Source organism: Castor canadensis, chromosome 14 (genome assembly GCF_047511655.1).
Source record: "Castor canadensis chromosome 14, mCasCan1.hap1v2, whole genome shotgun sequence".
In the NCBI taxonomy this organism is placed as follows: Eukaryota; Metazoa; Chordata; class Mammalia; order Rodentia; family Castoridae; genus Castor; species Castor canadensis.
This window is the reverse complement of record NC_133399.1, coordinates 7,399,514-7,471,602: the sequence shown is the minus strand read 5'-3', so window position 1 is coordinate 7,471,602 and position 72,089 is coordinate 7,399,514. Positions and strand designations below refer to the sequence as shown.

The following is a 72,089-nucleotide window of genomic DNA, read 5'->3' as shown; positions in this document are numbered from 1 at the left end:
TTCTTCTTTTGATTTTTCAAATTCTCTATTTTTGTTGTCTTGGAATTTCTTGAGTGTCTCCTGTACATTTTGGTTGACCCTATCCAGTATCATCTCTATAAAATTCTCATTGAGTACCTGTAGTATGTCTTCTTTTAAATTATTCTTGTGGGCTTCATTGGGTTCTTTAGCATAGTTTATCTTCATTTTGTTGGAGTCTGGATCTGAGTATCTGTTTTCTTCATTCCCCTCTGGTTCCTGTATTCCCTGTTTTTTCTGTTTTCCCGTCATTGTTCTTGTCCCTGTACTGTGTGCAATTAAGTATTTTCTAGCTTGTAATGATGACAACAGTAATATTTAGAATGGAAGGGTGAGAGGAGATGGAAAGCAAGAAGTTAAAGAAAAGGGACAAACAAACAGACAGGTAGGAAAAAACAAAACAAGAAAGTTTCAAAGGTATAAACATGGAGCTTTAGTGTACTAATCGACAGTAAGCTGAACAGGCCTTAGAGAGACAGAGAGAGGATTGAAAATAAAAAATAAAAAGAATAAAGATAAGAATAAAAATAAAAAATAAGTAAATGAAAGAAATATATATATATATAAATAAAATAAAACAAAATGAAAAATAGAAAATAAAAAATAAAAACAATAATAAAAAAAACCTCCAAGTTCAAATGCAATGAAGTTTCAGTCTTAATAATTTTGGTGTCCGTCTCAGTCTCCAATCCTGGAGATGGTGCCTCAGATGTTGTTGTGTAGTTGTCTCATCAAAGGGGATGCATAAAGTAGAAAAAAACTGCACACACACAAAAAAACCCCACAAAGTGTCCCAAGTTCAAATGCAATACAGTTTCAGTAATTTTTCAGCATGCAGGTGCAGTTGGGTTGTTTTCTCATCAAAGGTAGGGAGAGAGAAAAAAAAAAGAGTCAAGAGACAGTTCTGTGAATGGTATCTGTGGCTGTGGCTTGCCTGCCCACTGCTGTCAGCCTGCTCTTGCTGGAGGCGTTATTTATGCAGATCTCAGGGGTGAGCTTAGCACTCACCTGGCCCTGCAGTCTTTGTTTACTCAGAGTTCTCCTGTGAGCAAGCCTCTGCTACAAGCTTTCTCCTTTCCAAGCACACTGGGGGAGGTGACACTGCACCTGCTTTCTCAGGCCTGCATGTTTATTTACAGTTCGCATTGGAAGTGGGTCTTCCCTCCTCTCCTGTGGAGTTTTCCTCCCTCCACCACTCTCACAAACTTTCCTGCTCCTGGTTGCTGGATGCACACCCCTGCTCCTCCCAGAGCCTCTCCAGCCCGCCCTTCTTGTTTATTTACAGTCCCAGGAAGGATTCCCTTCCTCCAATCTTTGGTGCTCAGTGCGCCCCACCCTCTTTCCTGTGTGTCTTTATTGTTCTTATTGCTTATTACTCAGTTTCTCTTTTTTCTCTGGGTGGAGGTTTGTCTGTCCAGGGGGCTATGCTGCTCTGGCCTAGGGTTGTCTGTGGGAGTACTGCGGTACCACTAAGCTCACCTTGTCCACGTCTTCCCAAGCTATTTGTCGTGGATGGCTGGTGGCTGGCGGCCTGTGGCTGGCGGCCTGGGTGCCCTACAGATTTTTCCGTTTAACGTGAAGTGGAGATGCTTTGCGCTGGCTGGAGTTGTGGAGGGGTCAAAGTTTTGCCTCTTCTCTGTGGTTTTGCCTGCAAGGTGTGTCTCCAGCGTCTCTCCAAGATTTCACTATAGGAGGCATGCTATCTGCTGCCTCCCTCTAGCTTCCTTCTTGGAATCTCAGTATTGGACTTCTTGATCAGAATTGCTGTGGCTATTTGAGATCTTTTGTGTTTTCATATGTATTTCAGGATTGATGTTTTTTCTATTTCTGTGTAGGATGCTATTGAAGTTTCATAGGGATTACACTGAACATGTAGATTGCTTTTTGTAGTATGACCATTTTTACAATGTTGATTCTAACAATCCATGGACATGGGAGATCTTTCCATCTGCTGATGTCTTCTTTGATTTCTCTCTTCAGCCGTTTATAGTTTTCATAAAAAGGTCTTTGGGTTAATTCATTACATTTTCCCCAAGTTCTTTATTGTTTTTGAGGCTATTGGAATGGAATTGTTTTCCTGATTTCTTTCTCAGTCTCTTTGTTGTTGGTATATAGGAAGGCTACTGATTTATATATGTTAATTTTGTATCCTGCTATTTTGTCCAAAGACTTTATAATTTCTAATAGTTTTTTTAAATTAATTAATTAATTAATTTTTTTTAGTTTTTATTTTTATTTTTTATTTTTTATTTTTTTTCATTTTTCTTTTATTATTCATATGTGCATACAAGGCTTGGTTCATTTCTCCCCCCTGCCCCCACCCCCTCCCTTACCACCCACTCCACCCCCTCCCGCTCCCCCCCTCAATACCCAGCAGAAACTATTTTGCCCTTATCTCTAATTTTGTTGTAGAGAGAGTATAAGCAATAATAGGAAGGAACAAGGGGTTTTGCTGGTTGAGATAAGGATAGCTATACAGGGCATTGACTCACATTGATTTCCTGTGAGTGTGTGTTACCTTCTAGGTTAATTCTTTTTGATCTAACCTTTTCTCTAGTTCCTGGTCCCCTTTTCCTATTGGCCTCAGTTGCTTTAAGGTATCTGCTTTAGTTTCTCTGCATTAAGGGCAACAAATGCTAGCTAGTTTTTTAGGTGTCTTACCTATCCTCACCCCTCCCTTGTGTGCTCTCGCTTTTATCATGTGCTCATAGTCCAATCCCCTTGTTGTGTTTGCCCTTGATCTAATGTCCACATATGAGGGAGAACATATGATTTTTGGTCTTTTGAGCCAGGCTAACCTCACTCAGAATGATGTTCTCCAATTCCATCCATTTACCAGCGAATGATAACATTTCGTTCTTCTTCATGGCTGCATAAAATTCCATTGTGTATAGATACCACATTTTCTTAATCCATTCGTCAGTGCTGGGCATCTTGGCTGTTTCCATAACTTGGCTATTGTGAATAGTGCCGCAATAAACATGGATGTGCAGGGGCCTCTGGAGTAACAGTCTTTTGGGTATATCCCCAAGAGTGGTATTGCTGGATCAAATGGTAGATCGATGTCCAGCTTTTTAAGTAGCCTCCAAATTTTTTTCCAGAGTGGTTGTACTAGTCTACATTCCCACCAACAGTGTAAGAGGGTTCCTTTTTCCCCGCATCCTCGCCAACACCTGTTGTTGGTGGTGTTGCTGATGATGGCTATTCTAACAGGGGTGAGGTGGAATCTTAGCGTGGTTTTAATTTGCATTTCCTTTATTGCTAGAGATGGTGAGCATTTTTTCATGTGTTTTCTGGCCATTTGTATTTCTTCTTTTGAGAAAGTTCTGTTTAGTTCACATGCCCATTTCTTTATTGGTTCATTAGTTTTGGGAGAATTTAGTTTTTTAAGTTCCCTGTATATTCTGGTTATTAGTCCTTTGTCTGATGTATAGTTAGCAAATATTTTCTCCCACTCTGTGGGTGTTCTCTTCAGTTTAGAGACCATTTCTTTTGATGAACAGAAGTTTTTTAGTTTTATGAGGTCCCATTTATCTATGCTATCTCTTAGTTGCTGTGCTGCTGGGGTTTCATTGAGAAAGTTCTTACCTATACCTACTAACTCCAGAGAATTTCCTACTCTTTCTTGTATCAACTTAAGAGTTTGGGGTCTGATATTAAGATCCTTGATCCATTTTGAATTAATCTTGGTATAGGGTGATATACATGGATCTAGTTTCAGTTTTTTGCAGACTGCTAACTAGTTTTCCCAGCAGTTTTTGTTGAACAGGCTGCTATTTTTCCATCGTATATTTTTAGCTCCTTTGTCAAAGATAAGTTGTTTATAGTTGTGTGGCTTCATATCTGGATCTTCTATTCTGTTCCACTGGTCTTCATGTCTGTTTTTGTGCCAGTACCATGCTGTTTTTATTGTTATTGCTTTGTAATATAGTTTGAAGTCAGGTATTGTGATACCTCCTGCATAGTTCTTTTGACTGAGTATTTCCTTGGCTATTCGTGGCCTCTTGTGTTTCCATATAAATTTAACAGTAGATTTTTCAATCTCTTTAATGAATGTCATTGGAATTTTGATGGGAATTGCATTAAACATGTAGATTACTTTGGGGAGTATCGACATTTTTACTATGTTAATTCTACCAATCCATGAGCATGGGAGATCTCTCCACTTTCTATAGTCTTCCTCAATCTCTTTCTTCAGAAGTGTATAGTTTTCCTTATAGAGGTCTTTCACATCTTTTGTTAGGTTTACACCTAGGTATTTGATTTTGTTTGAGGCTATTGTAAATGGAATTGTTTTCATACATTCTTTTTCAGTTTGCTCATTGTTAGTGTATTGAAATGCTAATGATTTTTCTATGTTGATTTTATATCCTGCTACCTTGCTATAGCTATTGATGATGTCTAGAAGCTTCTGAGTAGAGTTTTTTGGGTCTTTAAGGTATAGGATCATGTCGTCTGCAAATAGGGATATTTTGACAGTTTCTGTACCTATTTGTATTCCTTTTATTCCTTCTTCTTGCCTAATTGCTCTGGCTAGGAATTCCAGTACTATGTTGAATAGGAGTGGAGATAGTGGGCATCCTTGTCTGGTTCCTGATTTTAGAGGGAATGGTTTTAATTTTTCTCCATTAAGTATAATGCTGGCTGTAGGTTTGTCATATATAGCTTTTATAATGTTGAGGAACTTTCCTTCTATTCTTAGTTTTCTTAGAGCTTTTATCATGAAATGATGTTGGATCTTATCAAAGGCATTTCTGCATCTATTGAGATGATCAAGTGGTTTTTGTCTTTGCATCTGTTAATGTGGTTTATTACGTTTATTGATTTTCATATGTTGAACCACCCTGCATCCCTGGGATGAAGCCTACTTGGTCGTGGTGAATAATCTTTTTGATGTGTTGCTGAATTCGGTTTGCCATTATTTTGTTGAGGATTTTTGCATCAATGTGCATTAAGGAGATTGGCCTATAGTTCTCCTTTTTGGAGGTGTCTTTGCCTGGTTTTGGGATAAGTGTAATACTGGCTTCATAAAATGTGTTTGGCAGTTTTCCTTCCCTTTCTATTTCATGGAATAGTTTAAGGAGGGTTGGTATCAGTTCTTCTTTAAAGGTCTGATAGAATTCAGCAGAGAATCCATCAGGTCCTGGACTTTTCTTTTTGGGGAGACTCTTGATTGCTGCTTCAATTTCATTTTGTGTTATAGGTCTATTCAGGTGATTAATTTCCTCTTGGTTCAGTTTTGGATGATCATATGTATCTAGAAATCTGTCCATTTCTTTTAGATTTTCAAATTTATTTGAATATAGGTTCTCAAAGTAGTCTCTGAGGATTTCCTGGACTTCCATGGTGTTTGTTATTATCTCCCCTTTTGCATTCCTAATTCTACTAATTTGGGTTTTTTCTCTCCTCATTTTAGTCAGGTTTGCCAGGGGTCTATCGATCTTGTTTATTTTTTCAAAGAACCAACTTTTTGTTTCATTAATTCTTTGTATGTTTTTTTTGGTTTCTATTTCGTTGATTTCAGCTCTTATTTTTATTATTTCTCTCCTTCTATTTGTTTTGGGATTTGCTTTGTTTTTCTAGGAGTTTGAGATGTATCATTAGGTCATTGATTTGGGATCTTTCAGTCATTTTAATATATGCACTCATGGCTATAAACTTTCCTCTCAAGACTGCCTTACCTGTGTCCCACAGGTTCCGGTAGGTTGTGTTTTCATTTTCATTGACTTCCAGGAACTTTTTAATTTCCTCTTTTATTGCATCGATGATCCACTGTTCATTAAGTAATGAGTTATTTAGTTTCCAGCTGTTTGCATGTTTTTTGTCTTTACTTTTGTTGTTGAGTTCTACTTTTACTGCATTGTGGTCAGATAGCATGCACGGTATAGTTTCTATTTTCTTATATTTGCTGAGGCTTGCTTTGTGCCCTAGGATATGATCTATTTTGGAGAAGGTTCCATGGGCTGCTGAGAAGAATGTATATTGTGTAGAGGTTGGATGAAATGTTCTGTAGACATCTACTAGGTCCACTTGATCTATTGCATATTTTAGACCTTGGATTTCTTTATTGAGTTTTTGTTTGGATTACCTATCTATTGATGATAATGGAGTTGGAGTGTTAAAGTCTCCCACAACCACTGTGTTGGCGTTTATATATGCTTTTAGGTCTTTCAGGGTATGTTTGATGATATTGTGTGCGTTGACATTGGGTGTGTACAGATTGATGATTATTATTTCCTTTTGGTCTATTTCCCCTTTTATTTTATGGAATGTCCTTCTTTATCTCGTTTGATCAATGTAGGTTTGAAGTCTACTTTGTCAGAGATAAGTATTGCTACTCCTGCTTGTTTTCGGGGGCCATTGGCTTGGTAAATCTTCTTCCAGCCTTTCATCGTAAGCATATGCTTATTTCTGTCGGTGAGATGAGTCTCCTGTAAGCAACAAATTGTTGGATCTTCTTTTTTAATCCATTTTGTCAAATGGTGTCTTTTGATGGGTGAATTGAGTCCATTAACATTAAACGTTAGTACTGATAGGTATGTGGTGATTCCTGCCATTTACTTGTCTTAGTTATTTGAAGGTTTGATTGTGTGTACCTAACTTGAGGTTACTCTCTACTGTCTTGCTTTTTCTTATCCTGTGGTTTGGTGCTGCCTGCCTTTTCACGGTTAAGTTGGGTGTCACTTTCTGTGTGCAGGATCCCTTGCAGAATCTTTTGTAGTGGTGGCTTTGTGGTCACATATTGTTTTAGTTTCTGCTTATCATGGAAGACTTTTATTGCTCCATCTATTTTGAATGATAGCTTTGCTGGGTAGAGTATCCTGGGGTTGAAGTTATTTTCATTCAGTGCCCGGAAGATCTCACCCCACGCTCTTCTTGCTTTCAATGTTTCTGTTGAGAAGTCTGCTGTGATTTTGATGGGTTTACCTTTGTATGTTACTTGTTTTTTCTCTTTTGCAGCCTTCAATATTCTTTCCTTAGTTTCTGAACTTGTTGTTTTAATGATGATATGTCGTGGAGTAGTTCTATTTTGATCTGGTCTGTTTGGTGTCCTGGAGGCCTGTTGCATTTCTATGGGAATATCTTTCTCTAGATTTGGGAAATTTTCTGTTACTATTTTGTTGAATATATTACGCATTCCCTTCACTTGCACCTCTTCTCCTTCTTCGATGCCCATGATTCTCAAGTTTGGTCTTTTGATGGAGTCAGTGAGTTCTTGCATTTTCTTTTCACAGGTCTTGAGTTGTTTAATTAATAGTTCTTCTGTTTTTCCTTTAATTACCATTTCATCTTCAAGTTCTGAGATTCTGTCTTCTGTTTGTTCTATTCTGCTGGATTGGCTTTCCATTTTGTTTTGCAGTTCTGTTTTGTTCTTTTTTCTGAGGTTTTCCATATCCTGGCAGTTTTCTTCTTTATTGTTGTCTATTTTTGTCCTGAGTTCATTTATCCATTTATTCATTGTGTTCTCTCTTTCACTTTGGTGTTTATACAGTGCTTCTATGGTTTCCTTTATTTCTTCTTTTGCTTTTTCAAATTCTCTATTTTTATTGTCTTGGAATTTCTTGAGTGTCTCCTGTACATTTTGGTTGACCCTATCCAGTATCATCTCTATAAAATTCTCATTGAGTACTTGTAGTATGTCTTCTTTTAAATTATTCTTGTGGGCTTCATTGGGTCCTTTGGCATAGTTTATCTTCATTTTGTTGGAGTCTGGATCAGAGTTTCTTTTCTCTTCATTCCCCTCTGGTTCCTGTACTAATTTTTTGCTGTGGGGAAACTGGTTTCCCTGTTTTTTCTGTCTTCCCGTCATTGTCCTTGGTGTTGTTACTGTCCCTGTACTGTGTGTAATTAAGTATTTTCTAGCTTGTAATAATAACAATGGTAATATTGAGAATGGAAGAGTGAGCTGAGATGGAAAGCAAGAAGTTAAAGAAAAGGTTAAAACAAATATACAGACAGGAGGGAGAAAGCTGAACAAGGTATCAGACAAGAGAGTTTCAAAGGTATAAACAGGGAGTGTTAGTGTACTAATCGACAGTAAGCTGAACAGACATTAGAGAGACAGAGAGAGGATTGAAAATCAAAGAGAAAAAAATAAAAAATAAGTAAATGAAAGTAAAATCTATATATAAAAATAAATTAAAATAAAATTGAAAATAGAAAATTAAAAAAAAAACCCAAAAAACTTCCAAGTTTATATGCAATGCAGTTTCAGTCTTAATAATTTGGGTGTCTGTCTCAATCTCCAGTCCTGGAGTTGGTGCCTCAGATGTTGTTCTGTAGTTGTCTCATCAAAGGGGATGCATAAAGTAGAACAAAACTACACACTCACACACACACACATACACACACACACAAAGCCCCACCAAGTGTCCCCAGTTCAAATGCAATACAGTTTCAGTAAGTTTTTCGGCTTGCAGGTGTAATTCGGTTGTTCTCTCATCAAAGGTAGGTAGAAAAAGAAAAAAAACGTCTGGAGACAGTTCTGAGAGTGGTATCTGCAACTGTGGCTTGCCTGCCTGCTGCTCTCAGCCTGTAGCTGGTGGCATTATTTATGCAGATCTCTGGGGTGAGCTTAGCACTCACCTGGTCCCACAGGCTTTGTTTGCTCAGAGTTCTCCTGTGCGGGAGCATCTGCTACAAGCTTTCCCCTTTCCCAGCACTGGGAAAGGTGACACTGCCCCGCATTGTCAGGCCTGCGTGTTTATTTACAGTTCATGTGGGAGCCCCTCTCCTCTGAAGTTTTCCTCCCACTGCCACTTTCAGCAGCTTTCCTGCTCCTGCTTACTGGGCGGTGCTGCTGCTCCTGCCAGCCACCATGTTTGTTTACAGTTCACGTGGGAAGTGGGTCTTCCCTCCTCTCACAAGCTTCCCCACTCCTGGTTGCTGGGCGCACGCCCCGCTCCTGCCAGAGGCTCTCTGGCCCGCCCGGCTTGTTTATTTACAGTCCCGGGAAGGATTCCCTTCCCCCAATCTTCAGCGCTCAGGGTGCCCCACCCTCTTTCCAGCGTGTCTTAACTGTTCTTATTGCTTATTACTCAGTTTCTCTTTTTTTTTTCCCAGGTGGAGGTCAGTCTGTCCAGGGGGCTATGCTGCTCTGGCCCAGGCTTGTCTGTGGGGCTACCGCGGTACCATGAAGCTCACCTGATCCGCGTCTTCCCAAGCCGTATGGGCGCCGGCCACTGGTGGCCCCAGGGGCCCTCTTCGTTTCTCTGTTTAACGTGAAGTGGAGATTCTCTGCACCGGCTGGAGATGTGGAGGGGTCAAAGTTATGCCTTTTCTCAGTGATTATGCCTGCAAAGTGTGTCTCCAGCGTCTCTCCAAGATTTCACTATAGGAGGGTCGCTTTCTGCTTCCTGCCTCTAGCAGCCATCTTGGAATCCTTTCGGCACTGGGGTTTGAAGACAGGACTTCGTAATGGCTAGGCAGGCACTCTACCGCTTGAGCCATTCTGCCAGCACATATGGTCTATTTAGGGCAAAGTTCTGTGGGCTGATGAGAAGAATTTCTGTTCTTTCTTGGGTGAAATATTCTTTAGATGTCTGAGAAGTTAATTTGATCTGCAGTGTCATCTACTTCTGATGGTTCCTTATTGATTGTCTTTGTGAATGATCTGTCTATTGGCAAAAGTGTGTTATTATCTACTTGTGTTTTTATGTCTAGTAGTTTTTGGTTTATAAAATTGCATTTGTGAATATTTTGTGTGTATCTGTTTACAATTTTTATTTCCTCCTGCTGAATTGTTTGATTTATCCATATTGAATGACTTTGTTTCTCTTCTAATTTTGATTTGATTTCTCTCTGTTTGATGTGGGTGTAGCTACTCCTGCTTGTTTTCAGGATCTATTTGCATTGGAAAATCTAAATATTTATCCTCCCTTTTACTGTAAGCCTATACTTATCTTTGTCACTATGGTTGGCTTCATGTGCATCAAAAATGTAGGATCAGTTTTCGTCCAATCTGCCAGATTGGGTCATTTGATTGTAGAATTGAGACCATTGACATTCACAGTTTTTATGGAAAGGTGTGTAGTTATTCCTGCCATTTTATTGGTTTGGTAGTGTATGATTCTTCTTTACTTGTCATTTGCTTGTCTAATTGTGTAGTGAGACTTATTCTTTCCCAAATTCATGGTTTAATTTATCTTTCTCCTCTGCCTGTAGGATTCCATGTATTGTCTCTTGTAGCACTGGTTTACTGTCATGAACTCCTTTAGTTCTTGTTTATCATTCAAAGTTTTTATTTCTCCTTCAATTATGAAGCATAGCTTTGTCAGATACAGTAATATAAATTGTCAAGTATTTTCTTTCAGGCTTGAAATAGATCATTCCACTAACTTTGCATTTAAAAGTTTCTCTTGATAAATCTATTATTCTGAAAAGTTTGTCATTATAGGTGATTTGGCATTTCTGTTTTGCATCTTTCAGTTTTCTTTCATTTCTCTGTGTGGCTAATGTTTTACTATAATATGAGATGGGGGGTTATTTTCTTATCTTTTTGGAGTCTTACCAGTTCCTGTGCCTGGGTAGCCATCTCTTTCTTGAGATTTCAGAAATTTTCCATTATCATTTTATTTCATACACTTTCTATGAATTATCCATGATTTATAAATTTTGGCTTTCAATGATGTCCCAGAGGTCTTGTATGTTTTGTTAATAATTCTTAGTTTTGTGTTCTATTTTAAATGCATGCAGGATTATCATATGAATATGTATTATCAGAACCAAAAGAGTGGGTCTGTCTCTAGAAAGCTTCCACATAAAATGGGGAAGTGCTAACCAATTGTGAAATGAGATTCTGCCTGGATGAGAAGTAGACAGGAAAGAATTTCATACTTCTGCTGACAGCAAAAGTTTATGAATTACATGCTATAGATTTGCAAGAGGGAGGAAAATGGGAGGAATAATTTGATAAATCAAGAAACATCATCTTTATAGGTATTCCCAAGACTGTAACATAGAAAACAACTAAAAAGAGTTGGAAATTATTTATTTGCCTAGTTGGAAACTGCGTTAGGTTTCTGACACAAGCATAGAATTATGGATGCCCAGGTACTGTGCTACCAAACTGGTCCAGGAGGATGACCCTATCCTCATAATCATTGCCATCTCCCAGGAGCAGGGCAATGCCAGACTCACTCCCTGTCCCAAGAAATCTTTGTTGTCTCACATTAAGCATACTACATAAGGAACAATGGGTTAGTCACCATTACTACTATCTACTGAACATTCACTGCATGCCATGTAATTTACTGTGAACTTTTAAGTATGTTTAGTTCACACATAAACTCCATTAAGTAGGTGGAATTTCCCAAGGGTACATTTAATGAGGAAAGGGCAATAAGTATGATTTCCTATCACAAAGTATGTGCAGAGAGGCAACTATAAGCTTGTTTGGGCAGAAACTGAGCTACCAAGTCAAACATTTGACATCATAGAATCAGAACTGAGGTGAGTGGAAGCATTCTTGATGAAGTTGGCTTCAAAAAGTCCACACATGACTCTAATACAGGACCAGAGAATAAATCCTCAAAGAGTTGTTCATAGACCAGAACTGGTTGAGATAAGGATTGCTATACAGAGATATTCCTAGCATTGCTTCCATGCACAAGTGTATTACAACCTGAATTGATTCATCTCTACCTGACCTTTTCACTAGTTCCTGATCCTCTTCCCATATTGACCTCTGTCACTTTAAGATTTCTGTATTAGGTCTTCTGCAGTGGAGACATCAGACACTTTCAAGTTTTGGGTTTCCTACCTATCCCCATACCTCCTGAATGTGCTTTCACCTTAGCATGTGACCCAAGTCCAACAACATTGCTGTATTTGCCCTAGATCAAAAGTGCACATATGAGGGAGAATATGCGATTTTTGGTCTTCTGAGCCTGGGTTACCTTGCTCAGAATGATGTTCTCCAGTTCCATCCATTTACTTGAGAAATGGAACAAGAGTTTCTTTTTCCCCACGTCCTTGCCAAAACCTATTGTTGTTGATGAAACATTCAGTTTAACTTGGATAATTGGGTTTTTTATTTCTTACAGCATTTTAAATTAACACATGACAATTTTACCAACACATGGAATGTAATGGAAGTTTCAATACATGTGGACTTTGTATAATGGTCAAATCAGGGAAATTATCCTATCTGTACCTCACACTTTGATCTTTTTTTTTTGGTGCTTGGCATATTCAAATTCTCCCTTCTAGTTACCTTAAAGCATGTAATTCATTAGTGTTAACTACAGTCACTCTGCTCTGCAGTTGAAAGGCAAAATTGATTCCTCATATCTAACTGTGACTTTGTACCCATTGAATAACTTCTCCCCGGTCTTCCTCTCTCTCTCATCCATATTCTCTGTTAACCAATATTCTACTCTCTACATCAGTAATATCAACTTTTTAGATTCCACAGGCAAAACATGTGGAATTTCTCATTGTGTTGAACTAGCAAGGCACAGCAAGACAAATAACAACTGTTTACTATAGACAATAACAGATCATCCCTTCTTTTTTATTGCCATATTTTCAGATTTGACCTCTTTGGACAAATCCAATGAATACACTCACATCCCACATGTGCTGTTATCTAAAGTACCTCTCCACAATAAACTCTATAAGTTCTTCATATACCATTACAATTCCTCCTTTCACATTGAGTATAATCCTACCTGTGGCTACTCCTTGAGGGGACTGCATCACACACACATTTCCTACACTGTGCTGACTCTCAATATCATGATGCAAGATTTGAATGAGCAGAGATTCACCTGATCTGGTCACCTTTCTGTTTGCAGAACAACATAGGTATGTGCTATATAAACTTAAAAGAATACTTGATAAATAAAATTATGTTAGGAGAAAAACATGCTGACACCTAGACTCAGTGAAGGATCACTACCATTTTGTATTGTTGTTATTGTCATATTATTAACACTGAAATATTGATATTTTTGTATATTCTCTTAGTGTAAAATAGCAATGAATAAAGGTCAAAACTAAAACTGACAAAAAAAAAAGAAAAACAGATTAAACTGGTTTTAAAAAGTCTTTACTGCTCAACACTTAATGGAGCAAAATGCATTAAGAGAAAGAAGATATATATTACCAATAATTTATTTCTTTCAATATTCAATAATAACTATCAATAATCTGTTCATATGGAGAATAATACAAATTGTCCTCAAATATCATGGCATGCGGCAAATGCTCCATAGTTATTAGTTGAATGAATAAAAAATTATGCCTCTGTATGTACTGACATTTAACACATGAAAAGTTTATTTTTAAGTGGGTTGGAGTAGCAAGAATTGTAAAGTAAAAGTGACACAAATAGTTGTCTATGTTGAAGAAAGTAAAGTTGACCCTGAAGCTCCATCCATATCTTATGCAAAATCAGAGGCAGTAAAGACCAGAATAAGGAAGTAAACCATTTATTTTACAAGTATATAAAAAAACTACATATGAAATTTGTGAGTCAGCAAACTCATGTTGACTAAGGCAAGAAAGCGAGCTGTAAATAGATAGATGTATTTCATAAATACTATTTAAGTATTTATGAGCAAAATATCACTCAACAAGTAAATAGAAAAATTTTAAATAACATCCCACAAAAATGCTGAAAACTCTGGAAAATGGCTGCAGGATATACATATTGAAATAAACACAGCAGTGTACTTTAAAATTAGAAATGGCCTCCTGTCACAGCACATCCCTCCACCATTATTGCAGTTTCTCTTTTCCTCCTGCTTAAATAAAACAATCATTGGACAATTGTTCTATTACAATGAACCCAATTTAAGCATAAAAATTTCTTTTGTAACTGGACTTCCATAGCCATCAATCCTGGTCAACAATGACCCTGCATTGCTGAGTTCCATGATCACTTCCTTTTCCAGCATGGTAAATAAATGCATCCATGAATTAATAAAACAAATGAGCAAATAGCCATAGGCATATCTCATCTCTGAGAGAGGCTGAGCTGACTCACAGGTGACCTTAGCTCTATGTTCTTGGATTATATCTCTCAGAAGCTCTCCTGAAACCACTAATGAGCACTTAGACTCACCTGGATTAATTTCCTGAATGGAAGGTCTCCACCTACAAGTACAAATTCCTTTGTGGATGGTTGGCAATGGAGACTGAAACTGTGTATCCAGACATAACCTTAGGAAGGTGTCGGACATTAGTCCCCAATGCATACGAAGACTGTCATGAAAAAACTATGCACCTTCTAGACCATGCCAAAAACAATGGCAGCATGGGTATTTTCAGATCTGTTTGTCTGCTCACCAGGCATGCTTCCTTCTTGTTATTCCAATCCTGAGTATGTCATTTCTGTGGGACACTCCACAGTACAGAAGAAATTTTTCCTTGCAGATTCTCTGTTCTTAAAACACCTGTTTAAATATCAGGTAAATCAGTGCTTTTCAATTATCCTCCATCAACTCCTTCCTTCAGAATTATAAACTTCTGAAATGATATTTCATTTCTTCATTAAGATAGTCCATAAGTCTGAGACTGACGAGCCTGTCTTGATCAGGTCCGTTGGCACCACAACTTGACATATGTTGGAAAATCCTGCCCCAACATATCTGAACAACAGACTCATCCTTCTTTACGAATGACCCCTTAATACAAAGGCATTAGTCTTGCAATCCTTGGTTTATAATTTTCCAAAATAGCTAAACAAGTTAAGAGCTATTATTTCATCATGCATTTATAAGTAGTTTGAAATTTCAAGAAATATATTTTGATTATTTTATATATAATACTAAGATATTAGCAACTGATGAAATTTGACTGATTTACTTTTTCAAAAAGTATATTTTTGTGCTATGAACTAATGTAAACCTCATTATATGTTCACATAAATAGAATTCAGAATGGTTAAGCCATCAGCCCAATTGGGTTTATTGGGAGTTAGGATCACAACACAGAAATTTTAAAGGAGACAGAAATATGTAGTCCATATAAAATGGAAATGCCATGACAGTATAGACTACAGACCTGTAATTAAGCAGGTGTCAGTACATATGTGTTGATTCTTTGACTCTGTAAATGCTTTGATAGGACAGATAGATATAGACATCAGTGAGAAACACTGATGAAATATTCAGGATGGAGCATAAGTGAGATAGGAAAGAGAAAAGATGTCTAAGATTTTGAAAGATATACAAAGGTGCTGAGAGCAGTAAATAAAGGAAACATAGTTAACCAGATATATGGAATGTTCCAGAAACATTTGTGGATGGGGTCATGAAAACCATGATTGTTTTGCTCAACTTTAAGCACTAAGCTATGATGCTGTTAAAGGCCCACTTGGTGAGAAGGTGAAGACAGCTCCTAGTGCTGAAAGTGACCCTTGTGGAACACCCATCAAGAAACTTGGACCTCAGTCCCAACAACAAACACAAATTCTGCTCATGACTTGGATGAGCCTGGGTGAGGCTCCTGAGCTCCTGGTGAGAACACAATCAGAAAAATGGTGTACTTTAGCTAATGTGAAGCCCTGAGCAGAAAAATCAGCAGAGGACTGTGTGGAAATTCCATCTGCAAATTAGAAGTACAGCAAATGGGTGTTGTTTAAGGTTCCTAATTTGGGATAATTTGTTTCACAGACATAGAAAATAATATCCATGTAATATCTCTTAAGTGACTTAGGTTTTTATTTTTAAAGTACACATAAAGTATGTATTTATGAGAATAGTATGTTATCGCAATATATTTTAAATAAGCAATGATTTAATCAGGGTCATTAGGGTATCTATCATCTCCAACATTTATTATTAATTACTTCAGAGAACATTCAAAATCTTTTTCAAGCAATTTTGAAATCTACAATAAGTTATTATTAACTGCAGTCACCATAGTATCATATGTAAAGAACATCAGAAATGTTTCCTCTTATCTAGCTACATTTTTTTCTATCCCAACACAAATCTCTCTCTGTTCTCCCTCCACCCTTCTTTCTCACCAGTTGGGAGTTAATAATTTTACTATAATCTCATAGCCAATAAGTTAAATATGTCATCAGTTTATTTGACTTCTCCATATACTAAATACATGTTATAGTGTAGACTTTTGGTATTCATAGGGACATGGTTCCAAGAAGACCATCATTGAGGAAAAACTGGAAGGATGCACAGAGTTCAGTAATGTGATGCAAATTCTTGACACATTTTCCCCATTAATCCATACAAATTTTGCTAAAAGCATGCCTTCTTTCAATTTACCACTTAAATTAAGTACATTCCATGCCATTTTTTTTGGTTTGGGAGGATTATCATAACTCTCCTTGCTTTCTGGGCACCATTTTCTTTTGCAGAAGCATATTTTCATGAAATTAAGGTCAGAGAAACACACAGGAGATCAATAGCAAATTAATCACAACTGATGAAAAATGAGACTGACTGAGCGCCTCTCCACATCAATGGAGTTGAGTAATGCATGGGTGAGAATTTAATATTTTTCTTTTTGAATTTTATTTTGATTAGAATTTATTTATTTTTTGAGCATGATTTGTTAAAATTGATTGCAAAAAATTCAGGATTAATGCAGGCTTATTCTATTTAAATTTCTGTCTTTGTTTTTTCACTTAACTTCATCCAGTTCTTTCTGTTTTGCTATGAAGGGCACAAATTCATTTTTTATGACCAAGTAAGATTCCGTTTTATATGTCTGGCATATTTACCTCAACCATTCATCTGTAAATGGATGCTCACACTGATTCCATATCTTGGCCATTGTGAATAGTACTGAAATAAACACAGGAGGGCAAATATCTCTTCAAAACAGTGATTTGCTTTCCTTTGGGCTTATACTGTGTAGTAGGATTGCTAGATGACAAGATAGTGCAGTATTTTTTGCCATCTCCATGGATAAAACCAATTCTCCACAACATACTGTGTTGCTAAGTTATGATGTTCAGTTGGTTAGGTGAGTTAAATTTTTCTGAGACTCATGACATTTTCAAGATATGATGGGTTTAATGGATTGTACATTGGTACATATCATTGTTTTGAGTATCTTTCTTCTGGATTTTTAAATAAGCCATTGGAAAACAGAAGACAAGTGCCATAATTACTTTAAAAATGTATTTAAGACTCAAGTTTTAAGTTTTAATAAATTATTACTTTTAATGTATAACTTTATGGGTATAGTGCATAATTAGCTACATATATACAGCATATAATTACAAAATCATAAAGTGAGCAATTTTAAATTGTCATAATTTTCTCATTAACACATAATATTGGACATGTTTTTGGAGCACAGTGTGATATTTTAATATGTACTGATCAGTTCAGGTAAACAAATTTCTGTGTACCTGTCAATAGTTTATATTTATAGTTTCTAAGCTTCTCTTTTTCATTAATAATGAAATATGTGATATATAACTATGAGGGATGGCCACCCACTATGCTGTAGAGCATTAGAAAATATTCCTTCTTTATAACTGGTTTTACTTTCCATTATTTAACCTCCCACTACACTTGTTCTATTACTTCCCAACCAGATTATAATGGCCATAAAGTCATCTGGGAAAGAAGTCATGAACAAGTATGTATGATGAGATGTCCAGATAAAGCTAATTGGCATCAGTCAGCAAGGCTGCTGATAATGCCAGTCTCAGAGTACAAAGGCTGAAGTAACTAGAGTCTTATGACCCAGCCAGAAAGAGTATGCCATAGCCAGAAGGAAAACAGAGAGAGAGAGAGAGAGAGAGAGAGAGAGAGAGAGAGAGAGAGAGAGAGAGACTCCCTGATGTTCCTCTCCCTTCCATTTGGATTACCAAACAACTGGACACTGCTGCCCACATTAAAGGCAGGATATCCTCACTTGGTTGTTTGATAAACCAGGTGTTAGTCTTCTCAAGGAATATCCTCCCAGACAATCAGAATTAATGATTTGTCAATTCTCTAGACATTCCTTAATCTAGTTGAATTCATACCCAAAACTATGCATCCACTTTTCTAAAGCCAAAGCCACATGGGAGTGACATGTACTCTTATCATGTGAGGTACTATCTGGACCCAAAGCAGTGGATAGGATTGAACAATCTTCTTATAGAAAAAAAGAGTAACAATCACAAATAATAAAATATTCATTAAATCTTATATGGAGCAGGAACAGACTGGCAAGCATTTCTTTCTGTCTTTGACAGAAAATGTATTAAAATGCAAGCTATAGATTAAAACAAGAAGGAAAAGAAGAAGACATAATTTGATGCACCAAGAAATGAGAAAGGATAGATCAGGGAAAATGAGGCTTTAAATATAGGATCCAGGTATTTAGAGATAAACACAGTATTAATGACTAGCTTGATTAAAAACACACAAATACTACCTTCTTTTCTTTAAGCTTCACATTTCCACACTAAGTTGCAACGTACAGTGAAAAAAAAGAGACAGCTCTCCCTCTGAACTTTCATACTGCTCAAATATGAATACACTCCTGAAATTAAAAAGGGATATTTTGAAAAAAGACACTAGTCTTGGGAACAAATATTTAAGAAAATCACTCCTTTGATTACAAAAGCATTTATGAAGGAAAATATTTATTTCAAGGTAGGATACCTTTCCTAAAGGGAGCATCTGGCAAAATTCATCCTTTGTTTAAGGGATTGCTCAGACATCTCTGTCATAGTGTCCCAAATTTAATAAACGTAACAATCTTGATATTTCTGGGCCCAATTGAAAAATCAGTGTAACAACACAATAATTATATATACCTGATATCCCAAACAAAGGGAAATACTGAGACTCATGCAAATTTACCCAAACTCAAAACCCACTGACTTAAGAAATGCTGATATTCCACACTCATCACACCTATTATCAGATATGCCTGCATTAATATCTGAATTGTGTACTATACTTTCTCTGATTTGCTTTACCAATAAATTATCTCATTCTCTGTCATGATGTATTCTCAAATCCTTTTCTGCAACAACATCACAAACTCAGTATCCAAGGGCCAGGTAGAGCCCTCCTCCTTATGGCCTCACCAGATCCAGTAACATACACATCAGCCTTCTAGTTATTCCCAACTATGGAGCATAGTAACCCTGCTTACAACAAAGTCTATTTGGAGCCTGTTTGAAGGGTCAGAGACAATTTCCATGAGATCAGTGCAACATAGAATGATGGACTCCCAAGTTCTGAGTTGTCTTCTTAGGATCTGGGAGGATGACTCCATCTCCATCATCACTGCTATCTCCCAGGATTAGGACAATGCTGATTCACTTCCTGTCCCAAGAAAATTTTATTATGTCACCATGAAGTTAGAAAATGAGGAACAGTGTGTTACTCACAATGGCTACTCTCTATTGAACTCTATTATTTTCCAAGTAAATTGCTATGGTGTGTAATATGTTCTTTAGATTATTCATTAAGTAGAGGGAAGTTGCAAGTTTATATAGGAGAAAACAAGGTTTATATGATTGTTTCCATGTTATGAAGGAAGAATTAGGATGGAAATCTGACCACCTAAAATCAGAACCGAGGTGGGGGGAGTGTTCTTGGGGGAGACTCAGCAACATGCCTACATACTTGACTCAAACACTGGATTGCATTCTTGGTTCTCAGAACTACAACGCCATCCACTATTGGATTTAAAATCCAAAGGACATGAAATTGATACCTGCACTCTCCAGTTCATTGCAGCCTTACTGAAAATAGATAAGATGTGGAATCCACTTATGTAGTCATTAGTGGAAGAATGGAAAATATGGTGCACCAGCACAAGAGAATATGACTCAGCCCCAAAACTGATCACAACTATTTTGTCACTTGGGACAACATACATGTATCTGGAAGTTATAATGTTAAATGAAAGACAACTATTATATGAACATTCTGAAATCTGGAATCTAAAATATGTTATTTCATAGAAATAAGAAATACAATAATGGCTTTCAGGGCCTTAAATAATTGAAGTGGGTGGTTTGGGGGAGATGCTGGTTAATGGACACAAAATAACTGTTGTATATGAGGGAAAAAGATGAAGAGATATACTTTATAATGTGTTGAATATAGCCACCAGTATAACGTGTTCTTGAAATACTGGTTGATAAAAAACATTTTCCCCAATGAAATTATAACCATGTGAGGTAGTACTCAGGTTAATATTTATATTTATTCCACAAAGTAATGTTCTTCAAAACATTATGTTACACAGCACAAATAAATGCAATTTTATCTGTTCAGAAAAAAAGGGTGCTGCACAATATCATCAGGGAGCACTTTACAGAATCTCAGGGCCAGACCTTCCAAATCTGAACCTGCATTTGAACAAGGTCCCCAATGATCCATATTCACACTGAAGTAAGAGAGATTCTGTTATTCAGTAGTGTTTCTCAACCTTCCCACTGGTGGTATATATGCTAGATGATACTTTCTGATGAACTGTAGTGTGCATCTTAGAAGATTGAGCAGAAACTCTGCCTTCCTCACACTAAGGACAACACCACCTTCCCAGGTTTAGCATCTTGAATTTTCTGTAGACATTGCCAAATATCTACAGGGTACCTGGTGTTCTGGTGGAGGACCAATGATCTAGGGGATTGAGAACTGGGGACATGCTGATGGAGTTCCAAACAAAGCTCATTCATATTTTGCGCATATCTCTGTGCAGATCAATGAGCCTGGTTTGAACATCAGTTCTTCAAATGGAAAATGAGTGCCTGATAGAGTTGATATCATATAGTGGGTATGTGTGAAGATTATCCCAGACAATCCGACACAGATTCTAATTTCACTACGTGGTGCATTAAAATGATCTACATATGTTTCTTATAACTCTCAATTATTTAATCAATGTAAACATTAATGAAATTTCTAAAACTGTGTTCCAAGAATAAAACTTTGACAGCTTGCAAAACTCATCAAAACCTAAAGGGTTTGGCTAATGTCCTGAGGTCTTATGATGAGTGAAGAAGGTGGAATTCCTTGATTAAAAGGGAATAATAATTTTCTGAAGCTGTCAGGAGCTGGTTTCCCTCCACCATCAGGACACTCCCATTAGAAGGAATCTAGCAATGGCAGGTATCCCAGCCTTTAAACAATACTGGAAATAAGGACTGTTCAAGAGTTCCAGGAAGTAAGACTTCAGGAAGGCAGGAGATGGATGGGTGAGAATGAATACTGAATTTACCTCATTTTTAATGTTGTCTCCTCGGAACATAGAATGAGGAGGAAATTTTTCCTTTCTGTTCTTACCAACATCTCCAGGAAAATCAGGTTTGCATGGGCATTGAATAACAGTTGGAAATTTACCTAATGATCAGGTAGGGAATATAAATACACTTCCTGGTAATGTCACTTGAAAGGTAGAACCTTGGGCTGTAGTATGTGATCGTTCCTGTTTGTGCTCAAAGCCTGGCTAGTCAACAACTTACTCCACCCTCCTGTCTTGTATGGAAAGAGCTTCAGTATCCATTATAAACATGCAAACTTCCACATGGAGATCTTCTAAGCCCCAATCCAGGTGAGTCTGGGACCCTATGAAGGTTCAGCAAGCCTGGAAGTTAACAAGATTTAACTGGCATCACCTGAGGACTAAACCAGTCTAGCCCAGTGCTGACAGATCACAGTATTTATTTGCTTACTTCACTAATAAATTGCCAACTTACTAAATATTGCTAAATGATACTTTTATACTCTCTTCAATGTATATTTCACTAATAAATTGCCAACTTACTAAATATTGCTAAATGATACTGTTATACTCTCTTCAATGTATATATCATTGACAATATGTGAGCAGATTGGAAGTGTAATTGGTGAGACTAAATTCAGAAATAGTAAAAACATTTCCCATAAAATAGAACATGCAATTAGGGAAGAGGACAATTGAGTCTCAGATTTAGAAGGATATATGGTGAAGTGAGGGCATTGTTCTTTAATTTTCACATAAAGTTTTATGTGAGACTGCTATCATATTTCTGACAAAGAACACAGTATATGTAGATAATAAATGTGACCTTTGAACAATAATTAGTGAGACACATTTCATAAAGTTTTCTCTCATGCTGGGGATTCACACAGGAATAAATAAGTTCTAGTTTATGGGTAAAAAGGTAAAACTAAGAGCTTCATGAAAGTCCAGGACCTGATGGATTCTCTGCTGAATTTGATCAGCCTTGTATGCACATATGAATAATAAAAGAAAAATGAAAAAAAAACAATAGAACAAGATGATCCCTAAGTGACCTCTCTTTTTCACCAGCCCATCTGTTCTCCACCATCTAACTGGAAGTTCTGATTCTTTTCTTATTCCTAACTCAAACTTTCAGTGGGCCTCTATCTGGGCTGCTTGGCCCTTCAAGAGGTGCTCAAGGCTACAAAATCTTACCCTAGAAGAAAATTAACCACAAGTGGCCAAAGAAATATGAAAGACTTGAGCACCTGCTCCACAAGGAAGGGGATAGTATTAATGGGCTGGCTGCCTGCTAACTTGCAAATAACATTTTTGAGAAATAGTATATGTGTGTTGTGGGGAGAGCTGGATGCAGAGACAGAATTCTAAATTATAGAGCTATTCTGAAAGGCCTGAGTTTTTAACAACTTTCCCACTGAGTCTAAATGTCAAAAATAGCCAGGATGTGGGTGAGAGGAGAAGGTAGAGAAGGGAAAAAAAAAGAGCTAATACCAACTCTCATTAACTGTTCCATGAAATAGAAAGGGAAGGAACACTGTCCAATTTGTTTTATGAAGCCAGTGTTACACTCATCAAAAAACCAGACAAAGACACCTCCAGAAAGGAGAATTATAGGCCAATCTCGCTAATGAACATTGATGCAAAAATCCGCAATAAAATAATGGCAAACTGAATACAACACATCAGAAAGATCATTCACCATGACATGTCTGCTTCATCCCAGGGATGCAGGAGTAGTTCAACATATGTAAATCTAAAATGTAATATAGCACATTAATAGAAGCAAAGACAAAAACCAATTGATTATCTCAATAGATGCAGAAAAAGCCTTTGATAAGATCCAACACTACTACATGATAAAAGCTCTAAGAAAACCAGGAATAGAAGGACAGTATCTCAACATTGAAAAAGCTATATATGACAAACCTATAGCCAACATCATATGTAATAGAGAAAAACTGAAACCATTCCCTCTAAAATCAGGAATGAGAGAAGGATGCCCACTATCTCCACTTCTATTCAACATAGTACTGGAATTCCTAGCCAGCACAATAAGGCAAGAAGAAAAAATAAAAGGAATACAAATAAGTAAACTGTCAAAATATCCCTATTTGCAGATGACATGATCCTATATCTTGACCCCCAAAAAACTCTACCAAAAAACTGCCAGGCACATAAACAGGCATACAACACCAATAATGAACAAACTGAGAAGGAATATATGGAAACAATTCTATTTACGATAGCCTCAAAAAATCAAATACCTAGGAGTAAACTTAACAAAGGATATGAATGACCTCTACAATGAGAACTACAACCCCCTGAAGAAAGAGATTGAGGAAGACTACAGAAGGTGGAGAGATCTCCCATGCTCATGGATTGGTAGAATCAACATAGTAAAAATGGCTACACTACCAAAAGCAATCTACATGTTTAATGCAATTCCCATGAAAATCCCAATGGAATTCATCACAGAGATTGAAAAATCTACCGTAAAGTTCATTTGGAAATACAAGAGACTGCGAATAGCTAAGGCAATTCTCAGCAAAAAGAGCAATGCTGGAGGTATCACAACACCCGACTTCAAACTATATCACAAAGCAACAGAAATAAAAACAGCATGGTATTGGCACAAAAAACAGACATGAAGACCAGTGGATCAGAATAAAGGACCTGGATATGAATTCACACAGCTGTGCCCACCTTATTTTTGACAAAGATGTCAAAAGTATATGATGGAGAAAAGACAGTCTCTTCAACAAGTGTTGCTGGGAAAAGTGGTGATCCGTCTGAAAAAACATCACCACCAACAGGTGTTGGTGAGGACATGGGGAACAAGGAACCCTTATACACTGCTGGTGGGAATGCAAGCTAGTGAAATCACTCTGGAAAAAAGTATGGAGGCCTCTTAAAAATCTAAACATAGATCTGCCATATGATCCAGCAATCCCTCTCCTGGGGATATGCCCAAAGGAATGGAACTCAGGTTTCTCCAGAGGCACCTGAACATCCATGTTTATTGCAATGCTATTCACAGTAGCCAAGTTATGGAAACAGACAAGATGCCCCACTACTGATGAATGTATTAAGAAAATGTGGGACTTATAGATAATGGAGTTTACTCAGTCATGAAGAATGAAATCTTATCATTCACAAGTAAATGGAACTGGAGAACATCATCTTGAGTGTGGTTAGCCAGGCTCAGAAGACCAAAAATCATATGTTCTCCCTCATATGTAGACTTTAGATCTAGGGCAAATGCAGCAATGTGGTTGGACTTGATTCACACGCTAAGGGGAGAGCACATGTGGGAGCAATGGGAATAGGTAGGAATCCGAAAACTTGAAAGTGTTTGATGTCCCCACTGCAGAGGAGCTTACACAGAAACCTAAAAGCAATAGAGGTCACTATGGGAAGGTGACCAGGAAGTAGTGAAGAGGTCTGGTAGAGATGAATCAATTCATGTTGTAATACACATATGCATGGAAGCAATGTTAGGAATCTCTCTGTATAGCTATCCTTATCTGAACTAGCAAAAACACGTTTTCTTTCTTATTATTACTTGTCTTTTCTTCAACAAAATTGGAAGAAAGGGCAGAGCAAGTTCTACCTGGAATCAAGGTGGGTGGGGGACTGGGAGGGGAGAGAAGTGGCCCAAACAATGTATGCACATTTGAATAAATAAATAAAAACATAAACCAATGGCTGGGCATGGTGCTATCTTCCTGTCATCACAGCTACATGGGAGAACACAAGGAGGAGGATCGTGGTCCAGGCAGTTCAGGCAGAAAGTGAGACTGTATCTAAAAATAACCAGTGCAAAAAGGGCTGGTAGAGTGACTCAAGTGGTATAGCACCTGCCAGCAAGCATGATGCCCTGAGTTCAACCATGAGTACCTCAACAAGACAAAACAAAATGAAAAAACAAAAAAAAAGGCACTCATGGAATTCTTCTCAGATTCTGTGAAACACCCCACCCCAGGATTAGAATGCATATGGGACCAAGCTGATCTTCTGGGGAAATGATTCATAGTTTCCCCCTAATTTTTAAAGGTATCTGTAGCCCAGAAAAGTTAGACCTACTGTTCTATAATTAAGATATGTAATCAATAGAAACAAAGTCTTTGGGATGTCTTGCTAAGATTGATGCTACAGTACTTTGCTGTTACCCATCATTAAGCAATGTGTTTCTGTAAGAGGTGCCCAAATTGCTTTTGCTGATAAACACTGACTCCTTCCTTGGGCCCATGAATTAACTAAAAACAGGAGAAGCTTGGCATCCCTGCCTTCATCTTTGTATCTGTCTTTACTCTAAGCCATTCTCTTTGCAGTCACTTTGCAATCACCAGGAAACACAACATCTTCATGACAAGGGACAGAAACTACACCCAACAGTAAACCTCCCTTTGAGTGGACCACTTGCCTGGCTCCAAATAACAACTCCCAAACCTCTCTCAGAACAAGTACTGAGATAATGACCAACCTGACCAGGCCTGTGACTGAACTGTTTAGCTATGCATACATTTTGTACCCTTCCCCCAGTTCTTTTGCCTACTTAAACCTATAGTTCATATCTGTATCCCAAAGATGACTGAAGATGAGTTGAATGCTTACTATCCTTCTTCCCATGGCATGTCCTAAGCTATGTAATAAACCTTTCTCTGCATTCAAAAATAAATAAATAACTTCATGCCACAATTCTTTTGTAAATACTGAGGAAAATTTTTGAGTTTCTTTGTTTTTTCTTTCTATTTGCAATTCAAAATTGTTCCTGAGAGTTCTTCGATTTTATGGAGATTGAATATGTAGATGATTTGATTTTAATATTTCTAAGGAAGAATTGTAGGGTTTGTTTCCACTTTGCCATTTGATTCTTTTTTATATATTTATAGATATATTTGGTGAATATATGAAAGTTTTAGTTTCTGTGTTCAAATTTCTCAATCCCTCACTTATTTTTAATTTAGAAAGTTCCTCTGCATAATCAGTAATAATCAGTTTCTTTTACACCTTTTGCCATTGTATTTCATATCTGATATCCCTTATTACTCCCTTTTTGACTTTTGTGATTGGTCCTGATTTTATAAATAGCCATCAGCTTCTGCTTCTTAAGAAATATACTCCTTATCCTCAAATAAACTTCCCCTACAGTCTTATTATTTGTATATTTTATATGTAGAAAGCTCACTCTATTCATAATACTCTTACTTTTGAACAATGTGTTCAAATAATCAGCATCATATGGTCAATTTGAAGAATGAGTGAGCTGATGAATATAATGCACCTGCTCACCTGGGTGGTAGGAACTCACAAAGGAGGTATTAGATATACTAATAAAGGTTTTCTTTAATTTCCCCTGTAAAAATACAATTAAATCCACTTATACATAAATATATTGAAATAACTTGATAATGTTTTCTTCATTTCTTCAATTGCTGCTAAAATATCTTATTTTATTTCTAGTTTTTTGTAAATTTAACCTTTAATGAGAAACTGATGTTAGGGGAATTATCTATCATTGAGAATATATTTTAATGTTTATTTAATAAAATTTAATATAATTGTCTTAGTCCACTTATTTACCTCATTCTTCTTTTCAATTACAGTCTTAATTTCTTATTTATTCTACATTTTCTAAAATTTTGCACCATTGAGAAAGCATAAAACTGAACAATGCAGGGTGAGTACTTGGTCAGTCATATATTATATTCTAGTGGCCAGGTCAGCAAATAATAACAAAGAATCTATATACAGTACAAACATCACAAAGATGAAGTCTGTGAAGAAAGAGATTGTAATGTAATGACATATGTGGAGGATTTTTACAGAAATTATTATAGAACAGGCAGTCGTCATAGCCAGATTTCTTGAGTTCATGTATTCCAAATGGGAAACTATTCATTTAATGTGCTGCTGTCCAGCAATACCACTCTTGGGGATATACCCAAAAGAATGTGACACAGGTTACTCCAGAGGCACCTGCACACCCATGTTTATTGCGGCACTATTCACAATAGCCAAGTTATGGAAACAGCCAAGATGCCTCACCACCGACGAATGGATTAAGAAAATGTGGTATCTATACACAATGGAATTTTATGCAGCCATGAAGAAGAACAAAATGTTATCATTCGCTGGTAAATGGATGGAATTGGAGAACATCATTCTGAGTGAGGTTAGCCTGGCCCAAAAGACCAAAAATCGTATGTTCTCCCTCATATGTGGACATTAGATCAAGGGCAAACACAACAAGGGGATTGGACTTTGAGCACATGATAAAAGCAAGAGCACAAAAGGGAGGGGTGAGGATAGGTAAGACACCTAAAAAATCAGCTAGCATTTGTTGCCCTTAACGCAGAGAAACTAAAGCAGATACCTTAAAAGCAACTGAGGCCAATAGAAAAAGGGGACCAGGACCTAGAGAAAAGGTAAGATCAAAAAGAATTAACCTAGAAGGCAGCACACATGCACAGGAAATCAATGTGAGTCAACTCCCTGTATAGCTATCCTTATCTCAACCAGCAAAAACCCTTGTTCCTTCCTATTATTGCTTATACTCTCTCTACAACAAAATTAGAAACAAGGGCAAAATAGTTTCTGCTGGGTATTGGGGTTGGGGGGGAGAAGGAGGGGGCAGAGTGGGTGGTAAGGGAGGAGGTGGGGGCAGGGAGGAGAAATGACCCAAGCCTTGTATGCACATATGAATAATAAAATAATAAAAAAAGTGCTGCTGGTTTCATTTTGCTAGTGTTCTATGAAGATTTTTGTATCCATGTTCATCAACGATATTGACCTATGCAATCACTTTTCTTGTAGAGTCCCTGTAGGACCAAAATTGTGACTCTTATTATACAGATCACTGAAAGCTAAATGTAGAAGGAAATAAGGAAGGAGCAATTGTGATTTACAGATGCCTTTGAAATGAAAATACTTCATGATTTCATGTATATAAGACATCCAAGATAGACTCACAGATGCATGGGATACAATGGTGGAGTCAGGTGAGTTGGGAGGAGAAATGTGAAGTTGTTTATTAATGGTAATAATTTTATTCCTGTAGGACCACAGGTAATCCACAGACACAAAAACCTGCCACTTTAGCAGGAACACAATTGTAAATATGACACAGAGAGTGAGCATGGCAATGTATATGCTAATATAACTTTATTAATAAAAATATGCCATGGACTAGATTTCTTCTGCATACCTTGGTGTGTCGACCCCACTTTCATTCAGTTCTAACATAGATTATTTTCAGAACCCCTTCTTCTAGTGACACCAAAAGTAATAAAAACTCAAGTCCCTTATGTAAAATGGTGTTATATTTACATATAACCAACACATTTCCTACCCTAAACTTTATTGATTTATTGATTGATTGATTGATTTAATTGCAGCACAATTGAAAATAGTCAACATATGCAAACTACCTACATAATCTTCAGTGGATGGATGGATAGCATGGTGTATCTGCTCAATGGGACATGATTCATCCATGAATCTGGTGACAACTATGTAAACATTTACAAGAACAGAGATTTTTTTTTCTTTTTCTTATTGATTCATGAGCATTCTTCATATATTCTGGATATTAATCCTTTGACATTTAAATATCCTGCTGATATCATTACCATTTTGTGACTTGCCACGTAAATTTCCTGGTGGTTTTTCTTATTTTTTAATTTTTATTTTATTCATATGTGCATACAATGTTTGGGTCATTTCTCCCCTCTTCCCCTACCCCCTCCCTTACCCCCTGTCCCCTCCGTCTCCCCCCAACCCCCTCGCTACCTGGCAGATACTATTTTGCCCTTATCTCTAATTTTGTTGAAGAGAGACTGTAAGAAATAATAGGAGGAAGGACCAAGGGTTTTTGCTAGTTGAGATAAGGATAGCTATACAGGGAGTTGACTCACATTGATTTCCTGTGCATGTGTGTTACCTTCTAAGTTAATTCTTCTCAAACTAACCTTTTCTCTAGTTCCTGGTCCCCTTCTCCTATTGGCCTCAGTTGCTTTAAAGTATCTGCTTTAGTTTCTCTGCATTGAGGGCAATAAATGCTATCTAGTTTTTAAGGTGTCTTACCTCCCTTGTGTGCTCTCGCTTTATCATGTGATCAAAGTCCAATCCCCTTGCTGTGTTTGCCCTTTATCTAATGTCCACATATGAGGGAGAATATATGATTTTTGGTCTATTGGGCCAGGCTAACCTCACTCAGAATGATGTTCTCCAATTCCATCCATTTACCAGGAATGATAACATTTCGTTCTTCTTTATGGCTGCATAAAATTCCATTGTGTATAAATACCACATTTTCTTATTCCATTCATCAGTAGTGGGGCATCTTGGCTGTTTCCATAACTTGGAATATTGGAATATTGGAATTCTGGTCAAAGGATACAAAATGACAGTCTGTAAAGAATCAGATGTTTTAAATATGACTACAGCATCCTACATATTTTATTCTTAACAAACACTAAGAGTTGAAGTTAAACATTCTTACCAGTAAAATGCTAACATCACACTAATGCACATGTTAGTGAGATAAAGTAGTTATTCTGAAAAATGCTTCAACATCAACACATTAGATTACAAAGCAAAAATACAAATTTATCTGTCAAAGAAAAAAAGGAGTGGTACAAAAACTGGTGTTAGGAGTCTCAATTATCAACTGTGACCAAGTTATAAGTTAAAAGCACTTAAGTCTTCCTACATGTACTTGATCCTAACCTGTATGTGAACAATGTCAAAGGGAACCACATTCACACTGAAGTAGAAGAGCTTCTGCTCTTCAGTAGTCCTTGTCATCCTTCCCAATGGTGACATTTATGGTAGGTGGTGAAACATGCTATGCATCTTAAAAGGTTGAAGAGCATCCCTTGCTTCAATCCTTTAGGGACAGCACCACCAGCCCAGGATCCAGAGTTATCAGGAGACATTAACATGTCTCCTGGGTGCCAGAACACGAGTGGAGGGCCACTGACCTAGAGTGTGACAACTGGAGATATCCTGCTGGATTTCCAAACATAGCTCACCCTTATTCAGTTCATAGCTGTGGAAAGCTGGTTGAGCCTCTCTGAGATTCAGTTTTTCAAATGAAAAATGAGTGCCTGATAGTGTTGTTATCACATAGTGAGCATGTGTTAAAATTATCCAAGACAATCCTTCTCAGATTCTAACTTCAGTCCACAGTGCATTAAAATTGTCCAAATAAGTTTCTCATAATTTTCAATTATTTAATAAATGAAAGCATAAATGACAATTCTTAACTTGTGTTACAAGAATAAAACTTCTACAGCTTTATAAAAAGCACCAAAACCCCAAGGGAATTCCTAAAGTACTGAGGTCTTATGAAGGGTAAGAGTTATTTCCTTTGATGAAGAAGCAATAGTAGTTATTTTAAGCTGTCAGGAAACATGTCCATTCTATAAGTCAGGCCTTGTAAGAAATCTAGGATAGATAGGTATCTTGACTTGGCACAAAAGAAAAACAAGGATTAGGCAACGGTGCTGAGGAAGTTAGACATAAGAAAGGCAGGAGAGTTCATAGAGATGAAATAATGAATACTGGATTTACCTCATTTCTAACCTTGTCTCTTGAGAACACAGAACAAGTTTGAAAATTTTTCTTTCTGTTCTGACCAACATCTCTGGAGAAATCAGGTTTGCATGAGTGTTAGATAACAAGAGAAAAATACCTAAGGAGTTGGCAGGGAGTATAAATATATCTCTTCATGATATTGCTCAAAGGGCAAAATCTTGAGTTGGACAGGATGGGTTTATACCTTTTGTAGTTCAAAGCCTGGCTAGCCAAAGCCTCTTTCCCTCCTGTCTTGTCTGGAGAAGAGCTGCAGTCTCCAACATAACCATCTGGAGAGGAATACAGACTTCCACACAGAGATCTTCTACTCAGGTCCCCCATAGAGGTGAGTCTGGGAACCTGGTAGGTACTGTGGGAAAGGTTGAGCCAGCATGGAAGCTTACAAAATTTACCTACGTCATCTTAGGATCAAGCCAGCGTGGCTTAGAGCTGAGAGATCACTGTGTGTATTTGTTTACTTGTCTAATTACCTGTCAATTTCTTTAATATTTTAAAAAATGTGTTCATATTCTCTGCAATGCAAAGATCATTGTTGATAATTATATGGGGAGAATGGGAGTGGAAATGGTGAAACTAAATTAGGAAGGTGGAAAAAACCTTTTCCATAAAACGACACCTGCAATTAGGGAGGAGGAAAATTGTGTCTCAGATTTGGAGGTGTGTATAGTGAAGTGAAGGCATTGTTCTTTAATTTTCACATGAGGTTTTATTTGGGATTGTTTCTGTGTTTCTTACAAAGAACAGAAAACATTGCTCACAAACATGACCTGTTTACAATTAGCAGGACATATTTCATAATGTCTTCTTTCACGTTGGGGATTCACAGACATAAATAAGTTCCATATCATGGATAAAGAGGTAAAAATAAAGAGCTTTATGCTGTAATTCAGTTGTTACTATTGAGGAGGAACAATTTTGAATTTTTTTGTTTCTTTTTGCAATTCCAAATTCTTCTTGCCTGTTTTTTGCTTTTATGGGGATCGAGTATGGTTATCATTTGATTTTAATTTTTCTAAGGACAAATGGAAGGTATTTTTTCACTAGGTTTTCAATTCAATTCCTTTATATATTTAGAGATATATTTGGTGAGTATATGGAATTTATAATTTGTGTGGTCAAATCACTCAATATCTCACATGCTTTTACAGATTAAAATGTTCTTCTTGGTGATCATTAATAGTCAGGTTGTTCTTATGTCTTTTGGTACCGTATTTTATAAAAGTTTTTCCTTGTTAGTGTCTTTTTGACTTTTGTGATTGGTTCTGTTTGTGTAAGTGGCCATCATCTTCTTCCATCCTGTGAAACATGTTCTTTTGCCTTTAAATGAACATCTACTATAGCTTTTTCATATGCATATTTTATATAGAGAAACATCACTATATTTATAAGGATCCTGTTTCTAAACAGTATATTCAAATAATCGGCATCACAAGGTCACTGTGAAGAACCAGGAAAATGATGCACCTGCTCACCTGTGTGGTAAGAACTCACAAAGGTACTATCAGAATATACTAATAATGGTGGATCTTTAATTTCATTATCATTGTATTGCCTCCAATGTCAAAAATCACAACTGAGTCCATTTATATTTATATACAATAAAATAATTTTCCACAGTGTTTCTTCCATTGTTGTTTAATATCTTTTATTATTTTATTTGCAGGTCTTTCTCAATTAACCATTTAACAAGGGACTTATTTTGGGAGAATTAATTTACTGTTATTTTAGAAATTTATACCAATGATTAATTTTACATTTTTATTCAACATTTAATACAGTTGTTTGTAACCCATTTACTTATCTTGTCATTCTTCACAATTATGTTCTTAGTTTTTAACTTTTCTAAAATTTTTCTCATTTGATAAAACACAACAGTGAACAAGGCAGGTAAAATAGTTTGTAAAGTGGATATTATTGTATAATTGCTAGAAGAGAAAACGATAAATTTGATCCATACATTGTATAAACACCACAAGGTTGAAGCCTGTGCAGAAAGAGAATAGATTGTAAATCTATGTAAATCTGCAGATTTAAGAGAGATAACCATGTAATGGGCAGCACTAGTAGCCAGAGATCCGGAGTTAATATATTCCAAACTAAGAATCATTTATTTAACACACTGTTGATTTCATTTTGCCAATGTTCTATTGAGGGATTTTGCCTCTCTATTCATCAATGACTTTGATCTGTAGCATTTCTTTTTTTGCAGAGTACTTTTCGGAACAAATTGTGACTATTATAATCCAGATGCCTGAAGATTAAACAAAGAGGAAACAAGGAAAGGTTCACTCTGATGCTCAAATGTTTGAAATCAAACTATTACAGGATTGCAAGTACATGAGTTATCAAAGGCAGTCAGATTCAAGATGCATAGAAGAGAATGGTGGAGTCATGGCAATGGAGAGGATACATGTCAGAATTGTTTGCTATTGCATAAAAAGGTATTGCTGCATGCAAGAATGTATTTCTCTCCACATGCTATACATCAGCATGTCTAGCACTAGCAATATGACAGTGTGAAATACAAAATTTACTAGGAGGACAGTTCTTATGCTAACTGTAACTACAGAATAATCAATAACAACAAAACACAAGAAATAAATAGGACATGATGATACTCTGGGAGGTGATGAATATGTCTGTCACATTGATTGTGGTGATGCTATGACCAGGGCTAGATTTTACACGATGGATATGTGCTGTTATTCATGTACCATTTATACTCAAATATCCTGAGGAAAACAGTACAAGGATCTCATGGGAATGAAGGACTTGGTTCTTGAAAATGTTTCAGTTTCAGCAGTGGCAGGGAGATCACCTCTTTCCTCCACATTCTCCATCACCTGCTTCCTCTCATTCTGATCACCACCATGGCTTTGTTCTGAACTTTGATGTGGAAAAGGAGCCATCCTCAGGCCTCTGTCTTGCCACTTTTCCCTTCCAGAATCAAACTTCAAATAACCTTGTGTTTTCAAACCTGTCCTCTTTGAAGTCCCTCTTCATATACCATCTTGTTTTCTTGTCCTCTCTAAAAAGCACATCCATCCTCTGATTTTGACCTACACACTTTTTCTTCATAGCAATTAGTACCATCTAATATTTAGATAATTTTCTGGTTATTAAACATACATTAAAAAACTGTAGAAAATTATGGGAAGCAATGTAATGTTTTAACAAATGTATATATAGTATAATGTTCAAATCTATCTCCTCATACATGTATTTTGCCTTTAAATTGATTTTTTTTGTTTTTAGCAGGCTTGGGATTTGAACTCAGGGCTTCACATTGGCACAGCAGGCACTCAAAGCAGGTGCTCTACTGTTGGATCCACAATGGTACCTTGTCTTTAAGTTGAACAAAGCCCAAATCCTCTTCTAGGTTGTATTATTTGATAATTCCCTTATTTATTGTATTCTTTCCATTAGTGGGTTGTAGGGACTTTGATTTCTCATCACACTAAAGTCATTGCTTAGACAATGCTAGAAACATGGTTAAAACTCAATTTACATTCCACATTTAGGAAACAGTATAGATGTGGACAAGAATGCTTAAACAGATATGGAATGGGGTGGAGAAGATCTGAGTAAACATCTAAAAACAAAAATAATAAGGGTACTTTTCTCTTTCAGATATTCAGTGCAGCAATAGAATCACAAAACTATACCTGAATTTCAGAACTTCTTGTTCATGGCTTTTCAGAAGACCCAGAACTGCAGCTCCTCATGTATGGACTTTTCCTGTCAGTGTCCTGGTCACTGTGTTTGGAAGCATGCTCATCATCCTGGCTACAATTTCAGACTTCTACCTGCACACACCCATGTACTTTTTTCTGTCCAACCTGTCCTTTGTGGAGATCTGCTTCACTTCCACCACCAGTTCCCAAAGACACCTGTGAATATCCAGACACACAGAAAGGCCATAACTTGTGAAGGCTGCATTAACCAAATTTCTTTTTTGTGTTATTTTTTGTACTGGACAAGTTCCTTCTGGCTGTGGTAGCCTATGACTGCTTTGTGGCCATCTATCACTACCTGCACTATAGAATCATCTTGAAGCCCCAGTCCTGTGTGTTGCTGGTGTTGGCATCCTGGATCATAAGTGCCCTGGATTCCTTGTTACAGAGCTTCATGGTGTTGAGGATGTCCTTCTGTAAAGAAGTTAAAATGCCTCACTACTTCTGTGAAACTAATCAGTTGCTTTACCTTGTCTCTTCTGATACTTTTAAAAATAATGTTATGATGAATTTGGCAGTTGGCTTGCTGGGTGTTGGTCCTCTCACTGGCATTCTTTATTCTTACTGTAAAAGTGTTTCCTCCTCCATGAAATCTCTTCATCTCAAGGATAGAGCATTTTTGACCTGTGCTTCTGTTCTCTCAGTAGTCTCTATTTTGTTCTACACTTTTAAGAATGTACCTTAACTCTGCTGTGACTCAAGATTCACACTCAAGCTCAATGGCCTCGATGTACACTCTGGTCACCTCCATGCTTAATGACTTTATCTAGTCTGAGGACTAAGGACATCAAGAGGGATCTGAAAAACCTTCTGTGAGATCAAGACTATAAAAAATGCCTTGTCCTGGGATTCATACAGTGCTGCAAATCAAAATATCCAAGACTCCTAGTGTCACATTTGATCAGATTATGGAAGTAGAAATTTCCACAATTTATTTTTGGATGATTCTGCTTTGTTGAGTACACCTTCTCTATAAAACTGTGGGGAAACGAAGATGGATAACTTTCATTAAGTATTTGGCTCTCTCTTGCATGTTAATGATTTTACAAGTTGGATTAGAAATATGAAAACTATTAATTGAAATAATGTGAATTCTTAGCAATAGTTTCTCAAATAGTATATATCAGAGAAGTTTATGTTTCTGTTGTCAATATAAAACATAATCATTTTATGTACTCTACCTATGGGGACAAAAATGCACAAGGGATTTTATTCCTTTTTTGTAGTTCTAAGGTTTCAACTCAGCCTCACTCTTGCTAGCCAGGGTCTCTAGCTCTTAGATTTTATTCTTCCTACGAAGCATATGCATCTGTTCTTCTCAAACTATTGAAAAAACCTACATTGGACAATTAGGACAAATTATATAATATTGTACTAAATAAATTCTGAGACAGAGTTTGACTCTTGTGACCATTTTTCCTGCATGCGTCACTTCATTAACTGCGATTCCCAATGAAGTAGGTTTTTATAAACATTTATGTGCCATAACTGAACACTGGCTATTCTCATTATCTGTGTGCTGATTTCTTATTCAGCAGGGTATCCATACTATCTACTGTTCTCAAGCAAAATCTGATTACCAGGTACATCATTTTAAGGGAATTCTATATAGAAGGAGAAATTTGAAGTAATAGATCAGTTAATTGGTCCTCATAATCAAGGAGGACCTGAAATAGGTTGAGGTAAATGTCTTCATTCTACATTTCTTTTCCACACTTCAATTACAATCATTGAAATGTGGAAGGCTGTTGTTCATAGGCAAAGGGATATATTCACTAGGGATTATGGAATGTTTTTTATTTTGTTATTGGATTATCTATGTGGTCTTTCTTGAAAACTTCAAGTGCTACCACTAAATATTAATTGTTCAGTTGTTTTAAATAAAATTGCCTATATTTTTAAATTCTGTCATAACCACCAAAAGTGTAAAAAGTGAACAGCATCAAAAATCATCTGTTAAAGAGAATAATAGTCAGCAATACTGAAAGGCATTGCATATATACAGGAAGATGACATAATGATATGTACTGAAAGCTGTTAACTAATAGGGGTGGGAAGAAAACAGTAAGGGAGAGTAATGGAGGTGGTTAAACTGACCAAAGTACAGTGTATTCATAGATGAGATACATAAAGAGACCTCTTTGATGGAAGACTACAGAAAGTGGAGAGATCTCCCATGCTCATGGATTGGTAGAATCAACATAGTAAAAATCACTATTCTACCAAAAGCAATCTACATGTTTAATGCAATTCCCATCAAAATCCCAAAGACATTCATCAAAGAGACTGAAAAATCTACCCTAAAGTTCATTTGGAAATACAAGAGACCACGAATAGCCAAGGCATCACTCAGCAAAAAGAGCAATGCTGGAGGTAACACAATACCTGACTTCAAACTATATTACAAGCAATAGAAATAAAAAATGCACAAAACAGACACGAAGACCAGTGGAACAGAATAGAGGACCCGGATATGAATCCACACAGCTATACCCGTCTTATTTTTGACACAGTTGCTAAAAATATATGATGGAGAAAAGACAGCCTCTTCAACAAAAACTGCTGGGAAAACTGGTTAGCTATCTGCAAAAAACTGATACTAGATCTATGTTTATCACCCTGTACTAGTATCAACTCAAAATGGATCAAGGACCTTAATATCAGACCCCAAACTCTAAAGTTGGTAGGGGAAAGAGTAGGAAACCCCTTGGAAGCCATAGGTATAGGCAAGGACTTCCTCAATAGAACTTCAGCAGCTCTGCAACTAAGAGAAAGTATAGACAATAGGGACTTCATAAAACCTAAAGTCTTCTGCACAACAAAAGAAATGGTCTCTAAACTGAAGAGACCACACACAGAGTGAGAGAAAATATTTGCCAACTACACATCAAAGGACTGATAACCAGAATATATAAGGAACTCAAAAAACTAAACTCTCCCAAAATTAATGAACCAATAAAGAAATGGGCAAATGAACTAAACAAATTTCTCAAAAGAAGAAATTCAAATGGTTAAAAAACACATGAAAAAATGCTCACCATCTCTAGCCATAAAGAAAATGCAAATCAAAACCACACTAAGATTCTACCTCACCCCTATTAGAATAGCCATCATTAGAAACACCACTAACAGGAGTTGGCAAGGATGTGGGGAAAAAGGAACCCTCGTACACAGCTGGTGGGAATGCAAACTAATACAACCACTCTGGAAAATACTTTGGAGGCTTCTTAAAAATTTGAACATAAATCTGCCATATGATCCAGCAATCCCATTCCTGGGGATATACCTAAAGGAATGTGACACAGGTTACTCCAGAGACACTTGCACACCCATGTTTATTGCAGCACTATTCACAATAGCCAAGTTATGGAAACAGCCAAGATGCCCCACCACTGACGAATGGATTAAGAAAATGTGGTATTATACACAATGGAATTCTACTCAGCCATGAAGAAGAATGAGATCTTATCATTTGCAAGTAAATGGATGGCACTGGGGAGCATCATTCTAAGCAAGGTTAGCCAGGCTCAGAAGACCAATAATCATATGTTCTCTCCCATATGTGGACTTTAGATCTAGGGCAAATACAGCAATGTGATTGGACTTTGGTTACATGATAAGATGAGAGAACACAACGGAGGTATGAGGATAGATAAGAAACCCAAAAAGCATGATAATATTTGATGTCCTCAATGCAAAGAACAAATGCAGGAAACTTAAAGCTACAGAAGCCAATAGGAGAAGGGGATTAGGAACAGAGAAAAGGTCAGTTCAAGAAGAATCAACTTAGAATGCAACACATTTGTACATGGAGGCAATGCTAGGAATCTTCCTGTATAACTATCCTTATATCAACTAGCAAAAATGCTTTGCCCTTCTTATTATTGTTTATTCTCTCTCTTCAACAAAATTAGAGATAGGGGCAGAACAGTTTCTGCCTGGAAGTGAGGGGGTATGGGGAGAGAGGGAGGGGGTTGGAGTTTGGAGGAAGAGGGAGGGTGTGGGGAATAGTGGGGAGAAATGACTCAAATATTGTATGCACATATGAATAAATGAAAAAAAATAAAGTTAAATAAATAGAGGATTATATTACCTAAAAAAAGAAACCTCTTTGAACACTGACATTGTTATAAAAAATGAAAGGACTATAAAATAGGTACCATATGGAGGGCAGTTGGGAGAGGTGAGAATAAATGGAGGAGAGGAAGGTGAAGAAATATGGTTCATGGGCTTTGTATACCTATATGAAATAGAATGACAAAACCTGTTGCAATTGTTTTAAGTGGGGCAGAGAGGGTTTGAGTGTGGGAGATTTTAGGGGTAATCTAACCAATATACAATGACAGGCTATCCAGAAATGTCACAATGAATCCCCATGTACAATGAACATATGTTAATAAAAATGAAAACTTTGTCCAATATAGATCTACTTTATGCTCAGGGCTAATGTTGATCCTCATGATCAAAGCATAATTTACAGGGCTGCATTAACTAGAGCTAAGTCTTACAATTTGTGGTCCTAATGTATCCCGAATAAAAATCCATACTCTTTTGTATGGAAAACAATCTTCATGCATTTATTCTAAGTAGAGTTGTATCACATACATTTGTATAAAAAAGTAAATATGAGTGATTCCCTCATTATCAGAGAAAATGGGAAAATGCAAAGTACCAAATTGTTATTATTGCTCTCAGTTTTATTTCTAATTGTTAATGTGTGCATTTATCTATTAGTACCCAACAAACCTCCAAAAAGCATGTCACTTAATGTGATGCATTTATAATCAATGAAATAGTACATGGGGGATTTTTCTGAATTGAGTTGGTCCCTTACAAATCTGTCATCAACTGCTGTGGGCCAGCTGGAGAAGTTCTGCCAATGTTGGTTGGGATTTTTTACATGTTAGGGACTCAATTGACTATAGACAGATCTGGGGTAGTCTTGGCCAGGGCCCTGGCTTCTCCTTCACATGTCATCTCTTCCAGCTGACTAGATGGATTTCTCATGTGGCTCAGGTAGGATTTCAAAACAGTGCAGCAGAAGTGTCTCCAGAGGCCCAATGATGCATGGTATCAATCCCACAATATCCTATTGTCAAAACATTCTTAAAATCCTTAATTCACCTGAAGCCTTGGAGAACTACTACATCTCTACTCAGCAACTGAATGGTCTTCTTAGAGAAGACACTGAGGTCAAGGGACAATCACCTCTCAGCATACATGGGGAAATGGTTTCAGGAACTTCACATACATGAAAATCTGCCAGTATGGCAAGAACTCAACTACATTCACATAGTGAATAAGCACGCCAGTGTGTGTACCAATACAATTTTATTAAAAGGAAATTTTATGTACAAAAGTAAGCCCCAAATCTTATCAAAGGCTTTTTGTGCCTTTGATTCGACCCAGATCATTGAGATGATCAAGTGCTTTTTGTCTTTGCTTGTATTAATGTGCTGCATTACATCTATTGATTTTCGTATGTTGAACCACCCCTGCCTCTCTGGGATGAAGCCTACTTGGTCATGGTAAATGATCTTTCTGATATATTGTTGGATTTGATTTGTTATTATTTTATTGAGGATTTTTGCATCAATGTTCATTAAAGAAATTAGCCTGTAGTACTTTTTGGATGTTTCCTTGTCTAGTTTGGGATGAGTATAATGCTGGCTTCATAGAATGAGTTAGGCATGTTTCTTCACTTTTTGGTTCACGGAAAGGTTTAAGGAGTGGTGGTATAAGTTCTTATTTGAAGGTATGGTAGAATTCAGCATAGAATCCATCAGGTCCTGTACTTTTCTTTTTTGGGAGAGTCTACTGCTGCTTCAATTTCATTATATGTATCGATCTATTCAGGTGGTTAATATCCCCTCTATTCAGTTTTTCGTGGTCATACATAAATGGAAATTTGTCCAGTTCTTCAAGATTTTCCAATTTATTGGAATATATGTTCTTAAAGTAGTCTGTGATGATTCCCTGGATTTCCTTAGTGTTTGTTGTTATCTATCCTTGTTCAATTTTGAATTTGCTAATTTTGATCTTTCCCTTCTCATTTTAGTCAGAAATGAACTGGGGGTAGAAGGAAGATACCTCAATATTATAAAAGCTATATATTACAAACCTATAGCCAACAGAATATTTAATGAGGAAAAACTGAAAACATTTCCCCTAAAGTCAGGAACAAGGTACAGATACCCACTCTACCCACTCTTATTTAACATAGTCCTGAAATTCCTAGCCAGAAAAAAAGATGAAATAAAAGGATTACAAGTAGGTAAAGAAATAATCAAAGTACCTCTATTTGCAGATGACATGATCCTATATCTCAAAGACCCAAAAAACTATATCCCAAAACTCCTAGACACCATAAACAGTGTCAACAATGTAGCAGGATACAAAATCTACTTACAGAAATCAGTAGCCTTTCTATATAGGAACAGTGAACAAATTGAGAAAGAATATATATAGGAAAACAAATGCATTTACAATAGCCTCAAAAAAATCCTGACTACCTAGGAATAAACCTAACAAAGGATGTAAATGACCTCTAAAAGAAGAACTATAAACAACTGAAGAAAGAGATCAAGAAGACTACAGAAGATGGAAAGATCTCCTATGTTTATGGTTTGGCAGATTAAACACAGTAAAACTTGCTATACTACCAAAAGCCTTCTACATATTCAACATAATTGCCATCGAAATCCCAATGACATTCATCACAGAAAAATCTACACTGAAGTCCATTTGGAAACACAAGAGACAGAGAATATGTAAGGCAATACTCAGCAAAAAGAGCAATGGTGTGGGTATCACAATACCTACACAAAAGTTTGTAGTACACTTCAAACTATACTACAGAGGCATAGAAATAAAAACAGTATGGTAGTGGCACAAAAACAGATATGAAGACCAGTAAACAGAATAGAGGACTCAGATATGAATCTACACAACTATGTTCTCCTTATTTTTGATAAAGTTGCCAAAAACATACAATGGAGAAAAGACAGTTTCTTCAACAAATGTTGCTGGGAAAAATGGCTTTCTGCTTGCAGAAAACTGAAACTAGGTCCATACCTGTCACCTTGAACTAGTATCAACTCAAAGTGGATTAAGGACCTTAATATTAGAGCTGAAAGCTTGCAATTAGTACATTAAAGAGCAAGGAATACCCTGGAAACAATAGGTATAGGCAATGACTTCCTCTGTAGAACTCCACCAGCTCAGCAACTAAGAGAAACTGATGCACAGATGTGATTACATGAAATTAAAAAGCTTCTGGACAACAAAATAAATAGTAGTAAATTGAAGTGCCCAACCACAGAATGTGAGAAAATACTTGCTAGCTATACATCAGGCAAAGGACTGATATATACAGGGAGCTCAAAAAACTAAACTCAACAAACATTGAGGAACCAATGAAGAATTGGTCAACTGAACTAAACAGAATTTTTCAAAGGAAGAAGTTCAAATGGCCAAAAAGCACATGAAAAAATGCTCACCATTCCTGGCTATAAAGATAATGTAAATCAAAACCACACTAAGATTCCACCTTATCCCTGTTAGAATAGCTAGCATCAAAAACAACACTAAAACAGGTGTTGGCTAGGATACGGGGGAAAAGGAACCTTCATACACTGCTGGTGGGAATGTAAACTAGTACAAACACTTTGCAAAATAATATGGAGGCTTCTCAAAAAATTAAACATAGTTCTGCCATATGATCCAGCAATACCACTCCTAGGGATACCTGAAGGAACGCAACTCAGGTTATTACAAAGGCACCTGCACACCCATGTTTATTGTAGCACTATTCACAATAGCCAAGCTATAGAAACAGCCAAGCTGCCCTGCTACCAATGAATGGATTAAGGAAATGTGGTATTTACACAAAGTGGAATTTTACTAAACCACAAAGAAGAATGAAATGTTGTCATTTGCAAGTAAATGGATGGAACTGGAGAACATAATTTTAAGTGGAGTTAGCCAGGCACAGAAGGCCAAAATTCACATGTTCTCCCTCATATTCAGTTTATAGACCTAAAACAAATGCAGTAATTTTATTGAACATGGGTCACACACTAAGGATAGAATGTGCATGGGAGGAATAGGGAAAGGGAAGGAAACCTAAAACTTGAATGTGGTTGATATGTTTAATGCAGAGGAGCGAATAAAGCATTCTGAAACTGGCAGAGGCTACTATGGGAAGAGGACCAGGAAGTAGTGAGGAGGTATTGCAGAGATGAACCAATGTAGGTTTCAATACACAAGTACATGGAAGCAATGCCACGAACCTCTCTGTATAGCCATGTTTACCTCAAACTAGCAAAAATGCTATGTTTTTCTTATTATCGCCTATATTTTCTCTTCAACAAAATCAGAAAAGAAGAGGGTGGAATAGGTTCTGCATGGAAGTTGGGGGGGTAGGTGGTCCAAGCAATGTATACACATGTAAGTAAATGTAAAAATAATAAAATAAAAGAAAAAAAAAGTAAGCCACGAATGGGATGTCTCCCACATTCCTTGGTGATTCAACTCCACCGTTATTCACTACGTTTTCAGGACCCTTCACCCTAAGATATACCACAAGCCACAAATACAGATGTCTATTACATAAAATGAAGTATTTACATAATATGCATATAACCAACACTAATCTTCCCTTGTACTAACTTATTTATTTATTTCATTTCATCATTCTTCAAAGTCATCAAGACATGGAATCCACCTACATGTTGGTCACTGGATGAATGGTTTCTGTGGTGCATCTAACAGTGGGTTAGGATTCAGCCATGAACCTAATAACAACTCTGTTGTCATTTGGGACAATAGAGATATAACTGGAAGTCATTGTGACACATGAAAAGAAGAGAAAGACAAATGCCACAGATCTCATTCACATCTAGAATCTAAAAATGTTGACTTCTTATAGGACTAGAGTGATGGTTATGAGGGACTGAGAGTGGTTGTGGAAGGCTGTTGGAGATCTTGGTCCCTCAACCAAAAATGACAGTTTTGTGTGAGGAGTAAGATCAAGAGATCTACTGTAAATATGGAGACTGTAGCTACCTATGTCTTGTATTCTTCATAAGAATTCACATCAGGAGTAGATATTAAGCATTGTCATTATTGAAATGCTAATGTGAGGTAGTGAACATGTTAATGAGATAACTTAGTTATTTCACAATGTATTTGAACTTCAAAACATTAGGCTACAAAGCACAAATAGAAATTTATCTGTTAAAGAAAAAATGAGTTGTCCACAAACTCAGACAGGCAAACTCAATATCAACTGACCATATCACAAATGAAAAATTTGTGAGTCAACCTAGATGTGCAAAATTATAATCTGCATTTGAACAAGATCCCCAGGGCTCCACAGTCACATGGAAGGAGGAGAGGTTCTGAACTGCAGTAGAGCTTCTCAGAGTCTTCATTGGTGATATTCGTGCTAGATGACGCTTTCTGGTGAACTGTGCTGTGCATCTTAGAATGCTGAGCAGCTTCTTTGGTGTCAACCCGTTAGCAACAGCACCAACTCCCCAGTTGCAGCATCTAGAGTTGTCTGCTGACATTGCTAGGTGTCTGCTGGCTGCCTGTCCTCCTGTACTGGAGGACCACTGACCTTGAGTATGGCAATAGGAACATGTTGATAGATTTCCAAGAAAAGCTCTTCCTTACTTAGTTCATAACTGTTGGCAGATCACTGAGCCTGAGACTCAGTTCTCCAAATGAAAAAATGAATACTGAATGGTACTGACATTTAACATATGTATGGAAATGAAAATATTTAATTCTTGAAAGTTTCTGAGTTAATTTTATAGTGGATAAAAAAATTTAAATATAACCCTTAAGAATCAAATGTTTAAGACATTAAAATATAATTGACAATTATAATGATGTGTTGTCATCCAAATCTCCTCCATGTTTTGCAAATTGAGCTAAAAAGACAGGGTTCTTTTAATGATTCATGATTACATTACAAATGAACAAAGATATCCCTCTTGATGAAGTGAGAAAAGTAATTTCATGAGTTATTAAGGGCTGTGTTCTCACTACAAATCAGGCAAATTCAGGAGACTCAGATTTTGGAAAGAAGTGGAACTTACAACTGGGCAAAAGTGCTGAAGAGACTGGACCAACAAGTCAGAAGAAGTTGGGCAATGGAGTGAAAACAACTGGATTCACCTGATTTCTAATCTTGTCTCTTGAGAACGTAGGTTGAGCAGAAAACTTTCCTTTCTGCTCAGACCAATAGCCCTCAGGGAAATCAATGAATCAGAGGCTGAAGTAACGAGGAGATGTGATTAATGAGTACATAGGGGGGTATAAATTCATCCTCTGCTGTTGTTCCTCAGAGGGTACACTCCTGAAGTAGATAGGGCCTGGTGGTTCCTTTAGGTGTCTATGTCTGGGTAGGGCACAATGCATCACTTCCTCCTGCCATCTGTCTATACCATATTTCAATATCCATCATAACCATTCAAGGAGGAATCAAGACTTCCAGACCCAGACTTTATTTTCATAGACCCATTTAGTTGAGTCTGAGATCCTGGTATGTACTATGGGAAAGGGTCATCAAGAGTGGAACCTGACAAAATTTACACTGTGTCACCTAAGTACCAAGCCAGCCTAGCCCAGAGCTGAGAGATAACTGTATGTGTTTGTTTACTTCTGTAATTAATTGGTAATTTACTCAACATTATATATAGATATGCACCTTTTAAATCTTGATGATTATCTGAAGGGAATGGAAGCCTAATTTGATGAGACTGAATGAAGAAGGGATAGTATAAGATATTTCTTATAAAATTCATGTGTCCAAGCATGTTTGCAATTAGGGAGGTGGAAAAATTGCACGTACGTTTTCAAGGATGTGCAGTGAAGGGAGGACATTTTTCCTTACTTTTTAATTTAGTAGGGTGTTTGAGTCTGCTTTCCTGTTTCTACAAAGACCAGATTAGTGAGAGATACATTTCACAGTGTCTTCTCTCATGCTGGGGATTGACAAGCACAAAATAGTCTTTATTTGATAGGTAAAGTGGAAAACTCAAGAGATTTATCTTGCAATTCTTCCATTGTTGTTGAGGCTAAATATATTTTTGCATTTGTTAGACCATATCTTTCTCTGTGCATTCCACAATATTACTATGATTTCTTTGCTTTTATGGGAATTGGGGGCATTTAAATTTTTATTTCATTTTTCAAAGGAAGAATGGGAAGATTTAATTCTCTCTGCATTACTAGTAACAATCAATTCCTTGTATTCCTTTACCATCTCATTTAATATTTATTTTTATTTATACATTGCCTTTCATTATGATCTTTTGTAGATTTTTAATTTTTTATTTCATTAGGATATATTCATTATACATGGGGGGATTCATAGCACCATTTCCAGTTAGATTTAAACTGAACATTAGTTACATCAACTCCACTGTCTGTCTCCTGCCAACCCCCTCCCTGGCCTACTTACAGCAATTGCAAGAGGTTTCTTTGTTCTGTTTCATTTAGGTATAAGAAGTCCATTCACTGTATAACATCACCTTAATCTCCATTCCCCCTCTCCCTCCCACTAGTCCCCCCCAAAAACACACTGTGTCTATTTTCAGTCCTGTATTTCATTATTAATATTTGAGGTGATGTTCAAAGGGGTTTCTCAATATATGCCCACTGTGGGTATAATTTACTTTGGTCCACTTAACCTCCTTTTCATAAATAGCCCTAATCACCTGCGATCTGGGGAACATATGCTTTTGCCTTAAACCAGCAATCACCAACCTTCTTTTGAAAGGTAATTTGTATACATAGAATCTTCACCATATTTAAAGAGATGTCCTTTCTCTGTGATGAGTATAAATGATTGGCACCATAGCATTACTGTAAGGAAGGGATGACTGAGATGATTCTTTTAGTGCCCTACATCACAGGTGTGGGAAGAACTCATAAAAGAGGCTCCCAGAATATTTTAATCATAGTTGACAGTTATTTTCAATATTTTTGCCATTGTGTCTGGTATCAAAAGCACATTTGATTCCAGTTATATTTATGTAGGATTAAATAAATTTGGGTAGTTTTTCCTCTCACGGTGCTTATAAATATATCATTTTGTTATTTTCTTGATTGCTATCTTGAATTACAGACTCATATAAATGGTATCAATTTATTGTTATTTTAGAACCATCTGTTGAAAATATATTTTAGATCTTAATTCAATGTCATTCATTACAGTTAATTTGAATATATTTAATTATCTTATCATCTTGTTTATTGTACAAACCTAAATTTCTTAATGTTTTGACATTTCCAATTTTTTTCAGTTTGGAGAAAACAAAAATGAACAGTTAAAATGTCTGATCAATTTATTTTATATTACAATAAGTAAGTTAGAAAATAAATAAATTGACATGGCCTAGCCACCAGAAGGAAGAATCCTATGAAGTAAATGCATAGATTTTCAGAACAAGCACATAATTTTACTCGGATTATTATAGAATGAGCAATACTCAGAGCTAGAGTCCTGGAGTTTCTCTATTTCAGGCTTAGAATCACCTCTTAATCCAGTGTTGATTCTACTTTGCAAGTATTTTGTTCAAGATATTAGCATACATGTCCACCAGGGACACTGGAATGTAATTTTCTAAGAGTTCCTGTCTAACCAATTGTAACTTTTACAATAAATACATTTCAATCCTGGACAAAGAAGGAAACAATGAGGGATATACCCTGATCCACATAATGTCTTTGAAATCAAAGAACTGCAAGATTACATGTACATGAGATATCAGATGTAGTCAAAATTACAGGCACACAGGATAGAGTGGTGGAGTCAGGAGTGGAAAAAGGAAAATGTGGAGTTATTTGCTAATGGGTGTAAAGACACTATTGTGTATGCTGAAAAATCTCTGGACACATTCTTTACAATACTGTTTTTAATTTCAAAATTTACTAGAAGAATGCATCTCAGATTACGTGTGCTTACCCCAGAAAAAAACAATAGAACAAAAGATAAAACACAAGACATTCTGAGACATCAATTGTGATGATGGTATAGTCAGGAATTATGAATGTATAAATCAACAGATTTCACACATTACATCTGTGCAGTTATCTGTTTATAGATTATTCCCTAATGAGTCATATTAAAGTACAGAAGCATAGGACTCTGCATCTTGACAATCTTCCCGTGTCTGCAGTAGCACATTCTGCCTACACATTCTCAGACAGGATCTCTCCCTCATCTCCTTCTTGCTGAGTACCATCATTGCTTTGTTCTGAACTTTGTATCTGAAACAGCTCCATCCTCAAGGCCCTTACACTGCTCATGCTTTGGGTCAAGCACAAATTTCTTTAATAACTTTGTGCTTCCAGCCTTGTTATTTACCTGTCTTACCTAAACCCCATAAAAAGCACATCCATTCACTTTCTTTGTACTTGCTTAATTTTTCTTCCTTACAATTAGGGCCATCTGATATTTGCTTAATCTTTTTCTTTTGCTTTCAAAGGACATAAAAAGTCTACAAATTTATGTGATCAATGTGATATTTTAATAAATATATACATTGTATTTATAATCTACATATATTCTTCATCCTTAATTAGATTATAGGACTTTTCTTTCTCACCACTAAATTGCTTGCCTAGACAGTGGCAGAAACATGACTAGAACTCAATTTACATTCCTCTAGTGCATAAAAGACATTCTCATTAAAAGTGCAGAATAGTTTGGCCACAGTGACTCCTGCCTATAATTCTAACTACACAGAAGTCAGATATTAGGAAGATCAAGTTTCAAAGCCAACATGGGCAAATAGTTCATGAGACCCTAGCTCAAAAATACCCAGCACAGAAAAGGGCTTACTGGCAAAGTAGATCAAGTGTCTGCCTAGCAAGCATGAGGCCCTGAGTTCAAATCCCAATACCAGAAAAAAAACCCTGTACACTATTCAGTATATTGAGATAAAAATAGAGAAATGGAAGGGAATTTGCATTCAAGCACAGCAAATGGTACGTGTAAATCAAGTCCTAGTACCAAAATAACCATGTTATTTTTGTTTTCATAGGCACTTTCAGTACATGGAACCCAAAAATTATACCAAATTTTCAGTATTTCATCTTATAGGCTTTTTAGAAAATCCGAAACTGCAGCCACTCGTGTTTGGTCTGTTCCTGTCCATGTACCTGATCACTGTGCTTGGGAACTTGCTCATCATTGTGGTCACAATCTCAGATCCCCACCTGCACACACCCATGTACTTCTTCCTCTCCAACTTATCTTTTGTGGACATCTGCTTCACCTCCACCACCATCCCAAAGATGCTGTTGAACCTACAGACAAAGAGCAAGGCAATAACATATGAAGGCTGCATCACTCAGACTTACTTTTTCGCGTTTTTTGTAGGGTTGGACAACTTCCTCCTGGCTGTTATGGCCTATGACCGCTTTGTGGCCATCTGTCACCCCTTGCGCTACACTGTCATAATGAAGCCCCATCTCTGTGGGTTGTTGCTGTTGCTGTCCTGGATCACAAGTGCCCTGAATTCCTTGTTACACAGCCTCATGGTTGTGCGGTTGTCCTTCTGCACAGATGTGGAGGTTAGAGATTTCTTCTGTGAACTTAATCAGTTGGTTCACTTAGCCTGTTCGAACACTTTTCTTAATAATATGGTGATGGATTTTGCAGTTGCCTTGCTTGGTGGTGGTCCCCTGATTGGTATCCTTTACTCTTACTCCAAGATAGTTTCCTCCATTCATGCAATTTCATCAGCTCAGGGGAAGTACAAAGCATTTTCCACCTGTGCGTCTCACCTCTCAATTGTCTCCTTATTTTACTGTACTATTGTAGGCGTGTACCTCAGTTCTATTGTGACCCCAAACTCTCACTCAACAGCAATGGCCTCGGTGATGTACAGTGTGGTCACCCCCATGCTGAATCCCTTCATCTACAGTTTAAGGAACAAAGACATCAACAGGGCTCTGAAAACATTTCTTGAGAAAGAAATTACTAAGTCACTCAATATCCTGAGCATAAGGAATTGCTGTTTATTCTATGACTGATCCTAAGGGCAACAAATTGGTTTGATTTTTTAAATCAAATTTGGAAGTAGAGCTTGCTCCTATTTATTTGCTGATATGTCTAATCCCCCTTTAAGCTTTTTTCTCTCTCTGGCATTTAAAAAGCTCCCCTTTATTTGCTTCATAATTATTCATTTTGAAACTTGTATTAGAAATCTAAGAAATTCCCATTTATCTCTTTGTGCAATAAGAATTTTTGAATAACATTTCTTTCAAATGCTGTAGAAGAGATTGGTTTATTCTTTTCATTTCTATGAAACATATTCATGGTTTGCTCTCCACCTATGGGAATAAAAGTACACTTGATAACAAAGTCCAATTACATAAGTTTTTAGTAGAGGACATTATTGGGCCATTATTTTCATTTCTGGGAACATCAATCCTTCATGCATCACTATCTAACTTCTGTTCATGCAGATTTTAGCAAACTTGTGTTGTTATGGTTTTTCTTCTCATTGACAGAATTGTGTTTTCTTTTTCAGCATAGTTTCCACAGTATCATAACCAATGTCAAAAGATGATTATGTAATTCATGTCTCCAAATGAAGTCTATATACACCGACAATTTGGAAATAGTGAACAGGTTAATTGATTCCCATAAACAGAAATGAACTAAAATATGATGGGACCAATGTCCATTTTTCAATTTTGTATTTCTTCTCAATATATTTGTTTATCACATTGTAAATATAGTCATTGAATTACAGAAGTTCAGTGTCATGTGTAAAGAGGTTTATTCCTTAACAATAGAATGGCATATTTTATATTTTACTGTTAAATTGAATTATTACTGTTGAATCTGACTAATGTTTTTCTGCTTGAAAGCTTTTAGTGTTACCAATAAAATGAACCCTTCCATTGTTCAAAATTAAAACTCCTGTCCATTATTAATTTTCACATAACCACTAGACAGGTGAGGGAATAACAACACCAATATCATTCTTTGTGCTTAGAAATAATTTCAATTTTTATAATGAAAGTGTAATTCATTGTACAGCTTCAAATCTTATGCAGTCATGTGATTTTATATCATAAGATTTTCTGCACAGCTATCAATATTCCTATATCTGGAAAGTGATCTCCATGTAATTACTTTAGATAGAGTTCTATCAAAGAAACTTGTGTAAAAAGAGTATATTTGAGTGATTCCCTTATTATCAGAGACAATGACAGAAATACAAAGTACCAAATTAATATGATTTCCCTCAGTTATATTTGTATTGCTTAATGTGTCAGCTGTTGATGCCCCAAAAGCATCTTAAAAGCACATCCTGAAATGTAATGCCTCTATTATCAGTGTAATGGTACCTTGGGGATTTTTATGAGATCATTTCATGGCTGGAATGTTGGCTTCACAAGCTGGAGGTTCCATTTGGCAACAAGCAGCTGTGTTTGTCCCATAGCTTCTTCAAGGTGTCTGTGGAGTATTGGAAGCAGTCATATTTTTCATAAGAAAAGTACTGCTGGATACTTTGCTGAGAGTCCTTTGCTCAAGGCAGTTTAGGTACAGGAAAGACTCTTGCAGCTGTTAATTATGGACTCAAATTTTCCCAGCTCCCAACATCCTAGCTTGTTTATAGAAACAAACTCTAAAGGGATGATTATAGCAAAGACTTGTCATTAACATTAGGAGTGCTTTAACAGTATTTAACAGTAGTCTGACAATGCATAGCTCCTGCTCCAGTCCCCAGGGAGAGGGTCATCCCTAATCTGTCTCACTGGAGCCGTGTACTTAAAGGGAACATTGGGAGGTCAGTATATTCCTGTCCCTTTTTCACTTCCTTCCCATGGCTTGAACAGTGTTCCTCCACTGTGTGCACTCCATCACTCCTGATGTGCAATCTCTCCAGGGGAACAAAACAATGGAAACAAATAATCATGGTCTGTAACCTCCAAAATGGCAAGCCAAACTAAAGCTCTTTCTTTATAAGTTGGTTGTATCAGGTATTCTTTACATTAATGAGAAACTGACTAACACCGTCTGTTTCAACTAACAAAGAGATCAACAGTAGGGTAGGTGAGACTCACAAGTGGGAAAGACTTTAGATTGTCCCCAGCTGATGAGATATTCTGGATAAAGGATGTAATCTTAGAATAATATAAGGCAATCACAGGCATGTGAGAAACAATTTGAAAAATGGTTACAGAATACAAGACAGTATATCGATGTGGGAGTCTGAAGAGGTAAGACTACAAAAAGTGTGGAGTTTTCATGCTTATGTCAAGGGGAAGAGGTCCAAGACATTGACTTGTGAAAATTCCACATGTTAAGATAGTATCTCCATCCATACTACTGTCTCCCTCAGCCTGTCCACAGCATACAGGGTCAACTTTTATTCATTGGACTATAAAAACAGAAGTGGTAGGGATGGATCATGGGTTGTTGTATTTTTATTTTTTTCAGAAAGCTCCATACAGATTTCCACAGTGACCAGACTAATATACATTTCCACCGGCAGTGAATAATAAGAGTTCATTTTCCCCAGGCACCTCAACGGCATTTGTTGTTATTTGTTTTCCTTATCATAACCTTCATCTAGGCAGTTTTGTATTTTATGATGGTGAATAATGTTGAACATTTATACATTTATTTCCATTTGTACTTCATTTGAAGACTGTTCAGTTTACTTATTAATTGAATTATTTGTTACTTTGTTGTTTAAGGTTTTTAGTTCCTTATATATTCTGGATATTTATCCCTTGTCTGATGATTATCTGGCAAAATTTTGTCCCATTTTGTACTTGTCTCTTCACACTGATTACTGTTTTCTTTATGAAACAAAAGCTTTTTAATATAATGAGTTACATTTTGTCAATTCTTCCTTTATTTTTGGAGAAATTGGGATTTTATTCAGAAACTCCTTGCCTGTGCCTATAGCTTAAAGTGCCTCTCCTATGATTTCTTATAGTACATTTCAAGTTTTAGGTTTTAAATTATGGCCTTTAATTCATTTTGAATTGATTTTTTTGCAGTGGGAGAGTTAGAAGTATCTTTTCCATCTTCTACATGTGGATACCCAATTTTCCCAGCAATGCTTAAAAAGCCATTTTTTTCCAATTATCAAAAGTCCAGTGGAAGTACTTGCTTGGGATTATTTACAGATGTTCTATTTCACTGATCTACTGTTTTGTGCCAGTATCTTGCTTGTCTTTGTTTTTATGATGGTAGTATAGTTTGAAGCAAACTTCAGAATTGCTTTGGCTATCTGGAGTCTTTTGTGTTTCCATATGAATGATAATTCTTTTTCAATTTCTGAGTAGACTGTCATTGGAATTTTGATGAGGATTACATTGAATTTTATAATGCATTTGATAGTATTGTTATTTTAATAATATTTATTCTGACAATCTAAGAACACTGGAGGTCAGCTCCTTATACCTTCCAATATCCTGCACAATTTTTTATAGTTTTTTATGGTGGAGGCCTTCAACATCTTTGGTTAAGTTTATCCCTAGATATTTTTGAGGCTATTGCAGATGAGTGGTATTGCTCTTTTGACATTTTTTTCCATGTATTAACTGTGGGTGTAGAGAAAAGTTACTGTTTTACATAGGCTGATTTTTTATGCTGCTATTTTGATAAAAGTGTATGTCAGATCTAAGAGTCATCTATTGGAGGCTTTTGGGTATTTTATGTAGATGGCCATATCATCTGCAGGCAAGGATAGTATGACTTCAGATGGGTGACCTATCTTTAGTTTTATGAACAACCTCTAGATGTTCTTCATAATGGCTACCTTAACTAACATTCTACCAACATCTTATTAGATATATTCCATTTTTTCGGTATATAAAGGTGATACTCAGAGCCTCATGCTTACTATGCAGGTCCTCTACCTCTTGATCCACTCTGCAAGACCTTAGAGAACTAGTTCCTCAATATCAGCAGCATTTCTGGCAGTGATAGGGATCAATACTAGGACCTGTGCAAACTCTACCACTCATCAACAACCCTGGTCCATCAGCATATTTTCAATTCAAGTTTTTCTAGCTTTTCCTATTTTTAGACAGATAATTTCACAATTCATGATCCAAGATGCCACAGGGATGTCTAAAAGAACATTTAGTAGCAAAAGTAGTCACATTGTATTTGTTTCTCTGATAGTCACATACAAAGCATGTATTAGACCCCAAAATTATATCACTATTTTAGAAATCCTTCTTCTGGGATTTTATGAAAAAACAGAACTACAACCCCTCTTATATGGACTTTCCTTCAACATGTACCTGGTCACTGTGATTGGGAACCTGGTCATCATCCTGACCACAATCTCAGATTCCCACCTGCACTCACCCATGTACTTCTTTCTCTCTATCCTGTCCTTTGTGGACATATGTTTCACATCTGCTACGGTCCCAAAGATGCTGGTGAACATCCATACTCATAATAGAGTCATCATATATGCAGGCTGCATCACACAGATTTATTTTGTTGCATTATTTGTGTGGTTGGAAAATTTTCTTCTGGCTGTGATGGCCTGTAATTGCTTTGTGGCTATCTGTCAGCCTCTGCAAGAAATAGTCATCATGAATCCCAGCTATGTGGGTTTCTGTTGCTGGTGTCCTGAATCATGAGTGCCCAGAATTCCCTGTTGCAATGCTTCATGTTGTTGTGGCTGTCCATCTGCAGAGATGTGGAAATCCCACATTCTTCCTGTGAGCCTAAGCAGGTGGTTCACCTTGCCTGTTTTGACACTCTTCTTAATAATATGATGATGAATTTTGGAGCTTGGTTCCTAGGTGGGGGTCACCTCACAAGCAGCCTTTATTCTTACTCTAAGATAGTTCCCTCTATATTAAAATTTCATCAACTCAGAGCAAGTACAAAGCATTTTCCACCGGTGTGTCTCACCTCTCGTTGTCTTTTTATTCTATTCTGTGGTACTAGGAGTGTACCCAAACTCTGCTGTGACCCAAAAAGTACACTCAACTATAAGAGCCTTAGTGATTTATTGTGGTCACCCCCATGCTAAACCCATTCATCTACAGTCTGAGTAACAAAAACATCAAGAAAGCTCTGACAATACTCTTCAAGAGAGAAAAAATAAAAGCAGCCATTTCCTTCCAACTAAAAAAACACAGTTGATTTTAAGACTATATTTCTCACAGCAAGAAATTACAATATTTTGATTAGATATAAGAGCAGTACTTCCTCCTATATGTTTCCTGGAATGTCTATTTTTTGTTTTGGCTCTGCATAATATTTATTCATCCCACATTGATAAGCTTCCTCCTCTCTGCATAAATAACTTCCTTTTTTCATTGTCATTTTTCTTCAAAATTATTAACTTGTGTTGGAAATACAAGAAGCACACATATATCTATTGTGACAAAATTTCTTAATAATTTCTTACAAATGCTATACAACAGACAACATAATTTTGTTCTTTTATGGCTGATAAAACTTCATTGTATATATAAATATATAGGGTATATATGTATATATGTTGATATATGTGTTTTATATGTGAATGCATATATATGTGTATCTATGTGTATGTCAATAGCTATGTCACTTTGGTTTACATATCCTTTATTACTAAGGATATTGAACATATCTTAGTATATTTATTAGCCATTTGTACTCTTGTCTGTTCAATCCACAAATAGGAGACAATTTGACATTCTATTCTCATCCCTTTCATTTCTTTCTCTTTTCTTATTGCTATAAGAATTCAAGCATTGTATTTAATAAAAGGGGAAATGTGGACATGCTTCACTTCTTCCTGATATTGTGATATATGATTTCCACATTTAGTATGATGTTAGCTATAGGTTTGTAATATACAGCCTTTATTGCACTGAGATAAATTCCTGTATTCCTAGATTTTTTCCAGGGCTTTCATCGTGCAGGGATGTTGAATTTTATCAACACCATCTTCTACATTTTTGAGATGATCATGTGATATTTGTCACTGATTCTATATAATTGCTGTGATAAATTTGTTGATATGTGTATGTTGTACCATCCATGCATCCCTGAATGAAACCAGCTTGACCATGATATATGATACTTTCAATGTTTTCAATTTCAGTTTGCAAGTATTTTACTGGGAAATTTTGTGTCAGTGATCATCAGGGAAATTAATCTATAGTTTCCTTTTCATATGTGTGTAATTAGGGTAGTGCTGACTTTGAAGAATTAGTTTGTAAACATTCTTTCACTTGATATTCTATGAATAGGTTGAGGTGTCGTGGTATTAATTATTCTTAAAGTCTAGAAAATTCAGTCCTGGGATTTCTTTAATTGAGGAATATTACTGCTTCAATCTGTTTATCATTATAGATCTACTGAAGTTTTTATATACTCTTAGTTCAATTTTATCCACTTCTTCAAGATTTGCCATTGTACTGGAATGCATATTTTCAAAATATTCCTAATTATTCTCAGAATTTCATTGGTATTTTTGTAATATTCTACCTTTCTTCACTAGTTGTATTCAATTGGATTTTCTCTCTCCTTTTGTTAGTTTGACTAAGGGTTGGTTAATATTGTTTTTCTTTTCAAAGAACCATCTCCCTGTTTTGATGATTCTTTGCATTGTTCTTTTAGTCTGCATTGCATATATTTCTGCTCTGGTCTCTATTATTTCTTTCCATGTACTGATTTTGTAATTAGATTGTTCTTGTTATTCTAATACCTTGATGTATATCATGAGGCTATATGTGTGCAATCTTTCTGATTTTTTAAAAATGTTGGCATGCATAGCTACATTTGACATTGCTGTTTTCCAAAGGTTTTTGCAAGTTGAGTTTTCATTTTATTGTGGGAATGTTTTGCATTTCTGCCCAGATTTCTTAAAAGACACACAAGCCATTTTAAAGTGTGTTGTTTAATCTCCATATGTTTGTACATCTTCTACAGTTTTACTTACTATAAATTTCTAGTTTTTTTCCATTATTATCTGTTAATATACAGGGAGACATTTTATGTATTTTTGCTTTTGAGAATCTTTTTGTGGCCAAAAATGTGATCTACTTTTGGAGAAACTCATGTGGGCTTTTAAGAAGAGTGCATATTCTTTAGTTGTTGGGTGGAACACATTGTAGACATTGTTAAGTCCATTTGATGTGTGTTGCAGTGTAACTCTAAGTTACCTTGTTGATATTTTTGTCTGAGGAGATTAAAAGAAAAAACATAACTTTTGTTGTCTATAGGAAATAACTGTCATAGCAAAGATACCTATATCCTAAAAGCAACAGATGAAAATGGCTCAGAGTATATCTCAAGTGGTAGATTGTCTGTCTTGCAAGCACAAGGACTTGAGTTTAAACCCAAAATAAAGGGAAAGAACAGGTGGAAAATGATATTCAAAGCAAGTGAAAGTGAAAATAAGCAGAAAAGCTATCTTCATATTTTATTTCCCAATATTACTCAAAAGAAGGTCACTACATGTTAAGAAAGGAAACACAACATAAAGAAATTATAACTGCACCATTAAGTATGATGTTGGCTGTAGGTTTGTCATATGTCTTTTCTTCAACAAAATTAGAGATAAGGGCAGAACAGGTTCTGCCTGGAAGTGAGGGAGGAAGTGGGGGAAAGGGTGAGGGAGGGAGGCAGGGCGGAGAATGACTCCTGACACATTCATCTTCAGTAGCCAGTTGATATGTGAGAGGACGGACTGAGACTGAAGAATGCACAGATAACAAAATTTGACACTGTAGGCAAATGAAAGCCACTTTAGACAAAAGAGAGAATGATCATGGTAATGTTCCAAAAACTTTATTCACAAAGACAGGCATTGCATGGGTTTGGCATACATACCATGATTTTTCAACTTCTGCTCTTATCACTAACCCAATCAGTCTCCTAATTGTTTTCAGAACCCCCCAGATACTAAAAATCATGGATGGATAACCAACTCCCTTATGCAAAATGTGGTTGTATTTCACACAGCTGGTACTCTTTCTACTCTATACTTTAAATTATATCTGAACATCACTGATATAAAAAAATTTTAAATATATTTGATCCAAGGTCAGCTGAACCTTGGAAAAAATCAATGGTATGGGTAGCTTACTTATATAGTTTTATTCACAGTTATAGAAATTCTCTTCCAGGAGGCCAACTTTCTCCCAACCAAAGCAAATATTCCTTCTGTGCCCCTTGCCTCCAGCAAGGCTTAGAAGAAACTCATCTTCATTCCTTCCAGATACTTCATAGATACATTTTCGTTAAGTCTAGTCAGTATTTGACAGACCAGAGAAATTTCACATCCCTTGTACCTGATGCACTTTCTTTTTGATATAATCAATGGTGATGGGATTTTATGGGACAAGACAGAAGAGCTCCTCACAGGAGTAGCATCTGAAATGCAAGTAGACAAAAACCACACATGGGAGGGGGAATTGATGTAGGTAAGTTCCAACATAAGTGTCCTGAGTAGGATGGTTGAGGAGAAGTGAAGTTCCTGGAGGAAATTAGGGTTTGGAGCAGGGATGTCACAGTTGATTCCCAAGGATCTCTGCTGTGTCCTTTTAAATTCCAGGCAGGTTTCATGACACGAAGCCTTCACTTATGCAGAACAAAAGACCATATCCCACCAAACACGCTAAAAAAAGGGGATAGGAAAAAATGGGATTAATGTAATAAATGATAAATTTGTCCAAGGTACACTGTTCACATCTTTGGAATAATCACAATGAAATCCCTTGTAATATTAATGCATGTGAATAAAGAATGTTAAAAAATAGATATTCATTTCCTTCTTCAGGCTCTTATGGCAATTTTGGGGAAATTTTTCTGAGTTAGTCTCCTTTGGAAGTCATCAAATTTGTTAATGCATTTGTTTATATGCAACTTACATCAAAGAATAAGAATACTCTATAACTAATTTGTTACAAAGTACACATGGTAATGTATCCTTTATTCTGTCTTAATACTTCTAATTAACGCATATTGATGGTATGTGATATTGTCATGTGTGTATACAGTATATAATAACCAAATCAGCACAATTAACATATCCATCCTTTCAAATATTTATTATTTTTTGTGTGGAGAACATTAAAATCCTTTTATTCCAGCTACTTTGAAATATGTTATTATTGACTCTAGTAACCTTACACTGCTATGGAACACCACAAATTATGACTACACTGTATTGTGATATATAATCACCAACTCTATCTCCATCTCCACCTACAATTCCCAGCTCCTTCAAACCAATATTTTGCTCTGTACTTCTATGATATTGGAGTTTTTATCTTCTACATATGAATGAGAATGCAGTGTTTCCCTTTCTGAGCATGATTCATTTCATTTAATATAACATGCATTAGTACCATTTGTTGCAGTGATATTTGTAACTATATAATATAGTATAGTATAGTATATAATTATAGCATAGTTATATAATGAAATACAATATAATATATTATGATAATATAATTTATATAACTTACAATAATATATTATATTTTAAGAGGTGAAGAAAAACTAGCTGACCATCAAATGATTAATGGATACAATTAATGTGATGTATATATACCCTGGAATATTGATTATCCATTAAAAATGAAATCTTATCATATTGGGAAGAGACCCACTTGGGGTCCCTGTGCAGAACTTTTATATATAAGACATGTTACCAAAATTCTAAAATGTCAGTGAAAGTGTATCAAAATGTGGATGACATACAGCTGCACATAATAGAAAGCCAACCAAAACAGTGACTGGAACAAATTCAGGTTTTATTTATTCACACATCACAGGTGTAAACATAGGGATTATTTATTTTATTTTTATTACCATATATTAGTTATACAAGATGGGAGTTTCATTGTGATATTTTCTTACATACATATATTGTACTTTGATCATATTTACCATACTTAATTACTCTTTCTTATGCTCCCTCACCTAAACCCTAACTCTCATATCCCATGATCTGGTCATCATTTGTATATGGGCAGCATTTCATTGATGCTGTGTAAAATATGACATATCCACTGGAGAAGCAGATACTTCTGGGAGGCTGGACACTTATTTGGCCATAACTAACATATGCTCTCAAAGACATCATGTAGAATTAGATGCAAGATCATAAAAATGAGGTTAAAATTTAATCAGCATCTAGGAAAACACTAATATCATAAAGGGTACATTGTCAGGAAGGGATTTTAAGGAAGTGACACATAAGGAATGATGAAAATGAAAGTGGAAAACTAGTCTCAAATTTTTCAATATAAAATCTCATAAATGATGTAAGTTACCAAACTCAGTTTTGCCCAAACATGTATGGTTTAGAACAATGTTAGTATGAGAAAAAAATTATTCAGTGTGATATATGCCATTTGAAATGAAATAATTCCTAAAAATAAACCATAGTTGATAAATTGGCATATTCACATATTTCTGACTCAAAGAGGGAAACACGGTGAGAAAACTGGGAAATGATAAAATGGAGATGATTTGAAGTCATATAGAGTAGACATTACAATGAAGGAAAGTGTGGATTTAAATGTGGTAGAGAAGCTAAAATCAGAGATCCAGAAACTCTAGAAATAAATTGCACAAGCTTCACATCCAGCATCTGAAAACCCATCCCAGTGTGGCCCATAATTTGCAAGCATGTGCTATTTTCAGTCTCAGCACCATTGGGACATTTACACTTTCTATCTCAAAAAGTTTTTTCAGAGCACTCCTTATATTTATTCCTCAGGCTGTGGATGAATGGTTTCAGCATGGACGTGACCGCAGTGTACAATACTGAGCTTACTTATTATTCTCTTTTGCCTATATTCCACAGTCATCAGCATTTCAGCGCAAGTTTCCAGATCACTGTTTCTCTTACCTCCTTTTTTCCCCTTGATTGTTAAATTACATTTGGTGAAACATATCTATTTTCTTAAGTCTGAGTTTTGGCTTATTCAAGTGGCTTGTCGATCCACATCTTTATATGTAGTTTTCTTTATGTTAATCTAAAACACAATGTTTACTTTAATGCTAATATCCTGAATTTTTCTGATGTTCTGATATACAGGGTTGGGTTCCACTATATTTCTTCAAATAGACAGTGATTGATAGCAGCATTTGCTTTATATTTCATTCTCTTCCAAGGTTGCAAATTACAACCTTGCCATTTGTAAATGTCAGTGTGCACTGAGCTGTAATTCCTGAATCACTCAACAAACAGTGACTGGGCATCAGCTACATGACACAAAAATTAGCAACATTTTTAATTATATTCTATTATGTCTAGGTCTGCCAATTTAATTTTAACCCATGATGATAGCATAAATACTTGGTGTTAAATATCTTCTCTCAATTTCTTCATGCCATATTTAATTATGACTGATAGAACTGTTTTGAAGCCACTCAATTTCAATTTTTGAATTTTAACATTTGAATTTTGCTTGAATTTTAGTTTATTGTAGTCACACTTACATACGATTGTGAACATAGAAATGTGAACAAGAGGTGAAGTCTCTCATCATTCAGACCTTGCATCAAGATATTGATTCTGAGCACAGTATAGAAAATGTATGTGTGATGCAACGTCCCCAAGGAGATGACACAGGCAGGATTTGATTCAGAGTGAAAGGGAGGAATTGTCACAGTGTGTGCAGAGTTTACAGAATTTGTTCTTAGGTACCTATGAGTGTTGGTGAAACCACAAGTAAGACTAGAATGTGCTCATTGGATTTGTCCAAACAACTGAAAACTGAAATCTCAGTAATAACAAAGAAAAGACACCACAGAAGGAAATGGGGATAGAGGTCTCTCACATCTGCCCTTGTTATTAAAAAACAATAGATATTTTGTTATCTGTGTCTGGGTACTTTACATGAATGATAAATAACCATTGTTTTTTTTTCCTATGTAAACTAAATGATTGATCTCAGACAGAGTATAAAATACTGGCACCTAGAGACTGAGGATGGGAGGACAAGTTTGGGGGAACACTGATCAATGGTTTAAAAGTTAAAGTTAAATAGGATAAATACATTTTGGGGTCGGTTCCACAGTAGAGTGGTTATACATGATAATAATGTATTTTATATTTTAAAATAGCTAGAAGGTAGAATTTTGAATATACTCAGAACAAAAAAAAGATAACTGTTTTGGTAATGCATATGCAAATCATCCTGATTTTATCATTAAACAATGTTAATTTATTGAAATATCACATGCTTTCCCATAGATGTATACACATATACAATGATAAAATGTCAATTAAAGCAAAATAAATGTAAATGTAAGCCTAATAATTATCAACAATTTAGGAAGCATGTCTTCTAATATTTTATGTAAAATTGCCCAAATTTTATGAATTTTTTGAAATTTATATTTTATTTTTTCTCCCTGAGCTCCTTGTTATCAGTCAGTCCAGTCTTTGTCACAACACCCAAAATCTGTCACTTTGACTTTTGAGAATTTTGGTTATTTTCTTTTCTGAGATTTTGCTAAACCCCAATGTGACATGGGTTTAGTTGGAAAACAGCCAGTAACAAGGTTGCTTTCTTTCCATTACAAACTTTCTGGGACCACTTGACCATATTAGAACTTTTCCCTACTAACAGAATTTAATATTCTTCTCTGTCATTTTCTCTGCATATGTCTATCTCTCTAGTCATTCTCTCTTGTCTCTCTGTCTCTCTCTCTCCCTTAAAATATAAGTGCAGCAGTATCTGGACAGACAGAATCCTTGTGTCTTGAAAGTTCAGCAGCAAAAAGTCTCTTTATTCTTTGACCAACCTGCCTTCACCTTTTTTTGGTTGTTCTTTTAGTTATATTTACTTCCTCTTGACCTTGAGCATCTGGATCAGGTACCTTTTGTAGGACCTTTGCATAACTGTTCTTCCAATCTGGCACAGACTCCTGCAGATGACTCTGCACTCCCTCCTTGTCTTCCTGGGTTGTCTTTCCAAGAGTCACTAATCTGCTGGTCTTGGCTAACAGTCAGTGAAGTGTCATTTCTTATATCTTCCTTGTTCCTCAAAGTTTCTAAATTTTCTAAAAAGTGAAATAATAATTCCTTCATCTAACTCCATTTGGTTTAGTTTCTTTTTATAATTTCTCTCTTGTTGGATTTAAAAACATTTAACTTTGTTCAGATCAATCAAATTTTCAACAGTGCCTTCAAGATGATTATATCTACACTACATTCTTCCAATGTAGAAAAATAGTGTTTAAAAGTTTTGAATACTTGACCACTTGGAAAAGAGAGTATAGAGAAGAATTCTAAGTCAGAGAATGTAAGGGTATTTCCTAGCGGAGAAAGATTCATATGTCAAAATTACACATTCGTATCTCAAGTGTAGAATGTACATGGCAGTATGTTTCACAACTTAGTGTTGAATAATTGTGTCATACCTTTTTTCTTTTTCTCATTTTGTAAGACGTATCAACCGCATGAATCCAGAGAACAACACACAAATAGCAGAATTCTTACTTCTGGGGATTTCAGAGGACTCCCGGTTGCAGCCTGTCCTCTTTGGACTGTTGCTGCACGTGATGCTCACTGTGCTTGGGAATCTGCTCATGATCCTCTCACCATGTCAGCCTCCTGCCTGCATACACTCATGTACTTCTTCCTCTCCCACTGTCCTTTATGGACATCTGTTTAACCTCCATCACCGTATCAAGGATGCTGGTGACTATCCAGATGAGCAAGGTCATCACCTATGGAGGCTGTATAGCATATGCTTTTCTATATATTCTTTATAATAACATTGGACATCCTTTGGCTGAACATGATGGCCTATGACTGCTTTGTGGCCAACTATGAACCCATGCGCTACATAGTCATCATGAATCCTGGGCTCTGTGTACTGCTAATTCAGGTGTCCTGGATGGTGAGCGTCCTGAATTCCCTAATACATAGCATGATGGTACTATTACTGTCCTTCTATGGTCACTTAGGAACTCCACACTTTTTCTGTGAAGTTAATCAGGTGATCTACTGTGCCAATTGTCACACCTTTGTTAATTGATCTGGTGATGTATTTTACATCTCTAATACTGGGTGGTAGTTCCTTTGCCAGCATTCTTTACTCTTACTTTGAGATATTTTCCTCTATTAGTACAATCTCCTCAGATCAGGGAAGTATAAGGCATTTTCCATCTGTGCATCTCACCTTCCAGTCATCTCCTTATTGCACAAGCTTAGGTTTGTACCTTAGTTCTGCAACAAGCAAAAACTTCTACTGAAGTGCAAGAACCTCTGTGATGTACACTGTGGTCACCCCCATGCTGAATCCCTTCATCTACAGTTTGAGAAATAAAGATACAAAGAGATCTATGAAAACAGTTTTTGAGACAGAAATTATAAAAGTGCCAATTGTACTGGGACAAAGTAATTGCCTGTGATTGCAGAACTCAAAGCCTCAGGGGCAGACTGGGATGGATTGGTCAGATGGTGGAAGAAAAGATTGTTGTTTCTGTTTTTTTTCTTAGTTTTTCTGGCTGTCTGATTGTAGCTTCTCTACAAGATTACAACAGAATTCACTTTTTCACTCTTTTTTTTAATGTAGGTCCTATTCTTTGTTACTCTTTCTGGTCTGTATAAATGCTCTCCCTTTTATTTTTTCCCATTGATTTTCCCTCTTTGAGTCAGAAATATGTGGAAATTCTAACAGATCAAATAATTTTCACTAATTTCTTCATTTTAAATGACATGTCACATGGAATAATTTTCTTTTATTGCACTACAATAGTCATAATCCATACTCCTTTGGCAAAACTACATTTAAGGACTTCTGCTATTTACTGGATTTAATAGTTCATCAAACCTCATTGTGTCAATATTTTACCTTCACTTCTTGAGAATGTAATCTTAATCATATTAGAGATTTCATAGCTGCTGATAAAATTTGAATATCACTTCTAGAATCATGAGTCTTTCAGAAAAGTTGTATTCCCTGCTTATCATAGTTAATGGGCAAAATATCTGTCTATTCCCCCCAGATATATTGGCCTCACAATTCTGTCAAGGTCAATATTTGACTCTAGATAACATTTCGGAACCGGCGACAGTATACAAATGAAGAACAGATGGTGCTATGTGGTGTGAGACACTGAGAAAGGAGGGAAAATGTATATGGTGGCAAGAGGGCACCGATCGGGATTGTTAAGCTAATGAAATGTTTTGTTGCGTTTTATTTTAGATTAATGTGCTTTAATCATTTCTATGAAGGAGTTTCAGTGTGTTATTTCCACTGATGCTTACAGTGTGTCCTGATCAAGTCCAACCTCCCTTTATCCAAAGTCTCCACTGTCTTCACAGCTTCTGGTAATCATGATTCAACCATGCACGTTACTTATTTCATTACATAAGGCAGACAACATTTGGTACTCTTCTTTCTGTATGTAGTTTATTTTCCCCAGGAAATCTCCTTAAATTTCATACATGATGTCACAAGTGACAAGATTTCTTTGGTTATGTTTGAATAATATTCCACCTCATGCACACACACACACACACACACACATACAAACACGTATATATTGGATATGCATTGTATATATACATACATATACACTGTATATGTATATTTTTATATATGTATATATATACATACTTATACTTTATCCCTTTTGTTTCCTGATAGGCATGAGATTTGATTCCAAATCTTAGTTATTATAAATATTGCAACAATTAAAATGATAGGCTCATGCCTTTTTGGTCTCCTTGTGCGAATTCCTTGTTACTAGGGTTCATATTCTGTTTTGATATTGGGTCATATTTTTTCTTCATGAACAGTTGTGGAAACTGAACAGAGGGGACATGGATCTCTCAGTGTCATTTTTAATCACTGCATGTTAATCTGAAATTATCTCAAATAAAAGGTTTAAGAACTAGTCACTAGTTACCAATATTCTACACTCTGTGTCGGTGAGATCAACTTTTTAGATCCCACATGCAAAACCAAATTGTTATTTCTCATTCTTGTTATACAGCCAGACACAGATAACCAAATAGCTAATGTGGTTATGGACAAGAGCAAATATGAGAGATCTCTATCCCTATTCCTTCTGTGGCATCTTTTCTTTGTTACTGCTGGGATTTCAGCTTTCAGCTGTTTGGCCAAATCCAATGAGCACACTTTAGACTTGCTTGTGGATTCAACCAAAATGCAAGAGCTCCTCAGAACAAATTCTTTAAACTCTGCACACATCATGACAATTCCTTCCCTTCACACCGAATAGAATCCTTCCTGTGGCTGCTCCTAGAAGACACTGCATCACACACACATTTCCAACATTGTTCTCAGTCTCAACATCACGATGCAAGGTTCAAATGAGCAGAAATGTCACATCTTTGTTCACATTTCTGTGTTCACAATCATATGTAAGTGTGCATATAATAAAATAAAATTCAAGGAAAAGAGAAATATTAATATATGAGAAGTGAAATTTAATAGTTTCAAAACAGTTCTACTAGCTATAATTAAACAGGGCATAAAAAGTGAAAGAAAATATTTAATACCAATAATTTAATGCTATCATCATGATTTAATAATTAAATTGGCAGACCTAAGCATAAAAGAATATATTGAAAAATTCATTCAAATTTTATATTATGTAGCCAAGGCTAGGTCACTGTTTGTTGAGTGATTCAGGAATTATAACTCAGGGTATACTGACATTTGACACATGATCGGTTATATTTTAATTGGGTTGTAGAAGATTGAAATGTAAAGCAAACACTGCAATCAATGCCTCTCTATTTGAACAACATTTAGTGGTCCTCATCCTTGTATGTTACTAGAATATCAGAAAAAATAAATACCTCAGCATTAAAGCAAACAATGTGTTTAAGAATAAAAAAGAAAACTACATATAATGTAGATGTCAAAAAATTGAATACACCAAAATTCTCAGACTTAAGAATATAGATGTGTTATATTAAGCATAATTTAATTTTAATAACATAAAGTGAGTAAGAGATACAATAAACTAGAAACTGCAGTGACATTGCTGATTAGCTGTCAAATATGGGTACAGGAAATTAATAAGAAAACCAAAATGGTGCTCGAGCTCAGAAAAACAAATTTATAACCTTCTATGGGTAACACTGTTTTTCTTTTCCACCTGATTGAATACAAAGGTTCTTGGCACATGTTCTAATGACACTGAATCCACTTTAAACCTTTCAGTCCCTCTTCATACTGGGCTTGCATTGCTATCATTTCATTGTCAACAGTGACTCTGCATTGCTGAGATCAATGCTCACTTCCCTTTCTAGCATGGCTAACAAACACATCAATGAATTAATCAAACAAACAAGCAAACTGCCACAGCCATCTCTCATTTCTGGCCTGGGCTGCATTTGTTCTTGGGTGACCTGAAGTAAATGTACCTGTCTTCCTTCTTCCAGATGCAGCTGGACAACATGTTGGGGAATCTTGGACTCTCCTGGGTGGGTTTTCTGGATGAAGTGTTTCTACATTGAAGTACAGATTCCTCCCTGTCTGGCAATGGAAACTCAAGTTAAGTTGACAGACAGGACAACAGGAAGTCCTCAAGCATTATCCCCAAACAGATGAGGACTCTGAAGTAAACGATGTGTTTTAGATTCCAAAGAGAAAACTATATGTAATATAGATGGTCAAAAGCTTTGAATAAGCCAAAAATCTCAGACTTAAGAATATAGACATTTTACATTAAGTATAACTTAATATAAGATCCATCCAGACAAGGGCTCACATAGGCAGAAGACAATGGCAGGGGAGGTATTTAGAGCTTAGTGTGTCTATTCGAGAGGCAAACTTCCCTCTTGATACTCTAGTCTTGAGAACATCAAGACATGGGACATTATTCTGAAGACTGCAATTTTTCTTTCTCCTTCTCTGTTCTGAGGATACAAGGCTAAATGTCAAGTGAATTGATTTTTATGATGTGATCTCCATGAACTCTTCTTCCATCTAGAGATCTAATCTCCTGACACCAACCACTCACTTTAAGTGTTCTCCAAAATCTAAGACTGATGAAACCATCTTGACTTGGTCACTTGGCCCCATAAAGTGATGGGGACACAGTCCCTAATATCTTCAAAGATTTAACTAAGTTTTATTCAGCAAGGGAGTTATCTGTGATCCCATAATATAAAAGAGTAAGTGATACAACACTTAATAGTTTTCCAAAACAATTGGTCGTGTATTTTTACATATCTTGAAAATTCAGAAAGGTCTATTCAGACCATTTCATGTGCAAATCCCTAAAATTTGTAACTAATAAGAATTCTCTCATTTAATTTATACAAAATGCTGTGTTTTGTGGTTGGAACTTCTGTGAATTTTATTTTAAGATCACAAATGGGGCTCAGTCCATTTGTGCCCAATGGATGTGAAGATCCAAACATGTGAATGTTAGAGGAGATAGAAATGTGCCTTTCATACAGAATGGAAATTCAGCGAGAGCATGGGCTATGAACTTGGAATCCAGAGATGTTCAGTAGATGTTTCTTCACTTAATGAATACAGAAGTGGTATGCTGGGAAAAATGAGAAATGCTGGTAAAATGAATCAGACTAGTGGAGGAATAAGAATATGGAGTAATAGGAAAATCCACAAAGTGTTGAAGTGTGGTAAAAGGTACAGGCAGCCATACAGAAGCTTAATGGGTCAGAGTTATGGAATGACCCAGCAATGTTAAGGAATGGTTCTGACAATGGTGATTATATTGCTGGATGTGAAGCTCTGTGCTGCCATGATGTGAGAGGCCCATATGGCCAGATTCTGAGGACAGCATTCAGTGCTGACAGTGACCTTTGTCTAACAACCAGCAAGATGATGGGACTTCATTTAGATTATCACAAATACTGAATTCTGCACAGGACCTGAATATGTCTTGAGGACGTCCTGAGCTCCAGATGAGAACACATTCAGACCTGTGGTTTGATTTTGCTTTTGTGAGACCAGACCAGATAAACAAGCCAAGCCATGCCTGAAATTCAGATCTAAGACGACAAGGCTAACAAATGGGTATTGTTTAGGGTAATTTGTCTCACACCAAGAGCAAACTAATTGCAATTTCAACATCTCCAATTATTAGGTCTGCATTTTGTTCTTTTAAATTTATACATTTTTGGTATCTGAATTTAACTCAAGACCTACTGCTTACTGTGCAAACACTCAACAAATTAAACCATGTACTAAGTCTTTTGTGTTTTAGTTTATTTTCAATACGTTCTGTCTCACACAGCCTATAATAAAATGATCCTGCTGACCAAGGACTGACTTTCTAAAACCATGATCCTAAATAAATCTTTCCTCTTATAAGTTCTTTCCCTGACATGCATGTCACAGTAATAGGAAAACTGAGTAACACAGATTTGCTATGATAGTACGTGATTATGTGGGGGAAAGTGAAAAGAAATTGAGAAATAAAGAGGAAATGTAAATGTGTGAGAATGTGAACTTCCTGAAAACAGCTACTCTGAAATTTCACTTGGCCACTTAATAGTTCATAAACATTTTATGTGAGACAATTGCAGATTAATATGGAGTGGTAGGAAATGACACAGAGAGATCCATGTTCCATTTGCTCACCTTCCATAAATGTACATTGAGAAAAACATCACAACATCACAAATAAGATATGAAGAGTGGTAACAAGGAAATCATATCAGAAGACCAAAAATACTCCTGATCATTCATGTAAATTGTTGTAATATTCATAATAGCTAAGGCATAGATTCAACCTGCATGCCTATCATGAGATGAAGGGATAAAGTTTAATTATTTATACGATTATACATACATATAGATATACACACTATATACATATATATAATATATATAATATATGTGTGTATGTGTCTATGTGTGTGCATGAGGTGGAATATTATTCACCAATAACAAACGAAATCTGGTCACTTGTGAAAGAGTGGATGGAATTTAAGGACATTGTGCTATGGGAAATAAGCCACATACAGAAAAGAAAGCAGCCAGGCATTGGTGGGTTATGCTTACTCAGGAGGCAGTGATCAGGAGGATTATGGTTTGACAGCAACCACTGGGAAGGGAAATAGTTTTCATGGAGGGGCTCAAGGTGTGGGCCCCACAACCTACCATCTGTTAAGCATTTGTATTCTGTCAACATTTCTGTAATAGTTGTGTGTGTGTGTGTGTGTGTGTGTGTGTGTGTGTATACATATATATATATACACACCTGGGAAGGACTGGAGAGTCAATACCTGTGGAGTGGAGATGATAGAGAGCTATTTTGCCCATAATTATGATAGCCATGGAGGACACCTAGCTGAGATACATGATCTTCAAAGTGAGATTCAAGTTTAATTAGCACCAATGAAAATTTCTAATATGAAAAAGACTGCATTGTCACAAAGTGAAGATAAACAGCATAAGGAGGATTGACGAACATGCTAAGGAAAAATTATAGTGTTGGATATTTTTACTATAAAATCCAATGAATAGTCAGAGTCCCCAAATGCAGTGCTTGCCAAAAGAATATGTCTTATCATTGTTTTAGTAAAAGACAAGAAAATGACTCAGTGTGGTATGTCATTTGAAATGAAATGATTCCTAACAATATGTCCTATGTGATCAATGGGAATTTCCAATTATTTCTGAAACAAAGGGGGAAAATCTTTGAGAAAAGATAAGATGGAGATGATTTTATAGAGAGCAGGAAAAGCACTGAAGTGGATTTTGTTTTAACTTTGTAAAGAAGCTTATATAGGAGATCCAGAAACACTAAGAAAAAATAGAGTCAACAAGCTTTACTTCCTCCACCTGACCAAACCATCCCAGACTGACCCTGAAGCTATGTGTTCTGCCATCATGGGCACTTGTTTAGTCTCAGCACAAATGGCATGCTTATAATTTCTCTCTCAAAAAGTCTTTTCAGAGCTCTCTTTACATCCTTATTCCTCAGACTGTAGATGAAGGGATTCAGCATGGGGGTGACCACTGTGTACATCACCGAGGCTCTTGCACTTGAGTATAAGTCTTGGCTTGTGGAAGAACTAAGGTACACACCTAAGATTGTGCAATAAAATAAGAAGACAACTGAGAGGTGAGATGCACAGGTGGAAAATGCCTTATGCTTCCCCTGAGCTGAGGAGATTGTATGAATAGAAGTAAATATCTTAACGTATGAGTAAAGAATGCCAGCAAAGGGACCACCACCCAGTATTAGAGATGTAAAATACATCAGCAGATCATTAACAAAGGTGTCAGAACAGGCACAGTGGACCACCTGATTAACTTCACAGAAAAAGTGTGGGATTTCCGAGTGAGCACAGAAGGACAGTCGCAGCACTAGTAAGCTATGTATCAGGGAATTAGGGACACTTGCTATCCAGGATGCCTGGAGCAGCTGCACACAGAACCTGGGATTCATGGTGATTGTGTAATGCAGGGGGTGACAGATAGCCACACAGCGGTCATAGGCCATCACAGTCAACAGAAAGATGTCCAATGTTATAAAGAGTGTGAAAAAAAGCATTTGGGTGATACAGTCTGCATAGGTGATGACCTTGGTCTGTATCTGGATGTTTATCAGCATCTTTGGGACAGTGGTGGAGGGGAAGCAGATGTCCACAAAGGATAAGTTGGAGAGGAAGAAGTACATGGGTGTGTGCAGGTGGGAGTCTGAGATGGTGGCCATGATGATGAGCAGGTTCCCAAGCACAGTGATCAGGTACATGGACAGGAACAGTCCAAAGAGGACTGGCTGGATTGTGGGGTCCTCTGAAATTCCCAGAAGCAGAAATACTGATATATGAGTGTTGTTCTCTAAATCCATATGGCTTATGTTCCTAACAAAAAGAAAAAGGAAGAGACATGATGCAACTATACACTACTAACCATAGAGGCATGCTTTCTGTATATTCTACACTTTTGTATTTGAATCTGTTAACCTCTTCTGTATCCACTTACCATCTCCAATTGGGAATTCCTTTCCAGATGTTTTATCAAGAGTTAATGTATCCAAAATTTAAAACATTAACTTTTCATATGTTGGAGGAATACAACCTAGACATATCATGTTGTAGCTACTGTGGAAGAAATGATTAATGCTTACGATATACAAATGTTTTTAAATTGAATGAGGGGGAAATATAAAAAGAAATGAAAGTACATACAATTAGGTAAAGAAATCATTACTTAACATGTTAGAAGATTTAGGAACCTAGAAGGAAAATGGGAAATATAAGAGAAATTTCATTGGAAATGGTACTTTTTGCTGGATATTTAGTTAGAAATAGCAGATTAGTGACTCTTGTAGAAAGTTCACAGGAACATAAGGAGGGGTTGCAGACTCACCTGGAAAGTCTGTGCCAGGTAGGAGGAGCTGCAATGCAAAGATCCTGTGGAAGATTCTTGGTTCTGTTGTGCGAGGTCACGAGGAAGCAACTGTGACTAGAAGAATAGCAAAAAATAGGGTGCTGAGAGGTGATGTCTCACCCAGTCTTACTATGAAAAAGGAAAATATTCCAAGCAAGCTGTTGTGTCTACAGAAGAGCATAAGAACTGGAAACCAGAAATTCCATGATATAAATTTCCATAGCCATTAACCTTGAGGCT

At 36.4% G+C, this 72,089-nt stretch overlaps 2 protein-coding genes and 2 pseudogenes across 2 annotated transcripts; 3 read left to right on the top strand and 1 right to left on the bottom strand.

The window, feature by feature from the left end:
• Positions 1 to 14,152: 14,152 nt before the first annotated feature.
• LOC141416535 (olfactory receptor 7A10-like) lies at positions 14,153 to 35,330 on the top strand (annotated as a pseudogene).
• A 13,257-nt stretch (positions 35,331 to 48,587) lies between these two features.
• LOC109678344 (olfactory receptor 7A17-like) lies at positions 48,588 to 49,568 on the top strand. Its single transcript, XM_020153943.2, has one exon. The coding sequence runs from the start codon at positions 48,588 to 48,590 to the stop codon at positions 49,566 to 49,568; it is 981 nt and encodes a 326-aa protein (XP_020009532.2).
• Positions 49,569 to 53,612: 4,044 nt separating this feature from the next.
• Positions 53,613 to 54,672, top strand: LOC109678343 (olfactory receptor 7A10-like; annotated as a pseudogene).
• A 15,666-nt stretch (positions 54,673 to 70,338) lies between these two features.
• LOC109678342 (olfactory receptor 7A10-like) lies at positions 70,339 to 71,307 on the bottom strand. Its single transcript, XM_020153942.2, has one exon. The coding sequence runs from the start codon at positions 71,305 to 71,307 to the stop codon at positions 70,339 to 70,341; it is 969 nt and encodes a 322-aa protein (XP_020009531.2).
• Between the last annotated feature and the right edge of the window lie 782 nt (positions 71,308 to 72,089).

What these genes read in the sequence shown, in the direction of transcription:
- LOC109678344 (XM_020153943.2), top strand. Translation starts at nt 48,588, where the DNA reads ATGGAACCCAAAAATTATACCAAATTTTCAGTATTTCATCTTATAGGC.
- LOC109678342 (XM_020153942.2), bottom strand. Translation starts at nt 71,307, where the DNA reads ATGGATTTAGAGAACAACACTCATATATCAGTATTTCTGCTTCTGGGA.